The 72,089-nt window shown below is 35.1% G+C and overlaps 1 protein-coding gene across 1 annotated transcript; it reads left to right on the forward strand.

The window, feature by feature from the left end:
- The first annotated feature begins 16,401 nt into the window (after positions 1-16,401).
- LOC149553842 (uncharacterized) lies at positions 16,402-26,077 on the forward strand. Its single transcript, XM_089789192.1, has 4 exons — positions 16,402-16,736; positions 16,888-17,192; positions 24,344-24,554; positions 25,144-26,077. The coding sequence occupies exons 1-4, from the start codon at positions 16,518-16,520 to the stop codon at positions 25,630-25,632; spliced, it is 1,224 nt and encodes a 407-aa protein (XP_089645318.1). The 5' UTR covers positions 16,402-16,517; the 3' UTR covers positions 25,633-26,077.
- The last annotated feature ends 46,012 nt before the right edge of the window (positions 26,078-72,089 follow it).

Here is a 72,089-nt window from a genome sequence, read left to right on the forward strand (position 1 = left end):
CTTAAGACAATTGTTCAAATTTCTTCCCCTCTAGGCACATGTCCTAATTAGTTGCATACAAGTTCCTAATTGAACAATAATTAGTTATGAATCACAATTCAAATTGAACACAAGTTAAATGAAACAGTAAAAGTAATATATAATTAGTTACAAGTCCTAATTTCATCTCCTTCAAGCACAACTCCTAATTTGATCCCCTTAAGACAATTGTTCAAATTTCTTCCCCTCGAGGCACATGTCCTAATTAGTTGCATAAAAGTTCCTAATTGAACTATAATTAGTTATGAATCACAAGTTAAACTGAACACAAGTTAAATGAAAGAGTAAAAGTAATATATAATTAGTTACAAGTCCTAATTTGATCCCCTTAAGACAATTGTTCAAATTTCTTCCCCTTGAGGCGCCTATCCTAATTAGTTGCATACAAGTTTCTAACTGAACTATAATTAGTTACAAATCACAATTTAAACTTCACAAGTTAAATGAAAGAGTAAAAGGAATATATAATTAGTTACAAGTCCTAATTTCATCCCCTTAAGACACAAGTCCTAATTTCAATCAAATTTCAAATTGTTGAACCAAAGTTCAGATTTCAAATACTTCAGCCAAATTTCAAATTTCAAATAGTTCAACAAGTTTTTTCTATCTCGTATCAAGTGGGTCAGCTTGTTGCTGGATAATATTTAATATTTTCCCGTGATCATCAATATCAAGCCTCCACTTATGTATTCCAGGTTCTTTGACTGGATGAAGAGTTAGACCAGTGGCAATAACATGGTTACTATATTGATATACCTTATTGTTAGGTTGATAATCAATGAAATGAATCCCATTCTTAAGTACTTTATTTTGCTTCAAATATGTTCCCTGTACAACAACAGAACCTACATACAGGTCAATCAAATAAGTCAATAAATTTGAATTCATAAAAAAACATCGATGTACATACACATACATGATTCAACTATATACTAACCTAGGGGAAACCTAATTTCATCACTTATTTTAGTCTTTGTTAGCTTCTCTCTTTGTATGGTGCAATACCATAAATAATAGCTGACACCTTCTACGTTTTTAGATTCTGCCATTGCTACAAAAACATTGCCTACACAAAGTATATGTATATAAATTCCATGTGTCATGTACATGTGTGTGTGTGTGTGTGTGTAATAAATTAACAAAAATTATGAAATACATACCAACTCTAATCAATCCTGAAATATGGTCATAATCACTAGAAATCAATGGAATATCATCATAGTTTTTCTCCTTAAACTCATTCGTATTGATAACATCTAATGGCACCAAAGTCCATTCACCCACATATCCATGTTCTTGATTAATCTAACCATCATAGTTTTCATCAATGCAACCAGGACAAAACATGAGTATTCTCTTGTGTACAATGACCACACATTACTATTTGTACTCATAACTGAATGCAACTATTGCATCTTCTCTACCCTCTTGCACGCATGCATTGATCTTCTATTGACACTTGAATGTAAGGTCCATACATACATATAAAAAATGAGTTTTAAACATGTGTGTACCATAATTTAGTTATCACATAATGTATTAAATATAAAATTGGTTCAATTATTAATTTATACTTGATACCTCCCAAAACACTTTAAATGGTATGACTCGATCCGCTTGTGATGACGTGTTATCTGTATTTGTTGGCACCATAAAATGTGTTTTGCACCACTCAACCACATCATGAGCATTATTAATGTGATATACTTTATAGTCCATTTGATACTTTCTTAAAGAATGTTTGATACGAGCTCCTGCACCATCGAGCTCACCCTTTCCATGTCCACTCTCGAAAAAAATCCAAATGTGTGGTGTATTAAGGTATCGATGATATCTACATAATGCATAAAATGGTCTAGCTGATTTAAATTGTGTTGCACATCCATCTGTCCATACAAAACATTTTTCCATTTTTATGGCTTTGTTTTTCAAATAATCAAAAAAAGTCTTAAAATAATATTCCACAAAATGTGTGTCGTGTTCTTTGTCATCACTAATGTAGAAGTGATACTCATTTTTAATGACTCATTCTTGATCTATACTTTCCACACCATCCAAATCAATTTGTGCATGTCGATAAGACACTTGAACCATAATAGTAACCTGCTCTATACAGTAGTATTCCGCTTGGAGTTGTTTTTGAGAAATGAATGAGTAATTCTCTACAAAGACAACAACAGATAAAATTGTTGCGAGTGGGAAATTTTCTCTTAGTGTTTGAAACTATTATGCTTGCCACTTAGGAAAAAAGCATGATGTATATATGGTTGAATCAGTTTATGAAAATTTAACATAAATTCTCCAGCAGGTATGTCATCCTCTACATATTCTAACCTTGTTGATTCTTTTCCAACTTTTGTTTCTAATTTTACGTACTTATATCTCTTACATTTTACTATCCTCGTCATATTAGTATCTTCATCTCTCAAAGGAAATTTGATTAGGTTACCACATGTTTCACAAGTTCCTCTTATGCAATCTATTTCACCTATTGCACAATCATTTGGTTTGTCACATAAGATTGATGTTATGAATTGGCTCGGTCATTTATGAAAAACATTTTGAGAACCACTACTTTCTTCTATCATCGTCCTAGACCCTTGATAGTACAAATCAAATTCAACATGATATCAAAAACATGTTTCAAAAGATCTATTTATCTTCACAAAATAGGGTTTTAATCTTTCAAACATTGTTTGTCCAGTCTTTGTGTCGAGATTTAAATTACAAAATGAGAGATATAATTCATGTTGTGTGACATCCAATCAATGTTTTTCATGTTGAAGATACTCCTTAGGCCCAATCCTCTACTTGATGATATCTCTTCTATTTGGTGAAGGATGAGTATTATCAATCCGAAATTTAATGACTAAGTTCTTAATTGTTTCCACAATCCTATTAGATCAAGGAACTCTACACATTAGCGTCTAGTTTCCTTCTAATGTACTATCATCCAATTTTTTTCTCCTTTTTAGATAATGTAATATCATCTTTTGAATATACCCAAATGATAGTGAAGAGATTTGTCTTTTTTTCCATAATTTCTTATTTAAAATAGATGTTAGTATCACTCTTCGTGCAATGGATTTATCTGCAGATCTAGATTTTTTCCCAATGAAGTGCAACCCTTCCTTAACACTTTCAACAATATCTTTTTTAGTTTAGAAGTTTTATTGTAAACAATTAATTATTATTACACTTCACTTAAGTTTACTTAAGTTAAATAAATTATTTTATTATTTATCATATAGACACCTAGAAGTATGCATAGTTAGATGAGTTGTCTTGTTGACAACACAAGAGTTTACATATTCAATTGAGTTGCCATGTAGATAGCACAGTTGTTTGCACTCTAATTAAGCACATGGTGTCTACAAAATCTCTTAATGAGATACACCTTAGTATTCTTATCCTCTCATCATCGCACTAACTTCTGTGCTCAATAGAGGATAATCCACTCTTGGTGGACATGTGCTTAGTTGTGAGGCTTATCACTTTGCTAACTCCTAGTCATTCTAGATGCCTTTATATATAGGCACTTCTAGTTTGTATACACATATGATATTCTCATTATTGTTATTTTGATCATCCATTATTGGTCCATATTGTGCTAGGGTTTTAGCTTCTTGATCTTGGTGTTATTTTTCCCTAAGGCAAATTATTACATGGCATTAGAGAGGAAGGAACTTCTCTTCACATAGCCATTGGAGACCATTTTTGCTTCACCTCTCTAAGGACCTTGATTCAGATCTGGAGTATCTATAGCTATTAGGAGCATCTAGAGCCAAAGTGGACCTCACCATTGCATCCAAAGCATCAATTTGGTGAATTTTGACTATAAATTTGCCTACCCTAGGCTATAGTCAAATTTGAGGCAATTTATTTTTGCAAAATGGAACCCGAAGGCCCAATTTGTGAAATTGATATTATCTTTTAGATCTATGAATTTAATTTTCAGATTTGCATATTTTTGATTTTCATCTCTACAGTTATTTTATTTTTCAGATTTGTATTTTTTCTGAAATTCTACGAAATCTTTTCAGCCTATTAGGACTATAGAGAAGCATTTATTACAGGTAAACCATGTGGTCAAATCCTCGTACCTGCAAAATATTCCATAGCATATTCCTCCAAACCAGCCAAACCACATCACAATCACATAATCGACGATATTTCACCTTAAACCGACAACATCCAACATTTCGACAACAACTTCACTATCGACGAATTGCACAACACCTAGTGGCTTCTTAGCCACTTGAAGTTCCTATGGGCTCCAATTTTTAAAAGCCATTTTGCATTTGAACAGGGTGAATGTGGGACTAAAGTCCCAAACCCACCTACTGGTGACACCCCTCCCTCCAACAAAACAACCTCTAACACTGATTCCTTCCCTGCCAGCATCTAACATAACCACCATTCATGCAGACACGTAAACACCCTTGGCTACATCAGCCTCCATTGAGTTAGATCCCTATCATGCCATGTAACCAGCCACATCAACCATCTTTGTTTTGACCTCAGTGCCACTTCAACCTCCAACGTGGCATCCTTGTCACATCCAAGTGGTTTGCCACGTCACAAGACATGCTAACAGCTACATCAACATCCAAGTCAATTGCACAGTTAGCTTGCGTACACCACTAACATCATTTGACATGTTAGATCGTACTGCCATGTTAGTTCAACGGGCCCTTTTTTGCTGACATCACCATTTCATGTTCTTAAATTTGATGGTTGTTTGACCGTCACTAGTAGGCCAAATTGTACTGCCACAACGACCATTTGGACATCAAATTTAACCTAGCAGTTTCCTCTGCAAACCCCTCACCATATGCAATTTTGATTTGACAGTCCAACTTTAGGAGGCCATATCTTAATCATTTAGACTCTAAATTAGGTGCAATTTGTTTTGATTTGGGCTAGAATTTCCTAAACTTTTCAATGGTGCTATTATTTTTTAGTTTTGGTGCACAAATTTTTTAGAAAATTCAGTTTTAGGTGACTATACCTATCCAATCTTATTTTTTGCAACTTGAAATCCTCCATATGGGCTCATTTGGACATATTTTTGAGTTCCATTTTTTTTGAAATTGCTTAATTTTTTGTCTACTTTCCAAATCTGCAATTAGATTATAGGCTTGCATGGACATAAATATCACTTTCAAAAATAGGTCCTTTTTGCATTGTATTGCTTCGATTAAACTTCAAAATTATTGTATATCTAAGCTACATTGCTAAGTACCAAATTTGAACTCCAAGACGAGGTTGTAAATAGAAAAATCAAAAGTCCACTATTGTCCATTTTGACAAGTGGCCTATTGTAAACGCACTACATATAAAGTGCCTAAAGCATTCATTTGGGGGGATTCTTTGATTGAGTGAAAAGGGGGGATGCGTCTTGTGTTCTTGTGTCTTCTTGATATTGTGCTCTTTCTTTTGCATTATGGGTTCTTTTTCTAAGTTAACTCCACATAATTATGCTACTTGGAAAGAAAAGATAAAGGAACTATTGGTTGAAAAAGGTTTATTGCGTTATGTAACTAGTGCAACAAAGAAACCTGATGATGATGCTGATGAGTCTTGTAAAGAAGACTGGGCATCAAAACAAGAAATAGCCCTAGGAACCTTGTTAAAGAATATCTCAGATCCTGTCAAATATCACATTTGGAACCTTAACAATCCAATAGAAGCCTGGGATAAACTTGAAGCATTGTATGGGATAGTAGATGAAGATATGGCCTACACCATTGAGGACAATCTTCTCAAATTGGATCTCAGAAATTTTGACACAATCAAAGATTATCTTACCCAAGTAGACATGTATAGGGCACAACTTAAGGATTGTGGTGAACCCATCAAGGATGGAAAGTTGATCAAACATGTGATGACTCATCTTCCTCCTGAATATGTAGCTTTTGTTTCCAGTTATAATACTCACAAGTTAATAATGGGTAGTGCCTTCACTAAGCCTTCATTCAAGTCATTTTTAGGAATGTTGGTCTTAGAACATGAAAAGTTAGTGAGTATGGGAATTCTCCAGTCTTCTAAGACCAAAGCCTTGGTAGCCAATCAAAGGAATCAAGGCAGTAAAAATTCCAACAAGAAGCAAAAACAATGGAAGGCTAAGTCACAAGATGACACACAACAATCTTCCTCACAACAATGGAGTCTTCAAGGATGTTCTTCATGTTCCCAACCTTAGCACCAATATTCTTTCAATCTACCAAATAACTCATTATGGATGTAGCAACAAAGTGGAGTTCCTTCCTGATTCAGTTGTGGTGAAAAATCTAAAGGATGATTCTATGGTGGCAATCAGAAAGGTTAATCATGAGACAAGACTTTATTCTTTTTCTCATTTTGTGCCTAAGTCCACTTCCCTTTCCTTGTTGACCCACTCAAATTCACAAAGTAAACTATGGGATGAGAGATTTGGACATCTCAATTACTACTACCTTCAACAACTTAGCAACAATGATATGGTCATTGGTCTACCTCAAGTCAAGTATTTAGAGGGTGCATGTTTAGCTTGTGAAGTAGGCAAGCATTGCAAAGAGAAATTTGACAAGGGGAAGTCTTGGAGAGATATTGTTGTTCTTGAATTGGTTCATAGTGATGTAGTTGGCCCATTTTCAGTACCATCATTTGGAAAGGCTTGCTATTTTCTCACCTTTACTAATGACTTTTCATGCTACACTTGGGTCTTCTTTCTAGCTCATAAGAGTGAAGTGTTTGATTAGTTTATCACTTTCAAAGCTCAAGTTAAGAAGCAATTACATCTATGTGGGAAATGACACACAAGTGGAAGTTGAAGGAAAAGTGAATGTTGATTTGGACAATGGAGTCTTCAAGGATGTTCTTCATGTTCCCAACCTTAGCACCAATCTTCTTTCAATCTACCAAATAACTCACTATGGATGTGGCAACAAAGTGGAGTTGCTTCTTGATTTAGTTGTCATGAAAAATCTAAAGGATGATTCTATGGTGGCAATTGGAAAGGCTAATCATGAGACAAGACTTTATTCTTTTTCTCATTTTGTGCCTACGTCCACTTCTCTTGCCTTGTTGACCCACTCAAATTCACAAAGTAAACTATGGCATGAGAGGTTTGGACATCTCAATTACTTCTACCTTCAACAACTTAGCAACAAGGATATGGTCATTGGTCTACCTCAAGTCAAGTATTTAGAGGGTGTATGTTTAGCTTGTGAAGTAGGCAAGCATTCTAAAGAGAAATTTGACAAGGGGAAGTCTTGGAGAGATATTGTTGTTCTTGAATTGGTTCAGAGCGATATAGCTAGCCCATTTCTAGTACCATCATTTGGAAAGGCTTGCTATGTTCTCACCTTCATTGATGACTTTTCATGCTACACTTGGGTCTTCTTTCTAGCTCATAAGAGTGAAGTGTTTGATAAGTTTATCACCTTCAAAGATCAAGTTGAGAAGCAATTAGGGAAAGCCATCAAGATTCTACTAACAAATAATGGAAGGGAATATGTGAACTCAAGGCTTATAGACTTTTGTACTCATGAGGGTATTGATCTTTAACATTAGTTGCATACACTTCACAACAAAATGGTGTTGTTGAACGAAAGAATAGAACTCTTAAGGAGATGACCACTTGTATACTTCAACATAAGTCTCTAGATCAAGTTTTTTTGGCAGAAGCCATGAATTGTGCCAATTATATCCAAAAAAGAAGTCCCCATAAGGCCTTAGATGGAATTACACCTTTTGAGGCTTGGTGTGGCAAAAAACCAAGTGTAAAACACTTTAAAGTTTTTGGTTGTCCAGCATGGGCAAGGATACCTCCACAAAGACGGAAGGCATTGGAACCTCAAAGAAAACCTTGTATATTTGTTGGATATCCTAACCACCTTAAGGCATACAAACTCATGGATCCAGAGACTCATGAAATCTTCTTTGAGAGGAATGTTCACTTTGAAGAAACTTGTCCAAGTTTGGCTCCTTCAACTCCTCCTTCCTCCTTTATGGAAAGTGATGATAGTGATGATAGTGACTTGGAAGATGATATTCCTTCAACATTGACTCGCAAGACACCACCTTCGCAGGGTCCACAAATAGTTGAGGATATTCCTTCTTCTTAATTCACTATACCTCATTGGGCACAACAAACACTTGATTCAGTAGGTTCATTGGTGGGGAATCCTTCAAATACTAGGAGGACAAGGTCACATCACAAATCATTTCCACATGCATATATTGCCATTGCTTCTGATCCACAATCATTTAAGGAAGTATCAGGTGTTCTTGAATGGGATAAGACCATGGAGGAAGAATATAACTCTTTAATGAAAAACAACACTTGGGACTTAGTTCCTCTTCTTAAGGGAAGAAAGTTGGTTCAGTGTAAGTGGATCTATCAGACCAAGTTTGCAGTGGATGGAAGTGTGGATAAATATAAGGCTAGACTTGTTGCCAAAGGTTTCTCACAAGTTCCTAGTATTGACTATACTGAGACCTTTGCACTAGTGGCTAAGATGAACTCCATTCGTTTGACACTAGCTATTGATGTAGTTCATGGTTGGGTTGTTCATTAGATGGATGTAAAGAGTGCATTCTTGAATGATGATCTTCTTGAGGAGATCTATATGGAGTAGCCACAAGGTTTCATTCAGGATACTACTTTGGTTTTCAGATTGAAAAAGTCTATCTATGGTCTTAAGCAGGCTCCTCGGGCTTGGTATGCCAAGATGGATTCCTTCCTACTCTTAGTAGGATTCATAGGTGTCATTTAGATTCGAATGTCTACATTCTTCAAAGGGATGAATCACACTTGATACTCGTGCTTTATGTAGATGACTTGATCATTACAGGAAGTACTTCATCCATCATTGCCAATGTCAAGACTTCTTTGTAGAAAAAATTTGCTATGACAGACTTGGGTTTACTTCATTATTTCCTTGGTATTGAGATCACACAATCTTTAGTTGGGATCACTCTTTCTCAACCCAAGTATGCTCTTGATTTACTTTCTCGCTTTTGCATGAGTGATTGTAAGCCTACTCCTACTCCCTTTCTTTCAAGTGTTAAGTTAGAGGCCAAGTGTTCCACTCCACATGTTGATGCTACATTGTACAGATAGTTGGTTGGGAGTCTCATTTACTTGACACATACATGCCTTGACATAGCATTTGCAGCTAGCATGGTTTCTCGCTTCATGCAAGAGCCACATGAGCTTCATTGGAAGGCTACCAAATGCATCTTGCACTACATATAGGGTACACATACACATGGGATACACTATGAAATAGGTACTAGACTTCAGTTGGTTATACATACTTAGACTATGCAAGAGATCTTGACTCTCACAAGTCTACTTTAGGTTACATGTTTCACCTTGGTTCTAGCCCCATTTGTTGGCAGAGTAAAAAGCAAAATACTATTGCTCTTTCTTCAACTGAGGCTGAGTATCAAGGAGTTGTCACTATGGCTATAGAAGCTATTTAGTTACAACATATTCTAAAGGAGTTTGGATTTGACATACCTAAACCCATAGTCATTCATTGTGATAATCAGAGTGCTATTGAGATCTCAAAACATCTAGTTTAGCATCAGCGGACCAAACACATTGAGGTTCATATGCGCTACATCAGAGGGTTGATACATGAGTAGGTCATTGGATTGCAGTATTGTCCTACAACAAGCAAGTTGCAAATATCTTCACCAAACCCTTCACTGAGGTCAAGTATATTCATTTGTGATATCTCTTGGGGGTGCAGGATATTTTAGAAAGGGGAGTCCCTTGACTTGTCTCTCTTCTTTCTTATGGGAGGGATCCTTTTCTCATAAGAGGTCTTCTTCTCTCTCATCTTCTTATTGTACTTATGTCACTTTTGGGTGAAGGGTTTTTCCCATAAGGTTTTCCTTCTTTCTCTATTTTTTAGAGAGATTGCATTCCATTCCATTGCATTGTATGTAGAGCTTTGCATTTGTACATGGGTACCTAACATGGCCTAGTAGCCGAGACCCATCATGCATTTTCATCCTAGCTTTTGTGAGCTTAAGTACATTCCCCTAAGTTGCACTTAAGGGGGGGTGTTAATGTAAATAATTAATTATTATTACACTTTACTTAAGTTTACTTAGATTAAATGCATTATTTTATTATTTATCATATAGACACCTAGAAGTATGCATAGTTAGATGAGTTGTCTTATTGACAACATAAGAATTTGCATACTCAACTAAGTTGTCATGTAGACAACATAATTGTTTGCACTCTAATTAAGCATATGGTGTCTACAACATCTCTTTATGAGATATATCTCAGTATTCTTATCCTCTCATTATCACACTAACTTCTATGCTCAATGGAGGATAATCCACTCTTGGTGGACATGTGCTTAGTTGTGAGGCTTATCACTTTGCTAACTCCTAGTCATTCTAGATGCCTTTATATACAAGGACTTCTAGTGTGTATACACATATGATATTCTCATTATTGTTATTCTGATCATCCATTATTGGTCCATATTGTGCTAGTGTTTGAGCTTCTTGATCTTGGTGTTATTTTTCCCTATGGAAAATTCTTACAAGAAGTCTTCCTCTTTTTTACACTTGTATCTAAACCCAATAGTTTGAATGGCTCTTTTAATTCATCTTTAAGAAGTGAAATTGATAATAGTTGAGTTTTCTCCAATGTATCAAGATTCTCAAATTGTGCAATTATTTCTTTAGACTTTTTATTCAATTTCCTCTTCGTAGTATGTGTAGGTTGACTAGCATATTCTCTCAATTTTTCCACATCCATTTCAATTAAATGATCTATGTTTCTATGATTAATTTTTCTCTTCAAACTTTGAGCTAGATTAACATTCTCATTTGTTGTTTGATCTCGAGCTACAAGAAAAATCAAAATAAAGACTTAAGATACAACTTTTCTTTAGTGTCCACATATGTGTATATATACATAACAAATGAACTATTAAATACAATTTTATCTAACCTTCAGATGGTCCTTCTTCGCTATCCATTGCTTCATCTTCAATTTCCTCATGTCCAACATTTTCATCATCTACTAGTACATGTGCACGATATAACAAATAAAATCAAGCAAGTTTGTACTTGAGGATTTGTGTCTAAAATTAAAAATCAAAGATATAAAGTTTGCCTCTACATAGGTAGAAATCTAGAATTTCTAGAGATTATACTTGCGAGAGATGTGTGCATACATACATGTTTGAACTTGGGATGAACCTTCTCCAACCTCAGTAGGTTGTCCTATTTCACTACATCCTAATTAAATTCATAATTTAAAACACCATAATTAAAATGTACCCAAATTCTAAATATTCATAATTTAAAAACCATAATGTAATAAACCCTAATTCTAAATATTCATAATTTAAATTTACCATAATGTAATAAACCCTAATTCTAAATATTCATAATTTAAATTTACCATAATGTAATAAACCCTAATTCTAAATATTCCTAATTTAAAAACTATAATGTAATAAACCCTAATTCTGAATATTCATAATTTAAAAACCATAATCTAATAAACCCTAATTGTAAATATTCATAATTTAAAAACCATAATGTAATAAACCCTATTTTTAAATATTCATAATTTAAAAACCATAATGTAATAAACCCTATTTCTAAATATTCATAATTTAAAAACCATAATGTAATAAACCCTAATTCTAAATATTCATAATTTAAATTTACCATAATGTAATAAACCCTAATTCTAAATACTCATAATTTAAAAACCATAATGTAATAAACCCTAATTCTAAATAATCATAATTTAAAAACCATAATGTAATAAACCCTAATTCTATATATTCATAATTTAAAAACCATAATGTAAAACCCTAATTCTATATTTTCATAATTTAAAAACCATAATGTAATAAATCCTAATTCTAAATATTCATAATTTAAAAACCATAATGTAATAAACCCTAATTCTAAATATTCATAATTTAAAAATCATAATGTAATAAACCCTAATTCTATATATTCATAATTTAAAAATCATAATGTAATAAACCCTAATTCTAAATATTCATAATTTAAAAACCATAATGTAATAAACCCTAATAGGACTAAACATTCATAATTTAATAAAACCTAATGCTAAATATTCATAATTCAATAAACCCTTAATATTAAGTTAATAGTAACCCTAAGTTTATATTTACCATATTCCTAATTGGATAAACCCTAATCCTAACTATATACATAAAAAAAGTCTACAATACGATTGCACACTATATGAACTAAATATGCATTGGAAAAAATATATTGCACATGTACATGCCTTGCCTCCTATAATATCCTGCTAAAGTTTTGAGCTCATGTTTTATAACTTTTCAAAAAAGTTGGTTCAGTTAGGGAATTTCATATGTTGAAATTTGAGAAAATACATTAAAAAAGAAAGTGTTAAAGTTTGTTCTCTAGCCTTCAAACAATCAAACCCACAAAGGCTTCCTCATGAAAAATTACGTGTATCTTTTATTTTGAGCTATTCATCCAGTTGAAAAATATCCTTACATAACCTTGGGAATAGCTTCATTATTCTTTCAAGGAGGAAATTTAGACTTCAAATTCCTAGTGGTCGACTTGTGTAGAAAGAACGCTCAACACTAACTAGTTGAGTTGAGTAGAGTCGCGCCTTTAGCAAGATTCTGAGACAAAAAATTAACCAAAAGATACACAAAGCCTTTAGCAACTAATATATACAAATAAGGAACCAAAGGGATCCTTAGTGGATAGAGGTAGAAAAATTCAAAAGCATTACATAGATGACCATTAGTGGTAATGCAAGTAGAAGCATTAACAAATAGTATTTAAACTGAGTGCATAAACCAAGGACTAAATCCAAAATCTTAACACATTTCAAGGATAAAAGACCACTTTGTGTTCATGGGATCTAGAAAAAACAATCATATTAAAATAGATCATCACTTAGAATACCTAGCCCTTTCATCCCACCTAGCAGTAGCATTGTCATGAATGTTCTTGAATTTGATGAAGCTAGTTTCCTTAGGGTGAATAACTATAGGAAGAAGGTAAAATAGCTTGAGATAAATATTTTTTACAAATGTTTATTAGAGACATTGACCAAAATGAGTGATATCTAGTTGTAAATATCTTTTGAATCTCTCAATTTTTTTATGAACTTATTCACAACAACCCTTTGAGGGTGTGTAACTTGATAAATAACCACACTGAAACATTGTTAAAGATCTCATTAAGGAAACTTGTCTTGGTTTTTGAAAATTGATTCATAATGGAACACAAAAACCCAGGGGATAGAAAAAAAATCTATTAAAAGATATGAGCATTCCTTGGTTATCCTTATAGATTGAGAATTGTAACAAGAAAAAAATTAATGAATTTCTTAGAAACTTACTCTAATTTCAATCTTGTGAAGATGTGCTTTGGCATGAACTCTTTTATTAGAGTGATTATCAACTATCTACTTTTGTTTTCAACATAGAGTAGGAACTATGATTACGATTCAGGGTTAGTGGTGGCCTCGCAGGTTATATAATGGAAGTGTGTCGGCTAGCACCCCCAAATACATAAAGAGAGATGTGAGTTTAAGTACATTGGATCTAAATTATAGACACATTAGACATGTGAGTGTGCTTATTGCTTCAAGTAAACAAGGGTGTATTTAGAAAAAAAATGAGTCTTTTTAATTTCGATTTGGAAATTTTCTATTCAATGCAGAACTATAAGGGAAAGTGGTCCAAAAGAAAAATATATGCTAGAGGCTCTATTAGCAAATGGAATCTCTGGGAGTTCACTAGTCTACTCCCTCCAACGATAATGAACTATTCTGCTCTCCAATAAAGGGCTACCGAGATAGGGAGTGAATGAAGGACTACTGAGGGAAGTGGGGTTAACTTGTTACTGAGGGTGAATGGAGCCTTTTGATTGCCCTCCCCCCTCCCTGAATGGAGGTTCAAATTCTCCCTATTTTGGGAGAGACCCATTAGAGGGTAGGGGATAGAAAGGGAGAACTTTTTACCTTCAATTTTAAAATTATTTTCTTCATCTATGTCATGCTAGCATGCTACGAGAGGAATCCTTGATGATAATATGACCTTGCTAAACCATTTTTAAACTCTAACAAGTATAGGTTGAATATTACCCCACATACAATAAGGAGGTTGGTTGTGATGACAACTAAGATTAGGGCCATAAGCCCCTTGGATTTTATTGTGCATGTAATATAATTTCATAACTTGTCTATACATAGGGAAAATAACACATTTATTGGGTGCCACTTTCACCGTATTAAAATCTCTACATGACCAATGTGTCTATGCGAATTGAATCAACTATCCACCTCCAAAAATTGTATCTTTTAACAACATCATTCAAAACTTAAACATACATAACTCGAAAGGAGTGATTATCAATATTGAAAAGAGTTTATAATACCCAACTTGTGAATACACATTCTTAGCCAATTAAATGTAGTTGGTATTTAGGAGAGATAAAAGTAACACACCACCATGACTAGCTTCATGAATAGCACACCAAAAAAATGTCTATTTGCCAAATGACATGACAACTAGTAAAAAGCAAAAAAATAAAATATAAAATATAAACTCTTGCAAAAGGAAAGTCTAAATTTGGAAATATTTGTTGAATGTCTCTCAAAAAATATTATCTTGAGAAGTATATCAGACCTTGAATGTTCCATGAGATGCGTTTTATCAACAAACATCAAGATGCATGTCCTCATTGTTTGCCTTTGGAAGGATAATGAAACTATCTAGCTAAATTATTGGTTGGTTGTGGCTTCATTTTTTCTAGAAAATCCTATCTTCTACATTTATATTTAGATTATGAGATTGACATTAGATCACTAGAGAAGAATATGTTAAATCAATAGAAGTGTCTCTTTGAGAAGAGAACACAAAGGTGAAAAGTGGGGACATGAAAATCCTACGTTTATTTACCTCTTTTGATGATTCGCCTTTGGATAATCCTAAGGTAGATAAAAAGCACCACCTTGGTTTTCAGGAGACACTTGTTCATTGTAAGACATGGTTTTGGGTGGTATATCACTATAGTAGTATGTCAAGCATTTTTCAATTGTTGTCTATGCATCCTCCTTTGGAGAGGGGAAATCATTTACAAGTTTGGAAATGGGTTTGATCTAAGGCTTGTGATAATGAGATAATCTATAGTCTTGTGATTAATGGTTAACCCTTGAAACATGTGATTGGTAGATTGAGGTAAATGACACAATGAGTGTATCCCATTTGACCAATTTGAATGTTAAGTGACTCTCTTAGGTTGTTAGAAATATCGATTTCAAAGAAAATATATTCATATAGGTAGGACAAAAAATTATTAGGCTCCACACAAATAATGTTGCTAAGAAAAGTGACTATTTTATCTAAAGGCTTTTAGGGTGGTAAGGGTATCATAGGAAATGCCATTGAAATAAAGATGTTAACTCTTACTCTGAACAACAAAGTTTGGTGTCTAAATGAAGAAAACAAGGGATGAATAGATAAACCAAGGAGCATATTTTAAGAATGACTTTTGTATGAGCGACTTTAATAAAAAAAAAGAAAAAGAACCTTTTTGTTAAATTTGGATAAATCAAGGTGGATTACTTGCTCGTCTATTTTTAAAACATGCATTAAGAAGAATCATTCAAAAATATTATCCTATTAAAATCAAGATTTCAAACCATCTACAAGTACTATCAAATGTGAGGTTGGACATAAATGACCACATTAACAAGTGTTTAATAAGACATATCTTCTAGAATACTTTAAAATTAATTTTTTTAAACTATGTTTACTTAAAGCCATTCTTTAGCACCATCAAACCATCAACTTCAAGAAGTAACATTAAATTCATAAAAACTTTTAACCTATTGGAAAAAAGTACCTACAAACATTAAAATCAAACAAATATAATATAATTTAATAGACCCATTACAAATAAATATTAAATCTATTAATGAGGGAAAAAATATGATTATTATTTTTAATGGAGGGTTTAGATCTGCGAGGCAACCTAGAAAGAACGAGGCCTGCAAACTACCAACCAATGAAAGTCATTAGAGTCAAGGACTGAGGGGCATCCGTGTCGCCAAAATCATTCAAGACATGATCACAACCTCATCCCTAATGATGTCAAAGCTTTACACTCAATAAAATTTGATCCCTCCTTAATGATGTTACAACTTTCTAATGAGTAAGATTAAACATTCAATAAACTAAGAACAAATTGACAAAAACATGGAAAAATAAAAGAAAAACGACATTTAAACAATTGAATGTGGAGAGCATCTACAGCCACCGACGGTATTCGTGTATTGACACCACAACAATATCCGCAATCACAATGGCGGCAAAGAAAGGAGGGATATTTCGGAGTCTAATTCTTGGGCTTCTGAAGTGCCCTGAAGTTACACGCTCTTAATGGAGTTTGTACGAGAGATGAGAAAATAAGACAGAAAGATGAAGGTGGTGGTGGTAGGAGGTAGCATAGCTGGCCTGGCATGTGCTCATGCTCTCTTTTCAGCGGGATGTAAGCAAGTTATTGTCTTGGAGAAGGCGAAAACATTAAAATCTGCTGGAGCAGGGTTGGCTCTCGACTCCCAGACATGCCAAGCTTTGGCCCAATGGGACCTCCATCAACAACTCATGGATTCCACCCTTCCTCTCACCATCGACCAGGTCACATTTCTCTTTCTTCCCAATCATTTTTACACCCCATTCCTTTAAATGCCCTCTTTGAAAATTTCTTTTGTTTTGGTAATTGTTTGATATTGACCTAATTAACATACCCACTACAAATTTCATTTGGGGTTTGATCATATTGTAGCAGAATCAGGCAACTGAGAGCAAAAGTAAAGCCACCCGAGTGCTAGCTAGAGATGAGAATTTCAATTCTAGGGCTGCCCACTGGAGTGATTTGCACAAGATGTTGTATGATAAGCTGCCACAGGATACAGTGCTTTGGGGTCACGAGATTGTTTCGTTTCAGCAGAGTGGTGATGGAATGTGTGTTAGAGTTGAAGTGAAGGTGGCTCAGACAGACCAAACAATTGAGATGGATGGGGATTTGCTGGTTGCTGCAGATGGATCCATGTCTCTTATTAGGAAACATTTTGTGCCTCACCAACACAGGAGGTAATGCCCAATTTACGGTAAAAATGGATTCATTTAATTTTTATTATTTGATTTTTTTGTTCTATTTGACCATGAGTAGATCGGATGTTTGAGTCAACACCCAATTAAGGAATTTATGGCTGTAAGATTACTGAAACTATATTATTTACGGGGTTAGTATGATTTTTCTTGCATGGCCTGTACTGTGTACATGAACTCTGATCACATGTTTAAATTTTAAATTGAGAAGTTCCACTCAGCAAAAAGAAATTAGAAGTGGCTTATATGATCCACGCATCCTCGTAGATTTATCCAATCACCAGAAACATACAAGTGAAAAGCAACGATGAATTTTCATTTACATCTTACATAAAAATTCAGTTTGCGCCCAAAATTTGAGATGCTTACTCTGTAATTGTGGAAAGAAGTTTGGCTTTCTAAAAAGTTTCAGTGTTCTAAAGTCTGTGGTCTCATAAATTTCATAGTACAGTTTGAGCTTAAAAGATTAAGTTTGGAAATTTAGCTTCGAAATTTAAGGAACTAATGGCCTCTTGAATTTTGTCATATAGTAAAATCAAATTTTTGTTATTAAAAATATATAAAAAATAGAAATATCAATGGATACGAATTGAAAATTTCATGAGTGATAACTGGTAGGAAAAAGTCTAAGCTCGCGGTGCAATTTCTATTCCCCACCTTTTTCACCCACTCAACTCTGTAATCCTGAAAACTAGGGACTGTTATATTTTAAACAAAGATTCTAATCAAACTTTTGACAACTTTTATTTTTCGATGAATAGACCTTTTCCATTAATTAAAATATTAAAGATACATATTCACAAAAAGGGGCTGGGGAATACTAGATCACCCTGTGAGTTCAAACGGCCCAAGGCCGGAAATCAACTATTCATCAAAAAAGCATATAAAGGAAAAACATGAAACTTCAGTGTGCAAGAGTAGTGCCAGCCGAAAGAGGGTCTTTATCATCAGAACCCCAAAAATCCTTGGGGTCAGTGGTTGGCTTAGGAGGAGCCCAACCATCAGCAGCGGCAGTATCTTTATTAGCCTCTTTGTCTTCTTCAGCCCTAGGAGGAGAAATGGCAAGATCTAGCCGGGGGAAAGCCCACTTGGGGTCATGGTGAGCAGACGGCCAACCTGCATCAGCGGTAGCAGGGGAGCCACTAGGGACTAGCCCGAGCCCATCCTCCTAGGAGGTGAGGCTGAGCATTGACGGCCACCAAAGCCACCATTGGGAGAGTTGCGACGAGGTTGCAACTTGGGGGTCTATGAGCGGTGAGCAAAACTGCTCCTGCCTCGCCGACAACTACAGGGAGGAGTGCGGTCAGCGGAAAAGTATCCGGAGGTACTCAGGCAATCGTACAAGGGGCATTTCCCCAGTGAGCAAGTAGCTCTTGCAAGTGAGCCACTTCTAGTGTGACAATGTCAGTTTGTACTTGAATCTGCAACATGACATTATTACATATATGTGCTTTAGAGTACATTGCAACATGGATATCAAGAAAGCTGTGAGAGAATAAAACAACATTACGATATTTCCAGATTGTAAACAATATCTCCATTCTGAAAGCATGCTAGATTTGGGCATATCTAAAAGAGAGCCTGGGAGCATCACCCAGAACCACCATATACCAAGTGAAGGCATCTGGATGAAAAGGCCTAAAAAAACCATAAATCTAGAGCTAGTAATTCTGAGCTTTTTTGCAGAACCAAAAAATATGCAGAAAGCTTTCAAGTTGGCCACAAAAAGGGCATCTAGGATCTGGGACTCCCAAATGTCAAAGTCGAGGGCCCAAAGGCAAACCCTAGAAGAGGAGACACCAGGCGAAGTGAGCAATCTTTGGCTCTGTAATGGTATTTCAGACAGTGGAAAATCTAAGTCTCCAAGTCTTATGCGAGGAATGCAAATGCCAATGCTGGTTAAGAGTATCAACCATCAGAAGATGGGGCACTAGCCTTCGATACCCCAGCCTGGGCTTATAACTGGTCATTGGAGTGGCAGGGTACCACTTCCAATCTTTTCCACCATGGGCGAGATGAATGAATTCCAAGCTTGTGCACCAGATTGGGAGGAACCGCAGAAACTAGAAGATCAATTGTCTATCGATTTGGACGGATACGCTTATACTGGACTTGCAGATCTTCCCATGAGTGAAGGCTCATAGTGACCTTGGAGAATAATTCTTTAGGTGTTTTAATACCCCTGCAAAATAATCGCAAAGCATTGGCTCCTTGAATCTTGGCTAAAGGCACACCTTGTGTGGCAAACAAGGACGACCGCCAAAGGTTTTGTTGATTCATTGAGGGCCCATCTTTGAATCCATTACCAGTCCAATGAAGCCAAGGTTTGAGGGCTTCCCAGGATTTCCAAATGCTCTTAGCAACAAAATGCCCTTAATTTGAACAAGTTTAGAGGTCACAAGAAGGGTTTGAAGACCAATCCCCTTCCAAGCTGGACGGTTAACCGGAAAGCCTGAAGAAACGTAGTGACGTAGCAAAATTTTCTAGGCTTCATCTCCTAAGAGAGCCCGTACGACCCACTTGGCATAGAGGGCTATCCCCTGCTTGCGGGTGGAGAGTAAACTAAGGCCACTAGAATCTTTGGGCAAACAACAAAAATCCTAGACAACTCTGTGAAAGCCATGATGTACAGCATCAAAGGCCTAGAGAAAGTCCCTGAGAAGATGTTCGAGCTTAAGGTACGAGGCTTTAGAGGGAGCCCAACAAGAAGAATAGTACACATGAGTAGCAGCAAGCACTTCGGAACAGATTTGAAACTTTCCTACAAGAGAGAGGGGCTCAGTGATTCAATACTCTAGCTTCTTCTCAATTCGAGCAAGCACAACATTCCACAGATCCACAGGAGATGCTTGAAAAGCAAATGGAATGTCTAGAATTAAAAAATTTCACCATGTTGTACCCATTTCCATCCATACTATTGTAATCAGTGAGGCTTGAGCAAAAAAGACTGTCGATAGTAGAGGGTTTTGTGCCATTAGATAGTAGACCCTAAAGCAAGGCAAAAGATATCCAAACATTGCAAAGCATTGGCAATATTCTCCTCATCCTCAATCAGAGTGAGGAAAGAATCATTTGCAAAATGGCCATTGACCAGCTGAGTGGTTGACTCCGGTAATGAAATACCACGCACCAGTCCTCGAGAAATAGCACTGGCCAACAAATAGCCAAAGCCCTTTTTTGCCAAAACATAGAGAGAAGGTGCAAGAGGACAACCTTGACAGATAGATTTGAAGAGACCAAAGGCTTTAGAGTGATGACCATTAATGGTTATGCAAGCAAAGGCATCCCCAAAAAGCATTTGCACCAATTGACAAAATATTGGGCCGAAGCCTAGAGCTTGGAGCATAGCTAAAATAAAGGGCCATTCAATTCGGTCATATGCATTAGTGAAATCAATCTTCAAGAATAGGGCCTATTGTTTGGAATGTCTGGCCCATTCCATCCCTTCCCAGATGGCAATAATGTTGTAAAAGATATACCAGGACTTAATAAAACCAATTTGTTCAGGTTGAACAATCTGAGGGAGCAAATGCTGAATTTTAAGAGAGAGAGCCTTGGCAATGATCTTGTAGGAGACATTCAACAAAGTGATGGGGTGCCAATTACAAATTTCTTCAGGATTGCCAGCTTTAGGTATGAATTTAATATTCCCTTTGTTAATAATGTTACCCAATGAATTTGAGTTGTATGCTTCATGATAAACATGAAGCAAATCGGGGCCAATGTCATCCCAAAGCAGGTTGTAGAACTCACAGTGGAAGCCATTACATCCAGGGGCTTTGTCATCAGCCATGGAAAGGATAGCTTCCTTTAAATTTGCGAGCATTAGCTTTTGCTCACAAAATGCATATTGTTTAGGAGCAAGCCTATTAGGAGTAACATCAAGGCAGACTTGCAGCGCTTGATCACGCACAATAGAGGGCCCTTGAGCTGTAAAAACCTGCTCATAATGATGCACAAAAGCCTGGAGAATAATCGACAGGTCAGTGAAAATCTGCTAATCTTATTGGATGCGTTTAATACCCATTGCAGAATGCCGAGCCCTCAAAGCACCAAAAAATTCCTTGGAAGCCTGATCGCTGACCTCCAACCAGTGGAGACAGGCCTTGATCTGAGCTTCCTGAGCAGCATAATTATCTGCAACCTGTTTTTGGTATCTAAAGTTGGTAAGCCGAACTTGGAGATTCGTATCGAACGGATTCATGGCAAGAGCCTCAGAGGCCATACGCAGATCGAGAGTAGTGGCTTCATAAGATCTTTTGCAGTACATAGCTAGCTGTCTACCATAGATGCGAAGAAACCTCGCAGTACGGAGGATAGCGTCATTCCACCATTGAATCCATCCAACATGTGTGTGGGGCCAAGGCTCAAGATTTCAGACATGTAGAATGTGAGCAACAGTAGGCGGATGAGCCAGCAAAGAGGCATTGAGGTAAAACTGGGTTTTACTCGGGTGAGGTCGAGCTGTGTGCCAAGTGATAGAAAAGAGAATGGGGGAGTGGTCTGACAATGTCACATCAGGTAGGGGAGTGACAGGTAAGGCATGCTTTTGAGAAAAGGAAAAAAAGGACTGCGCAGAAATCATAGCCCTGTCAAGTCTCTTTAAAACTTTGTCCGACCCAGCCCGAACATTGGACCAAGTGTGCCAAATGACTTCATGAGACCTGCTCCTTAAAGAGAATGAATTGGATTTGGAAACAGGTGAAAACTGGGCTATGCTCCTCTAAAAATTGACATGAAAGGGAGCTAGGTCCATCAAGCCAGACTGTATGGTGGGCAGATATGTACACCAGGCAAAATGTCTGGCATTTAACTCCTCCTGGTTTCTCTGCCCCATGGATACCCATGTTGATGCAGTCAGTGGAACCCCCCCGAGTTTTGTTTACCTCTCAAGAAAGTTTGTATTGCCCCATTGGTTAAAAAAGGTGCTGACCAACAAAATAAATAAATAAAATAGGTAAAGAGTGGGAAATGACATGTTTCCTTGATGAAAACGATGTCAGAAATTTTGGTAGAAAGTTTAGATGAAGATTTCTTTGTTTTATGTTTTAACTCTAAAAAAGCATTGCAAATTCTGATTGCTTCAATGTCATTTGCTTCCATAGAAGCATTTCTAATGTTTTCTTCCACCAGATATGAAGTTTCTAGGATGGGGAGACATTTACATATGGGAAAATCGGAAATCCTCTAGCAAACGAAACATTTTTTGAAAACTGTTTGGAATTAACTTGCAGGTCTCATTAAAGGTCTCGTTTAAGAACTTTGTTCTTTGGGTATTTATGATAAATTCACAGTCCATAATCAAGAGCCAAGGAATATCAATGTTTTGAAACATATTTAGAGATAGGTTTGCAAATTAAAATTTTCACTTGTGTTGTTGAAGAATATATTTTCCACATAGGCCGCTCGCAAGGTTTCCCTTGGCAGGGAATTAAAAATAGTGCTTCTGCACAGATCATGATTGCTTTAGAACTATTACCTTTATAACTTCGCAAAATACATTCCATTGGCCAAAAAACAGTACAGTCCCTAGAAATTACAATGTAGTGAAATGAAACTGAAAGCATTAGGATAGATAAGCAATGGGACAAAGAGCGGACAACAAGTACTCCTTGTCAACATTAAATGGAGAATCTGTTCTGCTAAATAACAGTTTCTATTTGCCAATTAAGGCTTATGTTGTCATCTAGAGAGTGACTTGGGCCTAGAGGATCTGTTTAGTTCCCTTTGAGCTAGAGATAGCTAAACACTCTGCTCAAGAGAAGCCCTCCTAATATCCATAGTTGAAACTCTTTCGGAAGAGTTCAATATCGATGCTTTTATGGCCTTTGCCCTGGGATTTTGACAGGATGCATTTGCCAAACTCAGTTTTACTTATTACGGTCTAACAAAGTGGGGTGGTCTAAATAAATAGACTCTGAGGATCATCATTTAAGCTTCTACTTTGTTAATGGTTGCGACAATGAGCTTGATGCTCGTAGTAAAAATCAGTTGACATAAGGATGTCTCATGTAGTCAATGTAGCAGCGTTGGAGATCTTTGTGGTTCCTAGTGCCTAAATTTATAGACTGTGACCTCTCTGAGAAACAAAGAAAGTACACAATAGAGTCCCCACAAATCCATTAATAATGTAATAGAGCTAATAGCTTGGTGTAGGTGATAGCTCGAACTCCTGGGTATTAGATGCAATCTTCTACTCGGCTGTGAACTTCTCGGCCGAGCATCAGCTTTGAAGTTTAGCATTGGATTGTTGATGACCATATGTCATGCAAACATTTCCAGTTTCCCAATCCTAGACCCCAAATTTGTTTGAATAGATACTACATGCTTGAGCTACCGCCCATGCAACTAAGCCGGACAAACCGTCTTTCCAGGCATACACAAGTGAGACAATTTACCTGCTAAGGTTTAATGATGAAATAACTCTTCCTGCAATCATGTCTAATTCTGGGACAGCCAGGATGTCTTGGCCTTTAAAAACCTGTACATACTCTCCCATTTAAGGAATTGTTCACAGCAAAACCTTGATTTCATAAATATTGGTAAGTGTGGGGTAGCTTTAAAAGAGGCTTTACAATTCTAAAGTTCATTTCCTTCTTATATCTTTATTTTGTCCCATAGGATGGGTTCAGTCGATTGAAGTGATAAATTCATCAGCGTGGGATATCCTCCCGACAAAATGCACTCTAAAGTCAAAATTTTCAATTTTTTTTCCCTTCAGATCTGACCAAATGCAGTGATCTGTTTCCAGATTTTGTGATGTTTTCTGTTATTTACCTTTGAAATCAACATGAATTCATCCTGAAATTTTCGTAAAAATCTTGTGTATTTTTCATAATTTTGAAAAAATTCGAAGGTGCATTTTGTCTGGAGGATAGCCACGCCCAATTTTATCTATACGTATGAAATATATTCACATTCTTTTTCAAATGATCGTTTATATACAGAATGTCAGAATACATTTCTTCCGTTTGATACACCTTTAGGAGCAGGTAAATTTTAGGCGACTAATTGAAGTTTTGAATTTTATAATGAACTAACTTTAAATTTTGTAAAAGAGATTGTAAAGATAAAAGGATAATTAAGACTAGAATGTAGAAACTGAGAGCATAAACATAATTTCAATTCTGCAGGTATTTAGGCTATTTTGCATGGCGAGGTGTCTATGATTATTCCACGAATGATTCACCTGAGATGATTGCTTCCATTAAGAAAGCTTACCCTGATCTTGGCAAATGCTTGTATTTTGATCTTGCCAAGGGAAGTCATTCTGTGCTTTACGAGTTGCATGCTAAAAGGCTTAATTGGCTTTGGTATGTCAATCAGCCTGAACCTCATACGAAGGTATTAAATATTTATGTCACCTCTTAAAGTTTTATTAAACATTTCTGCATTTTTGTGTTTTTCAGATGACTCAATAAAAAATTGAGTTCATTCCAACCCGGACATCTTATGCTTTTGAGATCCTATGGATTAAGGTTCCTGGTTTTCCAATGTGGTTGTGCATTCTGGTATAAGCTATTTAGATTTTGTTGAGTAACAAGATCCACTTAGAGAAGAGAAACCATTCGATAGAAGTTAAATTGACAAAAAAATTGTTGTCATCATGAATGAATCTTTAGCCGCTGTGGCCATTATACTCTTGTAACCAAGAGCCTATTTATATTATCCATTTTTTTCCTTAATAAATACATCTTATTCACTCTCTTTTCAATGACCTTAAAGATCTTAATGTCAGGATAATCTAATGTACCTTTCCAAGTGAATTGGCAACATTTTTGTAATGTTCCATTGGCATATAAAACAGTAGAACTAGTTAACCTCCAACTTGTATATTATTTATCTTTGGAATGCCTTTGGGGCAAACTACATAGCTCTTTTGTTTTGTTGTACAAAGAAACTAATGACCTACAATTTTCTCTTTCTTTCTCAGATGAATTCGTTAACTGCAAAAGTAGACAAGGGCACCGTTGAAAAGATGCATGAAGAAGCCAGCAAGACATGGGGACCAGAGTTATTCGCTCTTATGAAGGCCACCCCGGAACCTTTCATAAATGTTTTATATGATAGAGAACCACTCAAGCAATTTGTTTGGGATCGTGTAGTGCTTTTGGCTGATGCTGCACATCCAACTTCCCCGCATGGGCTCAGAAGCACAAACATGTCAATCATGGATGCGAGTGTTTTGGGTCAATCAATTGCAAAGTGGGGCTTTGACAAGATTTCTGCAGCATTAGCTGAATATGAGTCTATTCGGCTCCCTGTAACATCACATCAAGTGTTGTATTCACGACATTTAGGTCTCCTGAAACAGGGTTTACTGTTTGATCCTCCACATAGCTTTCCTTGGTTTGAGGCAGATGCAGACCTATGTGACCAGCTGCTTCAGAGGAATATGCCTTTCTTCAAATCACAGAGTTAGATTGAAGAAATATTAAATGAGATTTTCCAAACCAATAGGCGTTCAGTGTGTGCAGCTGGAAATGTGTTATCAGTAGCTTCCCTTTATTGCAGATCCAAGGGCCATGTTGATAATAGTACATTTTTAGAAATGTGATTTTCTTTGGAGATATTCATGGACCAAACTCATGAGAGTTGTGTGGGACTTGTTTTCACATGGTTGGGCGGTAGTGATTCTTTCTACCCTTGCGATTTTCAGCATTCATAGTCAGTTGTTGGATGATTCTTATTGTTGTTACTATCTTCTTTCTCATCATTGGAGATTATCTCATGATACGTATGCATGTCTTATGCATCATTTTATTGACTGATATACCCTTTTAGAGATGTTGTATATTGTACTATGATCAGTTGTTTCATTATTGTTATCTTTGCAATTTGTGTAGTGGAAGATGATTCATTATGTACACCATGTTGTATTGTTTGTATAGTTATATGATGACGTGCTTTGCTATTCATTTATTGTATGTGTTAGTGTACTTGCAATTACTCTTAGTAGATTAGTTAACATATAAGTAACTATTTATGTGAAATTTTTATATTCTACTACTTGTTTTGTTGTATGTTGTTTTGCTTATGTTTAATTGATGTGTACAAATTGAAGGAAATAAATTACTCCATCAACTTTGTATCATGTTTAAGATAATTTCTCTTGGGTTTCTTGATGGGGCATTACAATTGGACTATTAGTGTTATTGTCAATTGTGTCACTTTCAATTGTGTATTTTTTCGGATGCAAAAATAGACTAATTCCAATGAGTGTTAGCATGGGTAGAACTAGAAAGAATGAAAGTACTAACAATATCCCCTAACAATTGGAGTGGTGAAAGAATTAGTTAATCAAAGAATGCTCCATCAACATTAGGGTAAAGGATGAAGCTAGTGATTTTGTCTTAATGACCAATGCAGGATGAAACTAGGGAGAACATGAGTAATGTTGATTGCCATGATTATATATTTACAAGAACTATTAAGATAGATAAGGGGGATGTGAAAACAGTTAAAGAAATCAAATTGGCGCAGAATCCTTGAAATAGGCCTTGTGAAATTGATAGCAACATGCTGAGGCTCCATTTCTAGGATTTGCTTTCTGAAAAGGGAGTATACGATTCCACTTTTTTTCTTTTACTTTTTTGACATACTGGTCTACACTTCATGGGAACAAAATCATTGTGACAATAATACACTTAAAGAAGTATGACATTGTGTGGATCTTGAAGTTGGAGTCAACAAGATGTCAATTATGTAGGTCATTAAGCTACACAACAGATCATGATAATATTGAACTATCCAATGATCTATATTGGAGCTCTAATTATGATTTGACAGATTTCCATGTCTATAATGTTCGCATGGTGCCTTCGTATCAATTAAAATAATATCATTTATATTGTATACATAAGATAATTTATTAGCCTTAGGAGTCTAAGGATCTATTATTAAAATAGATGTATTATGTACAATGCAACATTGTAATTCATTGTTAATATGTAATGAATAATTGTGCTTTAGCAATGTTTGTCTGAATTGGTATTGTTTATATTTATGTAATTTTTGAATTTTTCTAATTCAACATATGAGAAAGCTTACATTAGATATTCAAGAAGTTTAATTATTTAAAAAGAAAGACACAACACTCTCATCATTAACACTTACTATTATGACCCACTCCTTTCAATATATATAAAATTTATCAACTACTTGTTGCATGCCCAAAAGCATCAATCTACTAGTTAATTATAGGTTTAACTTAAACTAAATAGCCCATTAAATAATGTGTTCGAGGTCACACTCTACAACACTTTCATCATTAACACTTATTATTATGACCCACTCCTCTCAAAATATATAAAATCTTTGAGTTATTTGTTGCATGCCCAAAAACATGCACCTACTAGTTAATAATAGGTTAACTTAAACTAAATAGCTCATTAAATAATGTCTCTGAGGTCACACTCTACATGATTCATCCTACCCCTTTATAAATTATATTGCAATCCAAATTGTGTAAGATAATGGATTTGACTTTCTTTTGGGTAAGTGCACCAAGATGGTGTGCAAAAAATTGGTCACCCAACCAAAAAATAGAAAATACTACACAATCAAATTACTTTAAATTCAAATAACTTGATCAAGCTTAAGTTTGACAAATTATTAAGCAAAGGAAAATGATAGTTAATAGGCTTGGATAACAAGGTTGGGGCTTGGGAGCTTCATTTCCCTCCATTTCCCTCATTTCTTATGCTTTCTATTCTTCAAAATAGGTTTATCAACTTTAGCATCATCAAGTTTACACATCATCAATTGGGTATTTGCAAACCATTAAAATTTCACACATCTTCTAAGATTGCTCGCAATATAGTTTTTTATATTTTTGGACAAAGCTAACATATTATAGTTTAATTTATTTTACCAATGTCTCTATAGTTATCAAAGACGTGTGTACCATTTTTTAAATTTATTTTAATCTACTTGACCAAATTTAAAATAAAGTACATATTATTGTTATTGTGTACTATATTCTTTACACTTAAAAAAGAAGTATTTTTAAAATTTTCTAGTGCAAGTTATGTTTTGCGCACAAACATGCATCATATTTTCAAGACATTTTCACATCAAAATATCATAAAAAGAAAATAATCATAAAAATTTACAAAAAAAAGACAACTTCTATCTCTCACTTTTAACTAGGTTTCTACCATAATATTCTTTAAAAAAATTCAATCTAACTATGACTTTTCTAATGCACACATGAAACAATATGAAATATTTTTCTAAAAAAATTAAAACAACTTTTTGTACACATAAGATTTGACCCTATTGATTTTATCTATTTAAAAATAAATAGTAGTTTAGAAACTAGATTCATAGTAATACAATTACTTTTCTTTTTTACATTTTCTATTTTTGAGTCCCTCGCTCAAATTTCTCTTCTAAGTTCTTTTCTTTTTACTTGATTTCATAAAAATAAAAATGACCACTTATACACCCCCTTTATCCATCGTATCTTGGTGCACTTACCCTTTTGAAACAAAAGTTTTTAGCTTCTAGTTTAAGTTATGTTATGAAATTGCTTGTATGATTATAATTTTTTATCTTAAGAATATATTTTGTATGACTTAGAACTTTTGGTTATGCACATGTATTAATGGAGATGATGTCCAAATAATAATTATGCCTCCTATTGATATAATATTTGATTGTTTGTAGATGAATATGCTTGTTAATAAGCATGTTTGTTTTATCTCCTCTATCCCCTTCTATGGCTGAAAGTTTTTACTACAAACTTTAAAAATAAAAAATAAATTTTTTTTCCTCTCAAATGAAGTACATGTGAAATTTGTGCATCTTGGAATTCTTTCAACAACTATAAATCCACATTCATTTCTCGTGTTAGAAACCTTTATATATTATAAGTAAGTCCTCTCCTTAAGAAAGGTGCATGAATCATTAATCTTATTTACCTTTGTGACCAAGACTTAATGATATCCATTTTACTAAGCATATGTGTAGTCCGTAATAAAGTATCATTGTATTTAACACTTGTTAAGTTTGAGTGAGTTAGGTAGGTAGTGAGGGAATGCCTTAGTTGGCTTTCCCAATCAACAAACCCTTTTATAAAGACTTTGGAATATTGATAATGTACTCATGATGTTTTGATATGAATAAAGTAAACCATTTCCTCACCATCTTGGTATTGTGGTAACAAGGTATGTTCTATGTTATTTCTCTATATACATCTTATTATTTTGTGAACTTGGGTAGTATTTTCATTCTACATTTTGGCATCGTTGCCTAAGTCCAAATTTGGAGGTCATTGGCAAGAAAAGATGGAGTAATGGGAAGACCCTTCCTACCACCTATCTAAGTAGCAAATAGTGATGAAGAAGAGGAAATAACTAGAGAAGATCAGTTGACACGCAATCTGGTGACGACTTGGGAAGTTGTAGTTGATTAATGCATTCAACAAGAAGCCCATGAGAGAACAGTTCTTGAGAGCACGGTATACAATGAACTTTTGGTGCCACCGGTGGTGTATGATCTACTTGGACAAATTCTTGTCTATTGGCAAGAAACTTGGTATGTGTTGAGGAAGAAAGAGCCAAAACAAAAAGGGAACAAAGTAGGCAACAAGTGCTCCAGCAGTTTTCTAAAAGAACATGGGAATGCAACTTGGAGGAGCGTGATAATACTAGGAAGGGAAATAGGCACTAAATCAATTCATGCCCCTGATTCCAAACAAATATCTGAGGCAGGTACTAGAGGAAGAAACTAAGGAAGTCACCTTGAGGCATTACATCACCAACAATAGGAGGAAAGACATCGTAATCTAAGAGGATAAGGGGACCCTACCCAAATCCAAGAAGGGATGATTGAAAATATAATCGAAGGGATAGTTAATTTGGCTAAATCTAAGATGACAAGAAGGAAGTTAGGGTGCAGAAACCTAGAAAACCCTACACACAGATAAATTTGATAGGAACAAAACCTAAGCGCAGGAGAAGGAGATATTGTTGGGTTGAGCAAAAAAGAATTGAGCCCCTCAGGGGGAAGTGTCCCATCAGAAGGAAGTGTTTTGTTAGGAAGGAGAATCCTATTAGGAGAAAGTGTTCTGTCAAGAGGGAGCATCTCGTCTAGAGGGAGCTTCCGTCAGGAGAAAGTGTTCCATTGAGAGGGAGCATTCTGTCGAGAGGGAGAGTCCCATCAGGAGGGAACATTCCATCAGGAGGGAATGTCCTCTTAGGAGAAAGCATCCCATCATGAAGCATCTCATTAGGAACGGGCATTTTGCTAGGAGGAAAAAAGGGCAATATAATGGCAATGGACAAACACAAATTGCCTAGATTCACCGGAGATGGTTTAGAGGACCTTGCTCATCACTATAAAACTTGCATAACCATATGATGGGAAAATAGAGAGAATGATGCGAATGAATGGATAAAAGAATTTCCTGCTACACTAAGAGGTATAGCTATCAACTAGTATGCAGATTTGGAGGCAGGCAAGAAAAGCACATGGAATAATCTTCATACAATCTTTGAAGAAGAATTTAGACTCTTGAGAGATGATGATGAAATAGTGATAGAGATTTAAAAATCAAGGAAAGGAAAGAATGAATCGATTAAAGCCTATAGTAGAAGGCTGAAGGACTTGATAGGAAACTTGACAACAAGCCTATAGATGGACTAAAGAAAAGGTGGTTCATTAAAGGACTGATGTTGTCCCTAAGGAAAAAGATGAAAATTGTCCCACCAACAACCTTTGTGGATGTGTGTATTCATGCAATGGACATATGGAAATTTAGTTGAAAGTGGTGATGAATCCAAAACCATCCAAGCCTTGAGAAAGGACATGAGGTGATTAATGAAGGAGGTAATGTGAAGTAAGGAAGATAAAAAAGAAGGGAGGGAGCTATGGTGCATAGACTATGAAAAAGAGGGCCATACAAAAGTGACATACCCGAGGAAAGTATTCTTTGAGATTTATCAGGTGTTGGGAGATGCAATCAAAGATTGTCCCTACAATCTAAAAACATGAAATGCACAAGTATTCTTCACCCAGTGAGAGCAATCCACACCACCCTCCACCCCTCCAAGGAACAAAAACACAAAAGCTTCATTGGGAGGATATAGAAATATTAGAAGAGGGAGTAATAATAACAATAATACACCTCGACGAGCAATCCAGTATGATTCTAAGGGAAAACCTATGATCCAATGTAGGCGGTGCAATGAATGGGGGCATTTTGCATGAGATTGTCAAAATAGAGGAGGATAGAATGAAGGAATGTTGTGTAAATGGTGTAGACCAAACATTCATGAGGATGTGAATTGCCCTAGGAAAAAAGGACTGAGCATGTTGGATATTGAAGAACCAAAAATGAAATCATTGCCATCATGAGGATGCAAGCCAAAAAACTTGTCTACCCATGCTACTACGAAGAAGGAAAGATTTCTCAAAGCCAAGAAAGAAATTCAAGATAACATGCCAATAGGAGGGAAGGGAAGGCTGAAAAAACTTCCTACCGATGGGGGTGTACCAAGTATCATGAGACAAGTACTAGAGACTACCATCCTTGTGAAAATTGTTGATTTACTAGAAACGTTACCTTAGTTGCAAGTAGCATTAACACAAGGGGTAAGCTTGAAAGGGATAACTTCCAAAGAAGATAAGAACAAAGAAGCATATGTTGGGAAATAAAACAACACCCTATTCACTATAGGAATAGGGAGGACACCAGTAGTAGTGGAAATAGAAATACTAGGGGTATAAACTCTCGAATACTATTGTTGATGGAGGCTCTTGCATAAATGCCTTATTTGAAGAAACATGGAAGGAAATAGGGAAACCCACACTTTGGCCACCTACATTTGAATTGGTGGGAGAAGACCAACAAAAAATTAAGCCAATAGGAACCTTGATGGGACAACATGTAGTTATCGGTACACAATAATTCTTCCTTGATTTTTTGATTATTACTCTAGAGAAAAATGGGTATGATGCTTTACTAGGAAAGGGATGGCTGGTTATGGCCAAAGCTACCCATAATTGGAAATGAAACACTTTTTCTATTGAGTCAAAAGGTAGGAAGTACACCATAGACCTAAAGACCCAATCTATAAGTCAAGTAATGGCATCAAATTTAGAAGCAAAGGGAGAAGATCATGAAGGAGTAGAACCAAATGAGGAAGGGGTGCTCAGATTTGGGGAATGTTTAGAAGATGAAACAAGCTCCCTCAATGGATTATTTCACTAGCATATGGAAGTCTATGAAGTTTTCCAACCAGAATTTAATATGTTGCAAGTCCAAGAATTAGAGTCCAAGTAAAGGCATACAGAGGGCTATAAGGAATACAAAGAAGGTATGGAAATCCTTAGCAGGATACTAGCACACATATTTGAGAAGGAGGTAGGATACAAGGAAAAATAAGGTCCTTAGCTCAATAGGCGACAAAAGTGGCACAAATGAGGAGAACATTTTGGCATGACAAAATGAATTTTATGTTCGGACAACTGGTACTCAAGTTTAATGGAAAAAATGAAATAAAGTTGGGCAAATTCAAAGTACATTGGGTGGGCCCATACAAAGTGGTCGATGTAAAAGGACTTGGTACAACAAGCTTGTCAACCTTAGACAACAAAATTTTGAAGGCTCTGATTAATGGGTCTAAATTGAAGCTTTATAAAAAGATAGAGGAGTTAGTTACTCCCTATACCTTAGAAATAAAAGGAAGTGATAGATAGGCAAAAGTTGAAAAAATAAAAAAGTCAAAAGGAATAATAATACATACAGGATCAAAGGAAAGACAAAAAGTAAAAAAATGTAAAGATGGGATAAGTGGTGAAACTAAGCCTTATAAAAGGCAAGGATACCTCTCACCCATAACACTTTGTTGAGAAATCAATTTTGAAGAATGTGTGACATCCATACAAAAACCTACCATACCAGGTACAAGGTCAGCTCCAACTTCTTTTATCATATGGCCAACTCAGTCTCCCTCGTTGTATGACATATTCCAATTAATTCCATTTTATGAAATATTGCTTCTACCATATGCCCTACCTACATACAATCAACTCTTGTTGTATGGTATTCTTGTGTACAGAATTCCATCACCTAAGTATAGACTCCTCTTATCATATGACCTGCTTGCATAAGCCTTATCATATGACTTTCTTGTGAGATCTTTTTTGTGCGACCTATCTTTGTTGTACACTCAATTCCACTTGTATTATTTTGCATATAGTGTATTCCACCCCCCATATTCATATGACCTATTCTTATTGTATGCCCTGACCCTGCCATCATTGTCATACTTGTGAAGACCATATAGTTCATTCTTGGTACTAGCATATAGAAGGGTGGAGAAATAGTTGGAGAGGAAAAGACAAGACAACATGAGAGGAAAAATACTTTCCCAGTAGGTTGGAGAAACAGTTGGAGAGTAAAAGACAAGAGCATTGTCCATTGGGCACTTGTGTATTATTGGACAATGGTTAAGTTGAGTCTTAAAAACCCTAGCAAAGGGAATATATATGATTTGAAGAAGAAAAAAATAAACTGTGCTAATGAAGAAAGGGGTGAAAATGACAACTAGAAATTATAGAGGGAAAGAAATAGGGAAGATTATGACTATCAACATTACCTTTGAAAGTGTCATGGGCAACGAATGTCACACCAGGTGGGAGCATGCTGAGGACAGCCACCCTCTCAAGGAAACATTGCAAAAAGTAGAGGTAGATAAAATTGTTTCTATGACCATGTTCAATTTGAAAGAGTTTGAACCCATATTGCACACCATGGTGGCTGGCTATGATAAGAAAACCAATCACTCTATCATCCAGTGTTTCCAAAAAACTCTAAGAACTTCATACTCAGCTAAAGAAATAAATAAGGTGTTCAAAATTCCTAATTGAGGGTAGGAATTGACAAAAACCCTAATGTCACTAGAAGAAGACAAGAAATGGTTAGGAGTAATGTACAAGGATGATCTCACAAAGCAAGAGGGGGAAGGTATTTTGAATAATGGTAGAGACCTCAAGAAAGTGTTCATAGCGAATGAAGAAAGGCGTTGTATAGTGGATTTGGTCAAGAGAAAACTCATAGCTGACAGTTGCACTTCTGATATTGCTCTATGGATGCTACCTTTGGTGGATGGATTTCATAAGGGACAAGTATAGAACTAGGGATAGTTCCTCTAAGATAGTCTGCAAGAATTTATGGAATTAAAGCACAAGGCATTTTACATGCCACATCATGCCATAGCCTTATTCCTCAAAGTAGTTTATACTCGATTGCGAATAAAGCATAGAGGAACATTGGTTCTAAAAAATAGGGTGGAACCCTACAAGTTGATAATGACATACTGAGCTCACTTAAATACTTTCAGAGGAGGTGGAGGAGAACCCTAGAAAAAGAAACTTAAACAAGAAGCCATACTAGTAGCATCGCTGGAGGATTCAAGTTAGGAGGAGGCTGGAGAGGGAAATTTGCAAGAGGAGGAGAGCAACACTAATACATCTTTAGACTCTTAGGACTCTGAGGAAGTGGAGATTCACCAGAGCCACTTGAATGGTATATTAGGGGAAGTCACATTTCTACCACTAGCAGGAGCACCACCACTAACATAAGTACCCGAGCATGCCCAAATTCACTCCCATAGCTTTCGTACTACTACTCGTATGGAGGAAGGAGTTAAAAAAGGAAACTATATGGTGAAAAGTGAAGTTGGTCGTACATTTGGGAAGGTCAAGGATAATGAATGTATGGTGGGGGAAGGTAGTGGATCTCGACAATGGATTCCACATTTGGGGACTACTAGACTTTCACTTCTAGGAGTAGCGCAACTAATTCCCTCAGATCAAAAACCCTGTACTAAGGTGATAGATCTTAGATGCCAAAAATAGTGTGCATAGAAGGTGAGGTTGCAAACACCATTGGTTATAGAGGTATTCCATCCTATTGCTTTGGTGGTACAACCTATAGGCCAAATAATCACTCATAAGGAGAAACTGGTGGATAATACATTTGTTGAGGCTGTTTCAAGTGATGATGAAGTTTTGGAGGAGGTTGAAAAGTTACTTGAGGAAGAGGGGATGGTCTCTCCACCACAACCCACACCTCTGGAGATATAAGATGAAAATCCCATAGAAATAGAGAGTGAGAGAGCAAGACCAAATATAACATTTTCCTTTGAAGGTGGGGCTATTATGTTTCTCAAAGAGTTGCAAACTATGGAGCATTCCACCAAAGAAGTGATCTTGCAGGCTAAAAATCAGAATATGGGGGCCATGGTCAAGGTAGTTGGATCATTGGAAACATTTATGTGATAGGGTTATCATAAGGGGCTGTATGCACCAAGTTGATGTACAAAAAAGTGGACACTCCCCCTCCCCACCCCCCCAATAAAAGAAAAAATTTCAATAACTCAATCAAGTTATTTAAAAGTGAAATACCGGCTAGGCTTGGTATCCAAGCCTGGCCATTATACTTTAAAAAAACCTGGTTATTAAATAATATAATTCAAGAAACTTGATCAACAAAACCCAATTGGGTTTTTTGAATAACCCAATTGGGTTTTGTAAAGTATGTATTGTGATTGTTGTCCATGTTTGAGGGCATTTTTATACCTTCAAATGATAGCAACAACATGGATTACGAAGGAGAACACCAAAATGTGATTGTTTTTAGCATAAAAAACAATTTTTGATTGCATTTCTATCCATGGCACCCTGTAAACAAGGTAAGCCTTCCTTCTATTCATTGTTTATGTATTTTTTAATCAAATTTTATAATGTGGTTTTCTAATTTATAAGTTTTGTAACTGCTTTTAATTTTTTTAAATACAGATGCATCAAGGAATCAAAGAAAATGAGGGTAAGAAGAAAGACCACCTCCTACACAATCAAACCCTCCACCCGTCACAACACAACCACTAAACACTCCACCAGTTGTGACACAACCAAAAAAACCTCCACTTGCAATGACACAACCACAAAACCCTCCTCTCAATGTTCTTGTTCAACAACAACCACCTCCTATAAACCCTCTACGCATATAATTACATCATTTAACAACTACACAAGAGGCCCTCATAAACCGCCTCTCACAAAATAGTGCTAGCATTACCCAAATGGTCAATAGGTTGTAGTCATCTACACTTTCTCACCACTCAACCCTCACACATACACTATAACAAATGGGCCAAAATTCAAATGAGGTGTCTAGAGAGGTTACAAAAAGGGGTACATGGAGGGATAGGTGGTATGCATTTTATGTCGATGGGTTATCATATCAGCAAGTGAAAGGTACATTTATAAAGATAAGTATGATATGTTCTCTTTTCATTAATCCTATATCTAAAAACTCCCTATTACACACAACCAAAAAATTTCCTATTCATTGGTGTACCAACACTAGGATGAGATCATATTTTTGGGATAGGTGGTATACGGTATTTGACCTACCACTATGTAATAATTATGAGGTGTCTCTATATTTTTTGAAAAAGCTATATTGTGAATTCATCCTTGGTGAGAAGCCAAATTACTTTGGCATCCATCAGTTCCAGGGTAGAGGGAGAGGCTCTGCACAAGATAGAACTGGGGCTCATAGGGTGGTACCACAAAATAAGAGGATATATATAACACAAAAAACTATGCCTTGTGTTGTGCTTCCATCAATTGTAAATGAGTCTATTGATTTACAAACTCTTCATGTGGCTACATCATTCACAAATGTTATCATTCAACATGGCTCATAGTTAGGTGGTTTTCCTTCACCTATGACACCCTAACCATCATCAAATGCACCTTTAGGGTCATCACAAAATGTGACAACTCCATCATCATCACTTATGGCACCAGAGTCATCATAGTGTGTGATAACTCCATCATCACCACCTATGGAAACTTAGTCATCATAGCCTACGATAACTTTATCAACATCACGTGCACCACCAGTGTCATCTCCACTTATGTCACCTGCACCACTAGTGTCATCTTTTCTTGTGTCATTTGCACCACCAATGTCATTCTCACTTGTGTCACCTGCATTGTCATCACATGCATCATTATAGTCTTCAGGGCCCAATCAACATTTTTGTTTTAACTTTCAACACATGTGATGGGATAGGTATGGAGGCATCTGAGGATGGAGTGTCATCTCATCCATGTGTACATTATGGGCATACTTTTTATTCATATGGAGGGGGGGATCTCACACTCATAAATGATTTGATGGCAATGGTCTTTGGTGGACAAGATACACAAGTTGGTTTGTTTGAGTTTTGACATGATATTATTTGATCACTTATATATTGTAAAAGTAAAAAACATTATTTTATAGATCACTCTAGATTGATATGTGAACAATATGCAATGCAGGGTGCAACAAGTAGTTGGAGAAAACCACTTAGTACTCATTTTGGTAGAGGTGCAAGGCTAGGAGCAAGAACACCTAAACTAATTTTTTTAAAATATTCTTAAAAATACAATAATAGATTGGCATTGAAATATTGTTTCTTAATTGGTATGACACTAATAACTCACTTATAGATCCTATTCCATCTCCTACCATCATTGAAATCCTTCCATTCATCAAATCTATCGAATTTCCATCCACATATCTTGCTCCTAGCATACTCGAACTCCATCTAATGAACCTCACGAGTTCACCATCCATATACCCACCTACATCAAAGAACCTCCATATTATATAGGGTGTCTTGTAGGAGTGTGCAGATCATGAATCTCCACTTTTATTTCTTGACAAGGTTCCAAAAGTTCATTCACATCTCTCTTTACCTTCTCGGTCTCTTTGTTTTCAATTTAGGCCTTCTAGTCTTTTTGAGCCCCAATTTTTCCTATCTTTCAACTATCCTTCCAATATCATCCTTCAAGTCCTTCTTGTGTCTTCTTGCCCACCTATGATCTTCTTGTTGTTATTGTGCCTTCTTTCCATTTACAACATTATATCATATTTATAATAATACTCTTTACTATTTTATAGGGCTTGTTAGGGGCTGAAATTTCTCAAATTGATGACGCCATGCTTTTTGCCATTAACTTTGGCCTTGAGAGCTATGTCGTATCATAGCTTGCACACCTATCAAGTTTATGACTTGAGTTGAACTCATGATGTGTCTTATTGATTCCTCTTATGTTATATTTGTTTCTTCTTTAGGGCACTCCACATAGCTCGAGGTCTAGAGGAAAGGGAAGGAAATCAACAAGAACACTGAAACAAAAAAGGGTATTAAATAGAAGTCAAGTTTATATTTTAAAATTTATTATGAATGAATGTATATACATGTACTTAATATTGATGAATACATGTTGACTTATTTGTTGTATATATTTAGAAATAATTTAGTTTTGTAGAGTTTATGAATGCACTTGAGACTGTCGATGTTGAGGCAATGGAAGAGGTAAAATTTCATGTTTTCATTCTCATAAATTTTAGGTTATAATATGCATTTTATCTATATACATATCAAATAGTTGTATTTACAAATGAGTACATGTTTTAATTTTTAGTTTTATAGTAATTATCAACAATTTGTCTTATTAACATGTGTTATTTATCTTTTACCTATTACATCACTCTTTGACACTTCATGCAAATCCTTTCCCATTTCATTTTGCTAGGAGTCTCGAGCATCAAAGATGGGGTCAAATACAACAAAGGCTAGAGGTATGCATGTAGAGTCTTAGTTGAACCCTCTTGTGATCTCAATTTGAATTTCTTGTGTGTGAGATAGAAATCCCTAATGCCTACTCTATAATTCTAACATTTTATTGCTTACCATATAGGTTGTGCCTCATACCAACATTGATTCATCAATGGTTGCACCTCCTACTAGCATGGGAGATCCAGCTCATGTTGTAGTATATTTTTTTATTTTTTTACTCTATTTGGAATCCCTAATGCCACTCTATAATGCTAACATTTTATCGCTTACCATACAGGTTGTGCCTCATACCAGCACTGATTCATCAATGGTTGTACCTCCTGGTAGCACATGAGATCTAGCTTAGGCTACAATACATTTTTTGTTTTGTTTTTTACTCTATTTGGAATCCCTGATGCCTACTCTACAATTCTAACATTTTATCACTTACCATACATGTTGTGCCTCATACCAGCATTGATTCATTAGTGGTTGTACCTCCTACTATCATAGAAGATCTAGCTCAGGTTGTAGTACATTTTTTATTTTTTCACTCTATTTGGAATCCCTAATGCCACTCTGTAATGCTAACATTTTATCACTTTCCATAAACGTTATGCCTCATACCAGCACTACTTCATTAATGGTTGTACCTCCCACTAGCATGAGAGATCTAGCTCAGGCTGCAATATGTTTTTTATTTTTTTACTCTATTTGGAATCCCTAATGACACTCCATAATGCTAACATTTTATTTCTTACCATATAGGTTGTGCCTCATAACAACATTGATTCATTGGTGGTTGTACCTCTTGTGAGCATTGATTCATCGATAGTTGTGTCTCGCATTATCACTCTACCTCATCATTTTGTTAGGAGTCCCACCATCGACAAAGGAGCCCATTACCTTTATCATTTAGTCCAACTGTGGGACAAAGGGTTGAGGTAATGAACAACTCAACTATCCACAATTTAGAACCCAATTTCTAGTTATTTTCATATTACTTATAGATAAGATATTTGATAGTGCATTTTAATTTTTATTCTATAAACACTTGGCAAGCCACAAACTACATCAAAGAGGCTCAATTTTAATGATCTTGCACAATTAGAGATAATGATGGTGATATACATATGTAGTTGTGATGATCACATGACATTGAAATATATTTGACTTTTGTATTATTGATCTTAGATTGGTTTTGACAAGTGAGTGTCAACACACTTAAGTTATTTACTTAGTTCATGTTGAACTAATAGTACATGCTGAGCACAATATGTATATATTAGACCTTGCCAAGTCATAGTGAGTGCTGAGCCACTTATGTGCTGAGTCACTCAAGTGTTGAGAAAATAGTATATGTCAAGTGACACAGGAGCCAAGTAAATAGTGGATGCCAAGCAATATAGGTGCCGAGTCATAGTAGAGAGATTAGTGTATGCCAAGCATCAGAGACTTCAGATGTTGAGTAAGACAGTCTTGACATATTTTTTTTTAAAGGCACAAAAAACTATGTAAAACATTTTATAGCTGACTTAAGATTGAATTTTGATTTTTTGGAGATAAGGAAGAATCTCTAGTTGGATTCCCTATGCAATTGCATGCAACCAATTAGAAAAAGGGAAGGCTTAAGTGGCAAAATGGATGAATCTCAATCATAGATTCATACCTAACCCTAAGTCACCAAAGTCTTCTTAAGGAGGATAAACCCTAAATTCTCCATAAGAAAGTGTCTAAGGAATTGAAGGAGCAAAGAGAGAAGTTTGCATGCGCAAACAAAGCACTCATGGTGGCTTAGAAGTTATGAAGTGAAACAACATTGCAAAATCAGTTAGAGCAGAATGGAGGATAGGAAAAAGATACAACAAAGAGAAATTTGATCAAGAAGGATCAAGAAGACATCAGTTTAGAGGTGATTTGTTATCAAGAAAGCAAGTGCTAATTGCATGATCAAAGCTAAGACATTCTAACAGGTGATTTCAGTCAAAATATCTTAATAGAGTAGTCCTAATAGGCTATATGAAATCCTCTAATAAGGTTCTTACTTAGTTGTGAGTTAAAATTCTTTAGCAAAGTACACTTCTAATAGGGTGTTGAAATTCTCTAATAAGGTGAGACCTAACAGTCTTTGTAAGCCTTTAACAGGGCATACCTTTCATAGGGTAGATCATGTTTCATGGTCAAAACATTGTAACTTTCATTGGATACACTTTATTATAGCAGTAGTGAAGGTTTGTGGGTGTCATCCCCACCCTAGTCTTACCTTCTCATTGGAAGTTTTTTGGGTAACCATATCTGGTGTCATATGTGCATGATTGCTTATGTGTTTACATGATTTAGATTAATATGTTTTATATGTTATTTTAGTTTACTCATTAAATGTATGAGATGGATGTGTGGTGAAAGTTTTTGTGGGTTCAAGTTTAAGCTACTGATTCACCCCCCCTCCCCCCTTAGAAGTTTACCTTTCCCATTGTAATTTCAAATTTTGGTATCAACACTTTGTTCTTTGAAAGAGAAGCTTTGCAGCTTTGAGGAAAGATCTTGAAATGGAATTCTACAAGTTTGGAAAGTCTATTTAGAATCAGGGAATTGAAATATAACTCATTCTACATCAACTAGATCAAGCAAGAGAATACCTAAAAAAATTCTTTGAAGAGAAGGAAGGAAATTGCTATTGCGGAGAATGACACACAATACAAAGAGATAAACACTACTAAACTATTTTCAAATGGAGACTCCAATGAATTTGATGCAACAATTGTAGATCTAATAAAAAAGAATAGAGCCCAAGCTAAGGAAATCAGAAATCTCAAGTTATAGCAAGAATCACAAGCTGTACTATTATGTGAAGTGGCTAAACAAAAGAAGAAAGTTGTAGAAGACAAAGCCATGATTGAAGAAGACAAAAGAATTTTGACCAATAGACTGGAAGATAAGTCAATAGAGCTAACCAAGATTTCCAACATGCAATTGGATACTCTAAGTCAAATGATGAATGCCAACTATGAATTGAATGTAAAGGACATTGAGATAACTGCATTGAAGTTGTAGAATGAACAATTGCAAAGTGACCTAAAAAGAGAAAAGGAATTTGCTAAAAGTTTCAACAAGCCAAATGAAGCCATCAAATACTTTGAGCAACTATTAGAATCCCCTAGATCCAATAATGATACATTTGGACTGGGATACACAAGTATTGAAGAATGAGAGTCATTCAAAAGTGAAAAAGAAAGGAACAACAAAGGTAAGAACTCCAAACCTACTTGTCATAATTGTGGTAAGAAAGGACATACTACTAATGTGTACAGGAGCAAGACTAAAAATCAGAATGTCAAGCTTAAGAACATGGTACACTGCAATACGTGCAACAAGCAAGGTCATCATGCACATGAATATAGAACCAAGACCATGCATACACATAGATTTGAAGGATATTGTTACAACTATCAAAAGTATGGACATAGAGCTTTTGAATGCAAATCCAAACCCATGTGGTCATCAAATAGACAAAAAAAGGTAAGGAATAATGGCAACTCTTATAATTGGGATTATAATACAAGATATAGCTATCATTATTGTCAAGAATATGGACATGTTCCTGAGAATTGTATTAGGACACACTTCAAAGGTGGTTGAGCCAAGCCACATGTTTCAGCTATTTGAAGACTAGTCACATTAGTAGATATTGTCCAACTAGGTCAAAGGCACCAAGTTGTGAATTTGATAAAGACAAAGGTAAAAAAAATACTAAACACATCAAAGATGAAATGAACTAGACATGGAAGAGAAAGGATGATTGCAGTACATCAAATGGAGAAGGGATCACTTCACCCAATGGGTCAAGTGATCACACCTCATCAAACTAGGAAATCAAGAGGTATGTTGGACTGATACTTAAAGGTTATATCATACATTAGTTCCAAAGTAATCTAGTACTAAAAAGATTACATTAGAATGAATAAAGATGCAAGATTTATTAGAAATCCAAGATAAATCTTTAAGTTTTTCATGTTGTTGCTGAGCATGAAATATTTCCTATGTGTGCCGAGTGAAATGCTAGAAGATGCCAAGCTTACAAACTGGCGAGTTGATGTTGAGCTCGTAATGGTTTCTGAGTGATTGAAATGTTAATGGATGCTGAGTGAGCCTAAAATTGGTTGATGCCAAGCTTATAGATGAGTAAGCACTCATCATTTATTGCAAGATTTTCAAAGGGTATTTTTGATCAATTTTAGCTCATTTTTCATCACTTAAAATTTGAGAAAGAGTGAGTAGAGTAGAAGGTGATTTGAAAATCCATTCCAAGCAGTTGTAGAATATTTTGAGCAGCAATTGTACACTAGTTCGTCAGATTTCATAAGGTATTTATCAAGAGTTGAGCTAAGAAGTTTAAATTTCATAAACCCTAGTCTCACATTATGGCATCTAGTTCAAAGAATGTAGAGGGGAAGGAAGTTTTGAATGTTTAGTTAGTGAATAATGAGTTCAAGCAAACCATTTTCAAAGTTATTCTTGATATTCCTTATAAGCAAGACCCTTTTGGTGCATTGTTGATGACTGCACCAAATGTGATAATAGTGCAAGATGTAAGAAAATGATACAACTATAAGATAGGAAGCATTGGTGATATGGAGATTAGGGAAGCATACAAAAAACTTTGTGATAATGGTGTTTTGAAGGAAGACTTCAAAATCATTGAGAGGAACGATTAACACGAGCCCTAGATTTTCCAAATGTATTCAAGATAGAGTGGATAAGGATAGTGCTTAGCCAAACCCATGATGGTTCATTATGGTTGGAAAATGGACCTATCAAAATTACTAAGAGAATAATGCATTGGGTTACTGGTTACCCAACCCTAGATCAACCTAAGACTCTGAGAAGGAATTCGAAGGAAGTGATTGAGAAAAATACTGGAGCTGTCTAGAACAAGAGAGGCATGACAATTGACACAACCACTGATCCTCTAATAAACTTTGTTGTAAAGGTTATATCACACAAGTTATATCAATGTAGTAGATTAAATAGTGCGCCTTGTATAGCTATGGATGTGGGATACAAAATTGTAAAGAAAGATCACACATATGGTCTAGTAGAGCTACAATTGCAATAATTGATGTAGAACCTTGGAGCAATCAGAAAGAGGAGTGAAAATTTGGTTCCATATTGATTTGTATATTCTTTTATGTGAAAAACACATTCACCTCATTTGGCTTCCTGGAATGGAAAACTAACAGATCGGTAGTAGTATAGATTGGTGAGTATATTGAGCAACTAGGAGAGAATTTTGAATATTTGATGATAAGTTATTTTGAAGACTTCAAGAAGTCCATGAAGGAAATATTGAGAGTACTAGTATCCTTAGTTGAGAAACACTATGATGATGTATGTTTTCTTGTGGATGCTGATTATACATTTGTACAAGCTACTACACCAAGGGTGAGATGGTTGAGACCCTTAGGTTATGAAATAAATGTGGATGAGGCCTGTACATCTACAACAACTTTACTAACATAAGAGGTAGATAAAAATGCAAAGGTATTTGGAAATTATGAGATGGTAAAGTCCAAAATTACCATAGAATTGAAGACTACCTCTACCATGAAGAAAAAGGAGAAGATAGTGAAGAAACTAAAAGCTAAGTTTGGAGAAGGTATTGAGGAGGAAGAATAAGAACAAGAAGAGGATGAAGAGGAAGAAGAAACCCAAGCACAAGCACCACTTACATCAACTCAAGGTATGGGAGAAGACCAAGAAGAGGAGGAGACTAAGGTGTTGAGGGAGAAGAAGCCAAGGAAGCACCTATTCCCATCGAGCCAAAGAAGAGGAAGGCGAAGGCTCAACCAATGACTAAAGCTAAGAAGGTAGCTAAGCTAAGTCATCCCAAGCCTACTACACCTACTATAAGAGCTAGTACACGTGCAAAAACCCAAAAGGCCAAGGAAAAGACAAAACAAACATAACAAGGAGGCCAAGAGTAGAAAAGGCCAAGAAGAAAGCATAAGGCACAAACCAAGTTAGAAGAAGAGAAAACAAAATCAGATGACAACAGCCAATTTAAGGTGGTGAGTCATAATCCTCTTTCAGATCTTGAAAATTTATGTTAAAATGTTAAGAATAGTCCAAACCTATCAAGATTTACACATGTAGATTTTGATAATTTGGGTAAAGTAGAGAAAAATCAAGTGGAGGAGACCATTTATGCCATGATAGAAAAATTCAAGACAACTCCACTGGAACTTGTGAACTCAATTCCGAAGAGCCTATATGATAGAGTTGAGCAAAAATGGAAACAAATTAGAGAAACATCTCTAGCCCAAGTGATGACTAACTAACTAAGGCACAAATTGCTAAGGCTATAAAGAAATATGAAATTAGGTTCACACCTAAATAAAAAGCCTTTAGCATCTTGCAAAACAATATTGAGGATGTTTTTAAGAAGTCCACATAGATGTGGAAGCTCACTTATGGTTAACTACAATTAAGGAAGGAGAAAAAACACCCATTGAAGTGAAAGATGATGAATAAGATGACAGTATTAAGGGAGGAACAAAAATGCAAGTAGATGACAATGTAACATCTGAGCTAGAGCAACTAGAAGAATAGAGTGTGCAAGACACACAATTGTCGAGTGTCAGTCCTCCACATGTCACAAGTGAGACTACTAAAATAGTAATTATCAAGGATGTTTATGATCTATCAGCTCAAAACATCAATCGCCTTACTAAAGATGATTTGAAGAAGATATTAGATCAGTCTACACCGCAAGCCAAACTTTGTGATAATATTATTTTGGTCAATGTGCATGAGCTACAAAAGTCAGTGACTGATGTTGCAAGGGAAAAGGTGAATCCACATGAACCACCTTCTATCATCCCTCAAGTCACTAATATACAAACTTTGGTTCAAATTCCAAAAGATACATCTAACAAGGTTGATACAATTGCCAAGATTGATACTGTAGAGAGGAGCATAGTGGAAACACAAGTTGCTACTATAGAACAACAAGAAATAGATCAGATAGACTTATCTACACCTACAACACAAGGACAAGGTGCAAGTCAAGTCATTATGGTAGAACAGGGAAAGCCTAAAGAGAGTGAGATGAGACCACAACTAAAGGAGCAAACTACTATCCAAGCCTTGGTAACCTTACCAGTATTTGGGACTCCATCAAGTCATACTCTTTAGAAGCCGAGCATGGATCCTACACCATTGCAGATCTTAGTGCCTAGCCCAAGTTCATCAAAGGCTGAAGAAGTAATTCAATATGGAGATGTAAGCCTTGATGAACAGATCATTTTTCCGAAGTATGATTATGATACCATGACTATAGAACAAATGGGCATATTGCAATAGGCCTTAGCAACAAAAAAGCATCAAGAAATACTTAGAAGGGAGCATAGGAAAAAGTAGGCACTACAAGATATTAAGGACATCTTTTTAGATGCATTCAATTTGCCAACTCTGGATGAGACCAAACCACTAATGGAATAACTAATAGATATAGTGGAGAAGGTTAGTAATGAAGACCTAGATATTAATGTCAAATTGTTAGAATGGTCAGAAAAGAAGTTTCAAAGAAAAATCAATGAGAAAATATTAGATGATATAACACTAACACAAGTTGCATTGGTAACTAAGGTTGAGGATGTGAAGAGGTACTTGAGAATATATTCTCATTGTATACTAAATTGTGCGATCCCTCACTCTTCACCTAAGAGACCAGAAGTCACATTCTGAGTTTGGAGATCCAAATTATTACATTAGATGCAAAAATACCAATGAATCCAGCTTAGAGTGAGAAGCATTTCAGGACATTGCTTTGAACACAGAGTCAATTAGTTGTATTGACAAAAAATGAGGCTAACATAAGGGTGAAACTAACTAGTATCCAAGTAACTCTCACCCCCATATGGAAATTTTTCACAAGGAGCTAGGCCATGACAAAACCTTAATGAAGAAAAACCCAAATCTTTCTACCTTAGATGGTCTAGTCCACCTTGCTACCAGGCTAGCAATCCAAATCAAGTCATTGGATGTAGCACATGAGAACTGGAATGCAACTCTTAAGATGATATTGATGTCCATAAATTTTTTTTTGACAAACACACAATAAGTGTATAGCCCATTGACATAAGTGTCAAAAAGGGGGAGACATATTTTTTGGGGAGAAATAGAGAAAAGGGGGAGAATGAAATAAGAGAATGGGGGAGATACTACTTTTGGGAGTAATAAAGAATAAGAATTTTGGGGAGATACAAGGAGAGTAAGAAATAAGAGGAACAAAGAAAAGCCATAATTATCTAAGGGAGAGCAAGCATCAAAACATATAAGAAGTATTAGATGAAAGAGTATTAGCAAAATAGAGCACGAAGTAAAATTGTATCAGCAAAGACACATTTACTCAGCAAGAGCACAAAATTTTGGATACAGAGCAAACATATAAACTCAGGGGGAGTTATCAAATCTTGAGGTATCTAAGTGATTACAAAATTTTGACATTTTGAAGTTTTGTATATAAACTGAGTTAAGATATTTTATGATCAAGGATATTAACGTATATTCAAGTGTTTTTGACACTCATGTCAAAGGGGGATATTGTTGATCTCAGATTGGTTTTGACAAGTGAGTTTCAACACACTTAAGTTATTTACTTAGTTCATGTCAAACTAGTAGTACATGCCGAGCACAACATGTATATATTAACCATGTTGAGTCATAGTGGGTATCGAGCCACTCATGTGCTGAGTCACTCAAGTGTCAAGCAGATAGTATATGTCGAGTGACATAGGAGATGAGTAAATAGTGGATGCCAAGCAATACAAGTGCCGAGTCACAACAAAGAGATTAGTGTATGCCAAGCATCAAAGACTTCAGATGTTGAGTAAGACAGTTTTGACATATTTGTTTCTAAAGGCACAAACAACTATGTAAACCATTTTTGAGATGTCTTAAGATTGAATTTTAATATTTTGGAGATAAGGATGAATCTCTAGTTGGATTCCCTATGCAATTGCATGTAGCCAATCAAAAATGGGAAGGATTAAGTGGAAAAATGAATGAATCTTAGCCGTAGATTCATACCTAACCTTAAGTCACCAAAGTCTTCTTAAGAAGGACAAACCCTAAATTCTCCATGAGTGAGTGTGTAAGAAATTGAAGAAGTGAAGAGAGAAGTTTGCATGTGCAAATAGAGCATTCATGGTGGCTTAGAAGTTATGAAGTGAAACAACATTATAGAATCAGTTAGAGAAAAATAGAGGAGAGGAAAAGGATACATGAAAGAGACATCTAATCAAGAAGGATCAAGAAGACATTAGTTTAGAGGTGATTTATTATCAAGCAAGAAAGTGCTAACTACATGATCAAAGCTGAGACATTTTAATAGGTGATTTTAGTCAAAATCTCTTAATAGATTAGTTGTAACAGGCTTCATGAAATCCTCTAACAAGGTGCTTACTTAGTTGTGAGTAAAGTCCTTAAGTAAGGCACACTTCTAACAGGGTGTTGAAATCCTCTAACAAGGTGAAACCTAAAAGTCTTTGTAAGCCTTTAATAGGGCAGACCTTTCACAAGGTAGATCATGTTTCATGGTCAAAACATTGTAACCTTCATTGGATAGACTTTATTACTGTAGTAGTGAAGATTTGTGGGTGTCATCCCCACCCTAGTTTTACCTTCTCATTGGAGGGTTTCTGGGTAATCATATCTGGTGTCATATGTGTATGATTACTTATGTGTTTACATGATTTAGATGTATATTCTTTACATGTTATTTCATTTTACTCATTGAATGTATGAGATGGATGTGTGGTGAAAGTTTTTATGGGTCCAAGTTTAAACTACTAATTCACCCCCCTCCCGCCCCACCCCCCAGAAGTTTACCTTTGCCACTGTAATTCTAACATGTATTTTATATATTTGAGATTTGTATTGTGCACATTTAACATTTCTATTGTACACATTCAACATTTTTCAAGTATTCAAATTTTTTATTGTATATATTTAAGATTTGTATTGTGCACATTCAACATTTCTATTGTACACATTCAACATTTGTCAAGTATTCGACTTTTGTATTGTACCGATGAGACATAACATCTTTTTATAACTATATGATTGATATGAAATAATATATTGTTTATTTTGATATACCTTAAACTTGGATTTCCATCCAACTTGTTCAATGTATGCATAAAAACTTGTATTTAAGCTTACTTTCTTGCAATTAATCAAACACATTAACATTCATTATTTTATACAAAAAATGTAACATGTTTGTCAAATTCATTATAACATGTGATCATATGTCAATTATTTTGATGTAATAGGACATGAAAAGTAAAGTATGTCATGATTTTTGTATTTGTGTCAAAGATCGCAGCTCGATAGTGCTTAGAGACCCTTAGGGACACTTCCATTTAGTGTGGTTGATACTGTTAAAGGGACATTGTGGCTGCAATTAGGTTGGTCCTAGGTTAAACCCAATTGACTAGAGCTAACAGAGCAAACAATTTGATCCTAGGACCAACAATTTGAAATATAAACAACCTTGCTCATTTTAATTGAGCAACATTGCAAAATTTGGCAATAGGCAAGATACAGATGCCAAATACAAACAAAGTCAAATCTCTAAAAATTGAGATAGGTTGTTGTAGACCTAGATAACATGATCTTGTAGCATCTGACAGTTTTTCAATAGCTCGCATGAGCTCAGAGAAATTCCCAATCCAGGATCACAACCCAATGGTGCTTAGAGACCCTTAGGAACACATCCATTTAGGGTGGTGAATACTATCAGAGGGACATTTTGGCTGAAACAAGGTTGGTCCTACCATAAACTTGACCAACTAGAGCTAATGGAGAAGATGATTCAATCCTAGGACCAACAGTTTGAAATATACACAACCTTTCTCATTTTAATTGAGCAACATTGCAACTTTTGACAATAGGCGAGATATAGATGCCAAATCAAAAACAAAGATGAATCTCTAAAAATTGAGATAGGTTGTTGTAGGCCTAGATAACACAATCCTATAGCACTTGACAATTTGTCAATACCTTACACGAGCTTAGAGAAATGCTCGATCAAAGATCATAGCTCGATGGTTCTTAGAGACCCTTAGGGATGCTTCCATTTAGTGTGGTTGATACTATCAGAGGGACATTGTGGCTGAAAAGAGCTTGGTCCTAGCCTAAGCTCAACTAGCCAGAGCTAACAAAGTAGACAATTCGATCCTAGGACCAATGGTTTGAAACATACACAACCTTGCTCATTTTAAGTGAGAAACATTGCAACTTTGGCAAGAGGTAAGACATAGATCCCAAATCCAAACAAAGTCGAAGCTCTAAAAATTGAGATAGGTTTTTGTAGACCTAGATAATGTGATCCCGTAGCACCTAATAGTTTGTCAATACCTTGCACAAGCTTAGAGAAATTCCTGATCAAAGATCATAGTATGATGGTGCTTATCGATCGTTAGGGATGCTTCCATTTAGTGTGGTTGATACTATCAAAGGGATGTTGTGGCTGAAATGAGGTTGAGCCTAGCCTAAACCCAACCAACCAGAGCTAACAAAGCAACCGTGGATTGTTAAGAAAAGCCAAAATTGCTCATTACGTCCTAAGTTGGTCAGAAGTTTCTCAATAGGTTAAAAGTTTTTAGAGATGGGTAACTAAGGTATTAGGTTACTTAATAGGTCCTAGGAATATTAACTGGGGTCCTAGAATAGTCCTAGATGGACCCATTTGACTAAAAGATGTCAAGAGCAACTTTTGCAAAAAGTTATAAATGGAGGTTTGGGAAGTTGTAACTACCCATGCCTAGGTATATGAGCATGGGGAACATATTTTGGAAATTCTCTTCAATGCTTTGCAAATTTCTTGCCAAAATTTTCTCAAAAAACTTTTGAAAGTTGCAAAGTTTCACAATGAAACTTTTACATTTTTTTGCTACTTTTCACCAATTTGGTCAAATGACCTTCCTATCATCTCAAACTTAATGAAAATTTTTAGCTATCTTCTTAGACCCTATTGACCTCATGATGACATCATCATCATGCCTTGTGCCAACTAGAGGGCTATTTTAAGCCTAAAAAGGGTTGGCATAGTGTGACAGCAAGAACACAATCCAAAACAACCCAATCCAAGATTCTCATATGTTGTAGAGAAGCCAAATGGGTATCCAAATATATAATTTATTTTCTTGATGTTTTTGGAAATTTGGGAGAAAACTACAAGAGGACGACCATCTAAATCTATATAAGTTGAAGATAACTCATTAATTTTTTAAGGATATCATTAAACCCACAAAAAAAGTTCAAGAGACAAATTTATACCAAATTTATAACAATAATGCACAATACTATATCTCTTATCAATTTTATGTACAAAATTTGGCATCTAAATATGCACATGTTCGACATTTCTTATCAAATTTTTATACAAAATATAACATCTAAAAAAAAAACAATTGACCAGTTGCCCATAGAATTTTAGGGCAATAATCTATTTAGGGGCCCTTTTGATATAGGGGGTAGGGCTCTCCTTTCATTACTCGACCTTCCCCTCAAGCTATGAATGTGCTTTTGAGCGGAAACATTCTAAGATATCTATTCCTTTATGATAGATGACTCAATGGGACCTAGAGACAATCACTGGAGTTGCTAATCCATATATAATGACTATGCACATGTTACATGTCTTCTCTTTTTTATATACAAAATTTGGCATCTAAATAGGCACATGTGACATCTCTTATCAGATTTTTATACAAAATATGGCATATAAATATGCACATGTTACATGTCTTATTGGTTTTATATAAAAAATTTGGCATCTCAATATGCACATGTGACATCTCTTATCAGATTTATATACAAAATTTGGCATGTACATATGCACATCACTACAAAGTTCCAAAATTTTGCATAATATATATATACAAAATTTTCAAAATTATTCTACCATATGTAGAATGATTCAGCTATATAGCACACAATCAATCAAGGGAACCTTCTAGATCAGCTTTAACCCTTATTGTATCAAGTATTCCCTCATGATCAAATTCACGTACTTTCCACAACTTTTTGTTAAGAGGTCTACCATGATATAGTATCAATTAAATATTTGTTACAACAATAAGGTTAGAGTAATGAAGAATATGTCTATGTGTCTCAAAATTCTCAAATAACCATGTGGTAGAATTCTTGATAGGATAGCTACATTTAATTGTAAAGACAATTTAAAGTTGAGATTGATACATTATACATGGAAGGGGACAAAAATATGCTACCTTCTAAGCCATGTGTCTGTCACAATGATGGATCCTATTGAGTACTCAATATCCTCACCATCAATGGATACAACTATCAATTTATTTTTGGGCTCAATACACTGACATAGAAAGTAACTTTTTTGCTCATATATAGAAGGATAAGTTAATAAAAAATTTTAAAGTAATCTATTTTAACCAAGTATTAAATTGATAACTTAGTACCTAGTTCAACTAGGTCAAATACATGCTCAAAATTTATTGATGCTTCAACCTGGTTGAGTTGTAGTGTTGTAGGAAGTTGATATGAATCAATTGGATGCAAAGGTCTACAAGACCATTGGTCAATGCACTCTTGATTCAAATTCATCCTATAAATGATGCATACACGAAGAAAAAAAGCATGCAAGCTTTTTAGTATGAATAGCTAGTGATACTACATTTGAACTTCGAAATGAATGCATCTCACTTGATCCTATAAGTGTACAAAAATCTTGAAAGTGTTCAATGTCAGGTTCATGTATCAACCAAAAATATCTAGAAACCATATACTTACCTGTATTACTTAATTCCATTATAGAATTGCACCATTAGATAATTGTTGTAGTATTTTTTACTATTGTGCCACCTTCATACTTTAATTCCTCTCTACTAGGGGCTATTTTCACATATGCTCCAACACCATCATGCTCTTCCTTTTCATGTCCCACCTTAGTGAAATTCCAAAAATGTTGCATTCCATTTGTCACATGCATCCTACTCAACCAATAAAACATCCTTGCATTCTTGAATTGTGCAGTGTAATTGTCTGACAATATAATGTGTTGATTGTATCTTTCATCTCTTTCCCTCAAATTGTCATAGAAAGCTCTAAGATATCCTTGCACAAAATCTGATGAATGAGTTCAATCATTTATAATATAGAAGTGATACTCTCTTTGTTGTAAATAATTGAAAAGATCATGAATGATGGAACTGGTAAAGAATACTTTTAATCATTGTTTTGTCATTGATGTCAAACTTGCTACTTGTAGGAATGACAATTGCTTAAGTGGTCCAAATACTATCAATTGGTTGATTGACAAGGAGGAGGCAATCAATAAGATGTAACTATAGCACCTAGAGAAAGGTTGAAGTTATGATGTTGTAATGAAGTATAAGGATTAGCTAAGCCATTGATGAAATAGTGTATTGATGACATACTATAAGACACAGGGAATGGACACAGTAAGACACACCAAATATGTAAGGTTTAACTAAGTCATTGGTAGAACCTGACTAAGTTCATTTGTGAGTGCCGAGCAAGCTAGTTAAAGATGAGAAAGTTCAACTTCAGTGTGTGTTGAGCAATCCTTCAGGTGTCGAGTAACACAAAAGGTCCCCAACATCAGTAAATGTAGTAGAAGCTGAGTAACACAAAAGTGCCCAACATTAGTCAATGTAGTAGAAGCCGAGTAACACAGAAGGTGTCGAGCATCAGTAAATGTAGTAGAAGCCAAGTAACATAGAAGGTGCCAAGAATCAATAAATGTAGTAGAAGCTGAGTAACATAGAAGGTGTCGAGCATCAGTAAACTAATGATGTCGAGTTGCTGCATTATTAATAAGACAAAAAGATTTGCCAGATCAGCAACGATAAGTTTGTTACATTGAATTTGGTGAGTTAGTTGGATGATAAGGATGATGAGTAGATGTCACCGAATTTCATGTAAACCATGCAAACCAGTTTTGAGCGAATACTAATGGACTTATCATGAAGTTTTTGGAAGAAACAATTTGGAGGGAAAATAATATCATTCTCTCAAATCAAATCAACTTGATGAGTAGGAAGATTTGAGCAGGAAATGAAGAACATAATTTCTTTATAAGAAGTTATAGGTCAGAGATCAAGAGTGTGTGAGGGAGTTGGTCATAAGTGTGGTCGTGTGAAGAAGCCAAGAGAAAGCTAGTGTGAAGTGTCAAAAGGAGGACACAGTGAGGAGTAAGCACAAAGAATCAAGACTCTGAGTTGATCAAGTGACCATAGAGTGCATTGGAATAATGAGTGGAAGAACTCAAGGAGATAGATCTTGAAGGGTGAAAAAGCTGTCAGCACTGCAAGGAAGAAAATCAAAGAAAAGAACTGAAGAGTGATATGAAATCTGCAAGGTTAGAGTTGCAATCTTTATCAGGTCAAAACCTTTCTAATACTTTCGTACCATTGTATTAGAAATTGAAATCCTACATTGCTAGGTTAGCTTAACAACTAGGTGGATAAGCCTCAGGAAAAGGATAGAAGATCCCTAGGAGAAGGATAAGAGATCCTCAGGAGAAGGATAGGAGATCCTTAGAGAGGGATAAAAGATTCTTTTGAGAAGGTGACTATAAATCCCATGGACTTGGGTGGGCCTAACATCTCTATGTAAATCTTTTAACAGGGTGACATTCTAAGTTGAATGTTTTTAAGTCCTCTAACAGGACACACTCCTAACAGGGTGTAAAAATCCTTTAATAGGGTCACGTCTAACAGTATGTAAAGCCTTTAACAGGGCAGGCCTTTAACAAGGAAAACCATCAGAAGTGGTTGAAATCTATTGCGTAGTAATTTTGTGGGTATCACCCCCACCCCAATTTTACCTTCTTATTCCTAGAGGGTTTCTAGGTCACCAAAATCCTTAGTGTTACGTGGTGATGCATGTTTACTTTTCATGAATTTTTAATGTTTAATTGCATGTATGATAATTTAAATTATATGCCATTAAGGATTTGAAATTTTTTATTGGACATTATTGGACCTTGAATAACTAATTCACCCCCCCTCTCAGTTATTCTAAAAGAATTCTAACACTCTTAATAATTTTCTATCATCCTCTGTACCATCATGTGCATGAATAAATGTTATGTATACAAAAATTGAAACTTGTATAGAGTTGTAATACATTAGTTGCACTTCATTTTGAGATTTTAGTGTATATTTTTCAGCAAATTAAAAAACTAACATAATCATACTCAAGGGAAAAGTGCCCTTAGACATCTTGAATTGCTCATCTAACCATCTAGCTCTATGTGTATGACCTAATTAGTCATAAACTATTTTCTCTTCAAACAATTTCATAAAATCGGCTACACATACATCACTTTTCACTAATTCACACCTCTCTAATTCTTCTCCATCTTTAACACCATATATAATTGACTTGTACTTTCCAAGAGAAACTAGTGTCTTACCAATTTCATGTGTGCTATTTAGATCTAGGCATCTATGCAACTTTTGCAAACCACCACATTGAGGAAAAAAAATTTCAAACACATGGTCTTATAAGAAATGCATCCATCATCTTATTTACATAGTACACTTGCAATAAATTATCTTGGTGACTGAGGAGGTAATTGTAGACCACATTCCTACAATAGATCATTAGTATGAAAAGTACAACATATATAACAACAAACATCATAATGCATAGAAAACTCAACATGAATCTTACAACAACATGTAGTGTGTGTATGATTTATCTTAACATAGAAAGGTTTTTCCATCTCAAAAAACCTTTGGCTGATTTTAATCTGAGGAAATCTTTGAAGAAACATTTCATAAAATTGTGTTTGAGTCATATCCAAAAAATGTTTTGCATGTGGCTCTAGGTTTTTTTTTCCAATTCATCTTTTGAAAAAACCTTTTTGGTTTGGTGAAGCCCTTATGTTGTCATGCCAAAAGTTTTCTATTAATGTTCTTAGTGCATCAGCAATAACTTTATCCTTATGTCAGAGTCTACCTTGGAATGACCAAAAATAAGTCTCATTAGAATTCTCAAATTTCTCTCACCTCACTAAGGCTTTGAGTAACAATGTTTTACTTATCATTAATGATTTACTTGTTTTGCTTACCATATGAGTTTTTGTCATTTCCTTTCCCATTATGGTTGATGTGAGGACCCGTCGACTTGTATTAGCATCTTTAGTACATCTTTTTTAACCAATGGATTGGTATGAACCAAAGAGATTTCTAACAATGTTTTTTTCACTACTATTTTCAGATGTTCTTAACCCCAAAATTCTCATTGTCTCTAAAATTTCAAATTTTTGAACATTTCAACATCAAGTTGGAATATTCCAATTTGATTTAAATTTTCAAAATAGTTATTCCAAATCTTTTGAACAATTCTACTACAATTTCTTTTTGGCATTTTATCATGCATTGGCTTCAAAATATTTTCATCAATGTCAATTAGAAACTTTTGTTTTCTATAAATTATTTTAAGAGATGTTGATGTACATGCATGCTCTATATTTTTATTACTTACATCATGTGCATTCATCATTTCAACTTGAGATGTTGCATTAGGGGCATGAAGTGACGTAAGTGTATTTGTCATAATCATTTCAATTGGGGTATGTTGAACATTTTTGTTTGTCAAATTAGGTGCATTTGTGACATCAATGCCAATAGGTGGATTTTCATGATCACTTACATTGGAGGCATTTAATGATGTACCTTCACGTAATCTCCTCATATGCTCGCTTGTTTTTGCCTTTGTTGCCTCTCATTTTTCAATCATTCCTCTCTTGTTCATTCCCATGATTGTAGATGCAAATTACCCTACAAAAAATAACATGAATAAAATAAATAATAAAATATAAAATTAAATAAAATTGCATGATTAATTTATGCTCAATCATAAGATACTAACATAAAATAAGATGTTGGCACATGAAAAATATAAAATTTAGCATTTCCAAGCACAAAAAACCTTACACCTGCATACTTGGTATAGAAATACATGTGAAACAACAATAGAGTCTGGTGGATTGCACTAAAACAACATAATAACTATTAACATGTTTTATTTATAGTTTTCAATAACTCAATTAGGTTATTGAATTCTAAATGTATTATCCATATGGAGAAATAACCTAATCAAGTTTTGTATAACTCGATTGGGTTCTATATTACTACTACACAAAGGTAGGCTGAAGGAGGGGAGGAGTGATGGAGAGAATGAGAGAGAGAGGGTAACACTAGGATAAAGAGATAGAAGGGGATATGAAGAAGAAGAGATAATAATGGAGAGAGAGAGGAGAGGATAAAAATAAATAATTAGAGAGAGAGAGAGAGACGTAGGATGGAGAAAGGATTAGGGATAGGAGAAAGAGAGAGAGGGGATAGGAGAAATATAGAGAGGGGATATGAGAGTGAAAGATATATATATATATATATATATATATATATATGAGAGAGAGAGGGGAGAGAGAGAGAGAGAGAGAGAGAGTAGGGGATATGATAGAAAGAGTGAGAGAGATGAAGAGAATGAGTGAGAGAGAGGAGATAGGAGAAAGAGATGGAGGGTATAGGACAAAGAGAGAATGAGAGAGAGCTTGAGAGAGGATGGGAGGGAGAGAAGAATTAGAGGATATGATAAAAAGAGTAAGAGAGAAAAGGGGATAGGAGAGAGAGGGAGAGAGAGGGAGAGAGACAGAGAGAAGGGGGGGGAGATTAGGGGATATGATAGAAAGAGTGAGAGAGAGATGGAGATAATGAGAAAGAGAGAAGGGGATAGGAGAAAGAGAGAGAGGGGATATGAGAGAGAGAGATTAGGGGATATGATAGAAATTGTGCATGTGTGTGTGTGTGTGTGTGAGAGAGAGAGAGAGAGAGAGAGAGAGAGAGAGAGAGAGAGAGATGTTGAGATAATGGGTGTTGCAAACATTGCATGATATTCTTATATCATATTTTTCAATTTTATTATGTATTGTTGCATCTAGATGGATATGCAACATGTAAAAGTTTCCATGGGATATACTTAATGAGTTGTATTGTAACATTGTGATAATATTTCATGTAATTATTTAATATTGTGGAAAAGAATTAAATTTCTAATATTAAATGTGGGGTCAATGGGTTAGGTAGCACATGGTTTATGTAATACCACTTGTTGATTTTGTGGGACTTGCTACTATATAAGTAGCCATAGGGGTAGTTTTTGTGTGAGAAAGACAGAAGGCAAAAAATAGGAAAGAGTCAAGTGGGACAAGTCTTGATAGGCTAGCCAAGGGAGCATTTACGAAAGTTGGAAGCATGTCATGAGATGTATAAATTAATGCTTGTTCACATGGATTGCTTGGTTGTGGCTATGGCTTTGAAGGTTTCCATGGTTGTATTGGAATGGTGTTTTTGCTGAATAATACATAGTGATGGATGCTTTTGGAGGCTAGTTTTTTTCCCTCAATGAGGGTTTTCCAGGGTATATCATGTGTCACATTTTTTGTGGGTATATTGTCTATTCTCTTGCATGTGAATTTCAATTGCATATTATTTCAGATCTATTATGGGTTATGTGAAAATAGTTATATTCTTTCTTGCAAGTTTCTTTACAAGTGGTATCAGAGCTATGTTTGTGTTGTTGTAACCCTAGATTGAATCCATGTGAATGCATGAGAGGATAAAAGAAAGGGCAAGATATATGAGTTGTTTATTATAGATCTAAGAGTTTTGGGTTTACTGTTATGATGGGATATTGGTAAGTTTTGGGTATATGAAATTGTTAGAAAAAATAGATTTTTTGGATGTTTCATTTAAATGAGAATTTTAGGGGGAGCATGCAAAAATGACCTCCTAGAAAAAAAAAAATCACCTTTAGACCCACATTGACATTTCCATAAATTTTGTTATATAATATGCACTAGTTTGACCATATTCAAAAGAAATGAAAGAGTTTTTTAGTTCTAGCCCATGATGGCCGTCAAATTTAATCCCATTAGAATTTTCATCACAAAAAAAATTGTTGTGAAAATGGTAAAAAGATTGTCTTAGTAAAATGACCATAACTTTCTCGCAGGATATCAGATTTGAGACTTCTTATAGGTGTTGGAAAGCTAATTCAGGCCACTATAACTTGGTATAGATTTGATTATGTGATATTGACATTTTTTTAGGTTTGAAGAGCCCAAAATTTAGATATTTTTTATTTTGAGCACAGATTAGGGCATAACTTGGGCATACAAAGTCAAATTTTGAACTTTGAGTAGTCAACAGAAAGCTCTTGGAGAGCTCTACACATTTTTAAAGATTTGGTGTAGGTTTGGTATGGTTTATTTGGTGATATATTGATTTGAATAGTTTATGATATATATTGACTATGGTAGCATTGTGAATTTATGACATTGTATGTTTAGAGATTTAAGATTTGATGTCATTGTATACTCAGTTCATATTTTAGATTGGTCTCATGATAATATGGTTGTAAATGTTTGGTTTGGATATGTATGATGACTTATTGGATCTACAAATTGTGTAGTGTTGTAAGTGGTTTGTACTTATAGATTGCATTTATGGCTTGGCTATGGGTTGTCTTTGCCCATTGATCTTTCAACATCAATGCATATTCATATTGATGGCTTGGATTTGGGTTGTCTATGCCCTGAGTCACATGATTTGCTAATTTTTTCTTCACATAAAAGGGATAAGATGTTGTTACTAGGTATAGTCGTGGTGAAGGATTATGGTTGACTATTTTATGCTGACAGGTTGGACACTTTGAGAGTCAAATGCTTGGTTTAGGGATGTGATTATGGTGCCATGGATTATTAACATGTTATGATTGGATATAAAAATACATCCTTGATGTTCATTAGTTTGGATTCATGATTTGGCTATGGTGGTATATATTTTTGGTTGAGGATCATGGTTATTTGGTTTCTTTTGAGGAGCTCATGATGCGCACTTTGATTTCTTTGATGGTTTGATGCCTTGATTGATTCTTATGGTTAGAGGATGGTTTTTTCATCATGATGTCATGGATAGCTTGGATACATGATTTTTTGGGAGCTTGTGACAGTGATGAGGTGACAATATAGGATTAGTTCCTGGTTTGGTTTATATGTTCTTGGTTTGGAGATCTTGGTTTCACTTGGTACTAACACTTTGTTGTGTGTATATAGACCTGGAGGATCTTCATGTAGGAGATGGATGTTATGATGCCATAGGTCACTTGGTACCATAGTTGAGTGAGAGTGTTTTTAGGCATTGGTACATTTATTGAGTGTTTGTAGATGTTGGAGATTTGTCTTAGATCATGTTGTTGTAGAAGCATTTTTGACATTTGCATGGTGCACTTGTTATCTTCATGGTGTGTGAAGATGGTTAGATCTTGAGGACTCATGGGGTTCTTGGTTATCTTTATGGTGTATAGAAATGGTTTTTCATGATATGTGGAGATAGTTGGATCTTAAGGACTAATGAGGTTCTTGGTAAAGGTGTGGTTTATGCTTTCATTTGACATATTATCCTTGGTATGAGGATGGTTTCATTATTATTTCATGATGTACTCTTGATATGCATTTTGAGTTTTGACATGTTATAGTATGTGCATATGGAGCATGTTATCTCTTTGGTTGAGATGGTTAGATCATGTTGTCATGTTTATGTTTTTGAGGCCATGGTTGGAACTTTGACACTGATCTTGGTTTAGTTTCTTGGTATTGAGTACATTAATCATATTCTAGATACTTCATGATATTGCTATGTTGCATTTGGAGTTGAGATGGATTGATTGGTTACAAGAGCTCATGGATACTTAGAGATAGTGGTGATGTTGATTTCTCTTGGATTGGAGAATTATTTGTTGGGACAGTTGTTTGGTTTCAGTAGGAGAGTTTGAGTGGCATTCACTACATATGGATTTGAGATGATATTGTTCTTAGATGAGTCTTGGCAATTGTAGACTTGGATATCTTGATGAGCATTCTCATTATCCACTCTTGGGTTACTCAATAGTTTGCTTTTCTCTCAGGTGCATTATGTTTATATTTTTCTTTCATGGATATGGATCTTGAGTTACAGTACATGAGTTAGTTCTGGAGGGTTTATTTGAGAGATGGTTTAACATTTATTATCTCCATTTGCATATGTCATTATGATGATTGAGTTTGGGAGATGGTTTTACATTGCCATATTCCTTGGATTAGGAATGGTTTATGAGTTTGATCTTCTTGTGAGAAACTTACATCCATGATTAGTTATATGGTATTATTTGGGTGTTGTTGTGGCTTCTTGGTTTGGGTTTTATGAAGATCATACTTGCATAGTCTACATCTAGAGGTGTGTGTAGAAGGATATGATATAGGTTATGATTTGCATAGTTTCTCTTTGGTCTTGGTTATCTTTCTAGATATTTCTTACATTGGATTTGAGACTGGTTAAAGATTGTGATCACTAGTTTGTGCTCATATATGTCACGTAAGAGATGACATGGTTATTTCTTTATGTTTTTACTCTATTGGTTGTGGAGAGCTTGGGAGATTGTTGGAGACTTTTTATGAGCTTTGTTCTTGTAGGTTATCAGTTTATGTATTGTGGATGTCCTTGAGACTACATGGTTTCACTTCTTTGAGATGTTGTGAGTGGATTGGTTATAGATTTGACATTATCTTTTGCAGTGGGAGCTTCTTGCTGTATATGTGGTAGGTATTGCTCTTGAGGCTTGTGATTGCAAGTTACATATTGGTTATGTTGATGATGTGAGATTCACTTCATATACCTTTGTAGGTATAGAAAGTTGGATGGATTTGACACTTGATGTGGGCACTATTTCAGCTATGGATATTTTGACAACTACAGATACATGTGATTATCTTTGGATTAGGTTTTTGTGCTTGGCATTTCACTTGGTACAAGATTTTATGATCTTCTAATGTGATAGATTGGGTGGCTTTCTCTTTGGATGACTTCTATGTATGTTTAGTGGCAGTGACATAATAGGAGGTGAGATCATTCATGTTTGAGATGGTGGATAATCTAATTTTTTTTGTGGGTACCAGGATGGAGCACATGGTGTACTTTGATCCATGATGATTGATTTACTAGGAGGGATTGTTCTTTTGCTCATTTATGTGGCTACAGATTGACCCTGTGCAATTTATACAACAAGTGGGAGATTGTTGTGATAATGGGTGTTGCACACATTGCATAATATAATTATATTGTATTATTTTATTTTATTATGTAATGTTGTATCTAGATGGACGTGCAACATGTAAAGGTTCTCATAGGATATACTTAATGAGTTGTATTGTAACATTGTGATAATATTTCATGTAATTATTTAATATTGGAGAAAAGAATTAAATTTCCAATATTAAATGTGGAGTCAATGAGTTAGGTAGCACATAGTTTATGTAATACCACTTGGTAGTTTTGTGGGACTTACTACTATATAAGCAAGCACAAGGGTTGTTGTTGTGTGAGAAAGATAGAAGGAAAAAAAAGGGAAAGAGTCGAGTAGGGAAAGGCTTGACAGGTTAGCCAAGGGAGCATTTGTGAAGGTTGGAAGCATGGCATGAGATGTGTGGATTCATTTTTCTTCACATGGATTGCTTGGTTGTAGCTATGGCATTGAAGGTTTCCATGGCTGTATTGCAATGGAATTTTTGTTGAATAATACATAGTGATGGATGCTTTTGAAATTTTTTTTCCCTCAATGAGGGTTTCCCAAAGTATATCTTGTATCACAATTTTTGCATATTTATTTCAGATCTATTATGGGTTATGTGGAAATGGTTATATTCTTTCTTGCAAGTTTCTTTATGAGAGAGAGAGAGAGAGAGAGAGAGAGAGAGAGAGATTAGGGATATGATAGAAAGTGTGAGAGAGATGGAGAGAGAGAGAGAGAGAGAGAGAGATTATGGGAGATTAGGGGATATGATAGAAAGAGTCAGACAGAAGGGGATGAGAGAGAGAGAGAGAGAGAGAGAGATATACGAAGAGGGAGCGAGAGAAAGAGAGATCTGGGGAAAGGATAGAGAGAGAGTGGGGATAGGAGAGAGAGATTAGTGGATATGATATAAAGAGTGAGAGAGAAGGGGAAAGGAGAAAGAGAGATGCGGATAGGATAAAGAATGAAAATGAGAGAGAGGGAGAGAAACAGAATGGGATGGAGACAAGGATTGTGGGATGTGATAGACACTTGTTTAGTATAATGCATAACCCGATCTCTCTCTCTCTCTCTCACATACACTTTCTCTCTCTCCCTCCCTCAATCTAACCTTGTGAAGTATTAATACAAAACCCAATCGGGTTTTGAATCTATTTTTTATTTTCATAACCCAATCAAGTTATTTGAGTCCAAAAAAATCGATTGGGTTATGGCTTGGTGATAGCCTAGGAAAGTAACCCAAAGACTTGGGAGACTATTTTCTCTCCATTTTTTCCCTTTAGATATTTTTTCATCTTCTAAGATGAATTATCATCTTTTTCTTCATCAAGTATGCTAATGGTGAAGTGGGTATCTCTAAAATCACCGCTATAATCTTATAGGTCTTCTTATCTTTCTAACCATATAATTTTTTCTTTTTTTGGATAGCATTAACATAGTAAATTTTAATTACTTTTACCAATGCCTTGACATTCCTCATAGACATATGTCTACCATTTTTTAAATAAATTTTGATATACTTAACCAAATTTAAAATAAATTACATATTACTATTCTACACTTGATTATATACACATTTATTTATTTTTCCATTTAAAATTATCTTGATGCAAGTTATGCTTAGCAAATGAACAGGTACAAAAATTTAAGGATGTAGTCAATTCAATAATTTTTAAAAATAAATCATTGTAAAATTACAAAAAAAATACACAAGTTCTAGATATATCTCTTAACTATAATCCTACCAAAGGGATATGCAAAGTACTAAATATAACCGTCTTTTGTGTTGCACACAAAAATAATTATGTTATGTTTTCTTAAAAATTAGGAACTATTTTTTGTGTGCACAGGGTTTGACCCACCTAGTCTTTGTTGGATACAATTGATTAATTGTGTATTATCTTTGATGTTACAAAAATATCATATCACTATCAATCAGTGTACGTCGAGCTCACTTGGGTAGTGCAGATAGTTTTTCGTGTTTACTGAGAATTCCTATCGTTGCCTCTTTGAAAAGGCAGTGTCTACTGAGTTCACTCGTGCGTTGAAGGAAAGTCTGTAGAAGATGAGTGTTAACTGAGATCACTCAATTAATGAAGAAAAGTTGTATGGCACTAGTGTTAACCAAGCTCACTCGGTTGACAAAGGATCTTTGCGAATATGCAATGTTAACTGAGCTTCTATTGGTTAATACAGGAAATTGTTTTTGAGTTAATGTCTACCAAGTTGGGTCGGCTAATGAAGGATTTTTTTGTTTTGGCATATTAAGCTTAATTGATTTATCTAATGAATATTAGTTATTCTAAGTTGCATATGAGCTGACTTGACAATATGAAAGACATAAGTATAAGGTCAAGTTGTGGATTCAAAGTGTACAAAAAAATTGAAGATGTTATGAATTTATTGAAGATTTAATGATGAAGAAAGGAAGCAAATTTGAAGGATAAGCAAAATATCCCTATGGAGTAGAGAAGCTATATTTGATTAGGGAGGATCAAGCACAAGTCAAAATAGAGATCTATAATCAAAAATTGAGTTGCATGAAAATCAAGTCATCTCATTGTTATTCTCTAACCATTGTAGCAGTGATCTAAATCTCTTAATAGAGTTGGCTTAACAGCTATTTGTATATCCTCTAATAAGGTGGAAGTTCTATTGAATTGTCTTAAAACATCTAACAAGGCCACTCCTAACAAGGTGATTAAATCCTTTAATAGGGTCACACCTAACAGTTTTTTTTGTAACCTTTAATAAGGTTGGCTCCTAATAGGGCTCACTTCAGAAGAGTGAAAATAGTAACTAGTTGCAATTGGTGGTTTTATCCAAATTGGGTTTCCACGTTAAATCTTGGTGTCAAATGTGTTTATGCTATTTTATTTTATGTATTTTCAACTAAGTTAAAGTAAGGGTAATCACATATAACATTTAAAAATTTTCTTGATCAGTAATTACCGAGTTACAACATTTTATATGTGTTTACCGAGCATCAACAATATTCAATTTTTTGACTTTTTTTTATATTGAGATCTAAGGGATTTAGGATTTATTTTAGTAGTAACTGATTCACCCCTCCCCTCTCTATTACTCCTCTTATATTTCCAACTATTGGTATCATAGCATTTGGTGCTTGTAGAGAAGGTTTCAAGGACCTAAGCTAAAGATCAAAATGTCTTACAGAAGAGAGATTCCCAAGCTGAACTTTGCAACATGGAAAGAACTTATGAGGTTACATTTGGTTACTATCATTGATTCAGGGTGCAAATATCTTGATATTGAATACAAGACTCCTACTAGAATATTATATGTTGAAGATATTGTTGAAAAGAAGAATCATAACATCATGATGATTGATATTACATCTGCTCTTAGTTATATTGAATTTGATGAAAATAAAGACTGTAAAATAGAAAAATATTTTAGAAAATGAGAGAAGATGAGAACATTGCAAAATATGTAGAAAGGATCAAAGCAAATATAAGTGCAATCAAAGCATTTGTAGGAAACATTAAAGAGAAAATAGTTGTAAGCAAGGTACTTAGAAATTTTCTTCCCATTTATACAATTTGAGTGTCTTATATTCAAGATATGAGATGTGATCCAAATAATAAAATATCTTTGGATGCTTTAGTTGGAATATTGATAGCTTTTGAGTTAGATAACTTTGATAACTATGTTCCTAGTTCAAAGGTTATTGAGTCTACTTTTAAAGCTAAACTCTCACTCAAAGAAAATGCTAAGAAATCAAAGGCTAGTTAATTAATAAGTGAAAAAGAAGAAATAAGAGAAATTTTAGATAGTGATCTTGAAGTTTTTGAAGCCCTACTTGCAAGAAAGTATTCCAAAAGTAGACGAAAGTACAAAGGTAAAGTTCCTCTAATCCACTTTTCTTGTGAAGAAGTTGATCACATTGTTGTAAAGTTTTCAATCAAAGAAATCAAAGATGAAAAGAGAAGTAATAAGAACAAAGGCAAGAAGGATTCCAAGAGCTACAAAGACAAAGGTAATAAATCTTGTTTTATAGCTAAAGATTCTAATAACAGTGAAGATGAAATGACATATATTGTTGTAAAAGATGAATCTAGTGATGAAGGAGATAAGATGGCACTTATCTCTCATGTTAGAAAAAATGACATGGATTATTAATAGTGGTTATTCACATCATATGAGTGGAGACAAAATAAAATTTGAGCACATGGAATATTATAATGGAGGTAGTGTGAGATTTGGAAAAAAAGAACCTTGTAACATAAAAGGAAAAGGATTTATTTCATTGACCAAAGAACTTGTATGTGACAGTGCTTATTGGGTTAAAGGACTAAAGCATAACCTACTAAGTGTGGCACAATTGAATAACATTGGATTCAAGGTAGAATTCATGAATGGATAGGCCAAACTGCTAGATGGAAAAGGAAATCTGGTTAGATCTGGAAAGCAAGTAAAAAGTAGTCTATTTTATCTTGATCTTAGTGAATGTTCATGTTTTATTGCTCAAGTAGAAGAAAGTTGGTTATGGCACAAAAGACTAGTTCAGGTAAACTTTGATAATCTAGTTAAGATAAGCAAACATAAAAGAGTAAGAGGTATTCCTAGTTTGAAGAAACTCGATATGGGTTTATGCAAGAATTTTTGAATTAGTAAGATGGGAAAGACTAGTTTCAAAAGAAAAAGCTATTAGTTAGAAGAAGTCTTAGAAATTGTTCATACAAACTTAAGTGGACCTATTGGAATAAAGAGTTATAATAGAGAAAATTTTTTCATTCTTTTTGCTGATGACTATTCTAGAATGATGACTGTAATGTATCTAAAAGAAAAATCAAAAGCCTTTCAAAAGTTCAAGTGGTATCTGGCAAGAGTAGAAAAAGAAACTAGCAAGAGATTGAAATGTTTAAAATCAAAAAATAGTGGTGAGTTCATCTCTAATGAATTCAATAATTTTTTGCATTGAAAGAGGAATTAAAAGACAAGCATCAGCCCCTGGTACACCACAACAAAATAGTATAGTTGAAAGAAGAAATAGATCTAGCAGGGATTGTGCAAGAACCTTGATGATTGAAAAGAATGTTGCTATCAGATATTGGAAGGAAGCTATCAAAACTAAAGTTCATACCTTGAATAGAGTACAGTTGAAGAAAGATTCAAAAAAAACTCCTTATCAACTATGGTATGTGTTAGAGTAATTAATTGTTTATACTTATTAATTAAATCACTTTGATTTAATAAAATAAGTTGCCTATTACTCTAGTTTTCTTAAGCTATCTTGTAGGTGCATATAATTAATATTTTATATTAATTATATTGTGCAACCTAGCTTTTTTAGGCTTTAGGGCTTTCATTCATCTTTAAGGTTGAACTCTTGTAATTCTTTTCTCAAGCATTCATTCAATCAATCTAGGAATATAGTTTTTCTCTCATCTTGTTGAGTTCTTCCAAGCTCTACTTTTTCCTTCTTTTTAAGTTTCTCTTCAACAGGTTATTTCCATGTAGGTGATCTTGGCAATCTATGAAGTTGATTTTTACAACTTCTACATGGTATCAGAGCCTCCCTACTGCTTCCTGGTTTGAAGATTTTTGAAGCCGCGATTCAGAGTTAGAAACTCCAGCTTTTTTGAGGTTTCTTTCTTCAATCGGGAGGAAGAGTATTTTTTCAGAGCAATTTGGGCCCAAACAGACACTTCCATTGGATCTGCAAGGCCATTTACAGGTAGGATCCATATAAAATTTGTCTTTTTTCGCTTCCGTAGCGTTAGGCAAATTTTTTTTTCCCCCCGGGAGGCCGTACAGACTCATTTATTGCAATTTTTCAAAAAAAAAAAATTTAAAAATTGTTTTGGGTTGCTCCGCCCAGTGGCCACCCACACGCCACTGAAAGACCACTTGCGCTTAGCCCATGTGCAGCCCACACCCTGCCGCAGCCCTCTGTGCCTCCTTTCGACTATCGCAGCCCGACCGTCGCTGGTGGACCACCCACTGCCCACCAGAGCCGTGGCACCGTGAGCTCCAGCCACCACCGCCAAGAACTACCACCACTTCGTGGTCCCACCTGCAACCTTAGCTAGCGTGGACATCTGCGACAGTTGGCGTGATTTTCAGGTGCCACGTTGGCATCTGCTACGTGGACCCTACCACGTCACCAGCACACGTCAGCCTCCTGCCACGTGGCCTTTTTTTGTTGTGATGGTCCCTTGGCCATCAAATTTAAGGTAGCATTTTTTTGATGTCAGCATGACATCATCTTGCATCAACACCCCTGCCAGCACTCCAGGTCCTTTTTTGACCTATTCACATTTTTTGGCCATATCTTGAGCATACGAAGGTCTTTTTCTGATCTGAAAGAAGCGCCGAAAAGCTAGTTCTAAGACGGAGAGAGTGGTACTAGATTTTTTTAATTTTGATGTAGTTTAGTTTCCTATTTTTTTAGTTAAAGTCCAAAGTTCTATTTTTAACTCCGATAAGTGTTCTTGTGTGTCCCATCTCCATTTTTTGAAAATGTGATATTTTTGGAAAACTGGTTCTATCTCCTTTTCAAAAATGATGTAATTTCTTTCAGATTCTACCCCATGCTCTTTCTATCATATTTTTGGCATTTTTTTCTCTATGATGGATATCTTGGGTATTTCAGGTCTGGGGATCATTTTCTTGGCATGGGATCTCTTCTTTTGGGCTGTACTATCTTTTGTATCAGCTTTTTTTCTATTTTGATCTTTGTTGCTATTCACTGTAAGCATCTTTATGCAAACACACTGAGATAAAGTGCCACTCTTACATTTCGAGATCCTTTTCATCATTGTGGTTTGTTGTACTCACACTATTTTATAAAGTGCCATGGGGGGGGATAGGTTTTTGCCAATTTTGTGCCCTCTTCCTCTTTTTGCCTCATGCAGTGTCGGTTACATGTGCCTTTATAGGTGTCTATACCTTACTCTCGATGTGTTTGGTTCCTGTGTTGTAGGAGATTTTTGGCCCATCTTTTCAGTTGCCTGTCACTTCACCCCATCTAGATTAAGGGGGGGGGTTATATTGTTGGTTCTAATGCTTCCTTGGTTCGATGGTTCATTGGAGTGAGCTATGTATTTAGTATTTTGATCCTATATACTAGGCGATTGCAGTGGCTGGCTACCTATGCATTTTGGTGAGATGGATCACCTACCATATAGACACTCTCGGTTCGTGCCTTCTATTTCCACGGAGGATCTTCAGATCAGCAGTATCTTTCTAACAGAGTTTGTGACTCTTCTGCTTCAGTGGTTTTCTTCATGATCTTCTCGTTGTTCCTATCTTTTGGAACATTCTTTGCTATCTCTTTTTGGAGAGGGGTTTTTCCCACTAGGTTTTCTCCTTTGTCTTTGGTTTACAGAGATTTTCTTGTTTTGGGTACCTAATCAGGCCTTGTTGCTGAGACCCATTTTTTTCCTACTTTCATAGTTGTGCTAGGTTAGCTTAACTCCTGAGCTTCGCTTAAGGGGGGGTGTTAGAGTAATTAATTTTTTATACTTACTAATTAAATCACTTTGATTTAATTAAATAAGTTGCCTATTACTCTAGTTTTTTTAAGCTATCTTGTAGGTGCATATAATTAATATTTTATATTAATTATATTGTGCAACCTAGCTTTTTTAGGCTTTAGAACTTTTGTTCACCTTTAAGGTTGAACTCTTGTAATTCTTTTCTCAAGCATTCATTCAATCAATCTGGGAAACTATTTTTCTCTCATCTTGTTGAGTTCTTCTAAGCTCTACTTTTTCCTTCTTTTTCAATTTCTCTTTAACAGGTTATTTGCATGCAGGTGATCTTGGCAATCTATGAAGTTGGTTTTCACAACTTCTATAGTATGGCTATAAACCTAATGTAAGTTACTTAAAAGTATTTGGTAGCAAATGTTATATCTTGAAAGAATCTAGAAAAGAAAAATTTGATGTAAAAGGTGATAAAGGCATATTTCTAGGATACTCCTGCAAAAGGAAAGCACACAATTATTTTGAATTTGTCTACTCATAAAATAATAGAAGGTGCACATGTTAGAATTGATGAGTTTCCAAATAAGAGTGAAGAAGAAAGCAACAAGGAGTCGAAGGTTTACAAAAGATTTGTTTCCTATGAACCTGATACCCTACCAAACCTATAAGAAAGGAGGCTTCATCTCCCAAGTCCCCAAAATCACCAACAATACTGAGTTGTAGATAGTACAAATTAAGTCATAGTCAGAGGCTACCAAGCTAGTTCAAACCTAGTCATAGTCTGATGAACCCAAGTCACAGACAAAAGGACTCGAGCTTGATATTGAAGTTCATGATGAAATCAATGGAACTAATTCTAAACCAAAAGAACCTATGTTAGAAAAATATGTTAGAAGGCATCATGCACCTAATTAGATTTTTGGAGATAAATTTGATGGAACAATGACAAGAAGCAAATTAAAAGGTACATGTTTACTTGCTAAACTTGAACTTAGAAATGTTAGAGATGCTCTAGATAATGAAAGTTGGGTTGAAGAATTGAATGAAGAGATAAAATATATAGAAAAGAACAAATCTTGGACTCTTGTTCCTAGACCCAAGGATAAAAATATAATTGGCACAAAATGGGTGTTTAGAAATAAGCTGAATGAAGATGGAAAAATTTTCATAAATAATGCAAGACTAGCATGTAAAGGTTATTCTCAAGAAGTTATTGATTATGGTGAGACTTTTGCCCCTGTTGCAAGATTAGAAGGTGTTAGAATTTTACTAACATATGCAACACATAGAGGACTTAAAGTATATCAAATGGATGTTAAATTTACATTCTTGAATGGAATTCTTGATGAGGAAGTCTACATTGAACAACCATAAGGTTTTGTACATCCTAGTAAAAGAGACATGGTTTGAAAGTTACACAAAGCATTATATGGTCTCAAGCAAGCTCCTAGAGCTTGGTATGAAAGAATTCATAATTACTTGGTACAGATCGACTTTCAAAGAAAAAATGATAATAGTAGCATGTATATCAAAGAAGGACCAGACAAGAAGATTGTGTTAGTAGAAATATTTGTTGATGACACTTTATTCACAGGAAATGATGACTTGTGCAAAGCATTTTCAGAATAAATGAGTAAAGAATTTAAGATGTTCATATTTGGTGAGATAAAATTCTTTGTTGTATTGTAGATACAACATAAAAAAAATGGTATCTACATCACTTAATCCAAGTATATCAAGGAGATATTGCTGAAATTTGGAATGAAGACTCAAGACTAGTTGGAACCCCTATGTCTAATGGACATAAGCTTTCCAAGAATGACGATTCCAAAGAAGTGGATCAAACCACATATAGATCAATGATTGAAAAATTGTAGTATGTCGTACATACAAGGCTTGATATTACACTAGCAGTTGGTATGGTGGCAAGATTCTCATCAAATCCTAGAGAAAATGACATGATGGCAATTGAGAGAATCATGAGATATCTGAAAGGTACTAAAGACTATGTCTTATGGTGCAAACTTGGAGGCAATTTGGACTTAAAGGTGTTTACTGATGCTGATTGGGAAGGAAGTCTTGATGTTAGAAAAAACACTAGTGGTGGAGCATTTTTTCTTAGTAATAGACTAGTGTCTTGGACAAGCAAGAGTAGTCATATATTGTGATAACACTAGTGCAATCAATATATCAAAGAATCCAGTGATGCATACCAAAACAAAACACATTGCTATAAAATATTACTTCTTAAGAGAATTGGTACAAAATAAAGAAGTTAGATTGGAATATGTTAATACAAAAGAACACAAAGATTTTTATGAATCAATTCAAGAATGGATTTAGATTCAGATTAATAATGGATATTATTTGATTAAAAAAAAAATGTAGTATTATATGATTGATTTAAAACATGATGGGAGGATAATTCTAGTTTCATTCGAACAAATGAATGGGTCAACTTGTAGGGTTATCTAGAAATCTTTTGAACTTGAAACATACCTTGAAATGAAAATTGAAATTCTAATGTGTAACTCAACTACGTGTTTTCAAATCCAAACTGTTAGACTATTATGTTCTCTATTTATTGTCTATGCTTTGGGGTGTTT

The sequence above is a fragment of the Cupressus sempervirens genome, chromosome 6, assembly GCF_028749045.1.
Source record: "Cupressus sempervirens isolate cs-2001-9-10 chromosome 6, ASM2874904v1, whole genome shotgun sequence".
NCBI lineage: Eukaryota > Viridiplantae > Streptophyta > Pinopsida > Cupressales > Cupressaceae > Cupressus > Cupressus sempervirens.

Coding starts and splice junctions, on each gene's coding strand:
- LOC149553842 (XM_089789192.1), top strand. CDS start 16,518: ATGAAGGTGGTGGTGGTAGGAGGTAGCATAGCTGGCCTGGCATGTGCT. Junction 16,737..16,887: donor TTCCTCTCACCATCGACCAG/GTCACATTTCTC, acceptor ATATTGTAGCAG/AATCAGGCAACTGAGAGCAA. Junction 17,193..24,343: donor GTGCCTCACCAACACAGGAG/GTAATGCCCAAT, acceptor TCAATTCTGCAG/GTATTTAGGCTATTTTGCAT.